Source organism: Triticum aestivum, chromosome 2D (assembly GCF_018294505.1).
Source record: "Triticum aestivum cultivar Chinese Spring chromosome 2D, IWGSC CS RefSeq v2.1, whole genome shotgun sequence".
In the NCBI taxonomy this organism is placed as follows: domain Eukaryota; kingdom Viridiplantae; phylum Streptophyta; class Magnoliopsida; order Poales; family Poaceae; genus Triticum; species Triticum aestivum.
In genome coordinates, this window is record NC_057799.1 from 16,229,844 (window position 1) to 16,288,026 (window position 58,183).

General features: G+C 44.0%; 2 protein-coding genes across 2 annotated transcripts; both read right to left on the reverse strand.

Annotated features, from left to right (window-relative positions):
• Positions 1-17,781: 17,781 nt before the first annotated feature.
• On the reverse strand, positions 17,782-19,151 carry LOC123048322 (putative UPF0496 protein 5). The gene has a single exon (XM_044471449.1). It carries the CDS (start codon positions 19,029-19,031, stop codon positions 17,937-17,939), a length of 1,095 nt encoding a protein of 364 aa, XP_044327384.1. The 5' UTR covers positions 19,032-19,151; the 3' UTR covers positions 17,782-17,936.
• Positions 19,152-30,437: 11,286 nt separating this feature from the next.
• On the reverse strand, positions 30,438-34,145 carry LOC123048323 (protein NRT1/ PTR FAMILY 2.9-like). Its single transcript, XM_044471450.1, has 2 exons — positions 33,863-34,145; positions 30,438-32,169 (listed from the first exon to the last, which is right to left on the reverse strand). The coding sequence occupies exons 1-2, from the start codon at positions 34,017-34,019 to the stop codon at positions 30,518-30,520; spliced, it is 1,809 nt and encodes a 602-aa protein (XP_044327385.1). The 5' UTR covers positions 34,020-34,145; the 3' UTR covers positions 30,438-30,517.
• Between the last annotated feature and the right edge of the window lie 24,038 nt (positions 34,146-58,183).

Genomic DNA, 58,183 nt, shown 5'->3' on the forward strand with positions numbered 1-58,183 from the left:
ATCATAACCCCTCTTTCTCCGTGCTTGATCCAAACATTATAGTGTGGCATGAAGCCCTTTTCAAGCAGGTGGATGGGAAGGGTTTTCAAGGAAGAGTGATCCTTCGTATTCCCACAGACAGTACATGGACAATACATAAAACCATTCTGCTTGTTTGCCTCAGCCACTTCGAGAAAATTATGTAGGCCCTCAATGTAGTCGGAGGTGCGTCGGTCACCGTACATCCATTGTCGTTTCATCTGCGTGCATTATATAATTAAGTGTATCAAAAACATTATAGAACATCATGAATAGAGAAGTGACCAAATTAATACAAGTTCATCATCACATTAAAATCAAAGTACAATAGTGATCAAATGTTGTTACTGAAAAAATAAATACATAAAGTACATACATAGTTCTCATAGAACAACATACAGCTCTCAAGAGCATCTAAGTAAAACATACATTGAAACTAACATACAACTATGTAAAACATTTAAATACAACAACAAATGCGATCAAAATCGTAACTAAGGTAACAATTGATCCAAGGGCATAATGATACCAAGCCTCATTATAAATGGCATATTTCTAATCTTTCTAATCTTCAAGCGCATTGCATCAATCTGGATCTTGTGATCATCGACGACATCGGCAACATGCAACTCCAATTTCATCTTCTCCTCTTCAATTATTTTCAATTTTCCTTTCAAATAATTGTTTTATTTTTCAACTAAATTTAACCTCTCGACAAGAGGGTCGGTTGGAATTTCCGGTTCACATACCTCCTAGATAAAAACATCTATGTCACGTTGGTCGGCATAATTGTCATAAACACTAAATGAGACAAATAGTTATAAAAGATAATATACCACATCCGAATCATAGACCAGACGAGAGCCGACGGGGGAGGATACCAAAACCATGGAACTATATAATAACTAACAATAATAAAAGTAATAAAATTATACAAGTAGCTATCTAAATCATACAAGTAAGAATTTTTCTTTTAGAAAGAAGATAAGAACAAGAGGCTCACCACGGTGATGCCGACGACGAGATCAACTCGGGCGATCGACGGCGGTGAGGACGGGGACGGGACGACACCCTACACATGTGCAGACTCTAAGAAATTAATTTGAGCTCAGATTGTGCATCTAAATCAAAAGAAATCCCACATACATGTTGGAAATATGCCCTAGAGGCAACAATAAATGGTTATTATTATATTTCTTTGTTCATGATAATTGTCTATTGTTCATGCTATAATTGTGTTATCCGGAAATCGTAATACATGTGTGAATACATAGACCACAACGTGTCCCTAGTAAGCCTCTTGTTGACTAGCTCGTTGATCAACAGATAGTCATGGTTTCCTGACTATGGACATTGGATGTCATTGATAACGGGATCACATCATTAGGAGAATGATGTGATGGACAAGACCCAATCCTAAGCATAGCATAAAAGATCGTGTAGTTTCGTTTGCTAGAGCTTTTCCAATGTCAAGTATCTTTTCCTTAGACCATGAGATCGTGCAACTCCCGGATACCGTAGGAGTGCTTTGGGTGCACCAAACGTCACAACGTAACTGGGTGACTATAAAGGTACACTACGGGTATCTCTGAAAGTGTCTGTTGGGTTGGCACGGATCGAGACTGGGATTTGTCACTCCGTGTGACGGAGAGGTATCTCTGGGCCCACTCGGTAATGCATCATCATAATGAGCTCAATGTGACTAAGGCGTTAGTCACGGGATCATGCATTGCGGTACGAGTAAAGAGACTTGCCGGTAACGAGATTGAACAAGGTATTGGGATACCGACGATCGAATCTCGGGCAAGTAACATACCGATTGACAAAGGGAATTGTATACGGGATTGATTGAATCCTCGACATCGTGGTTCATCCGATGAGATCATCGTGGAACATGTGGGAGCCAACATGGGTATCCAGATCCCGCTGTTGGTTATTGACCGGAGAGGCGTCTCGGTCATGTCTGCATGTCTCCCGAACCCGTAGGGTCTACACACTTAAGGTTCGGTGACGCTAGGGTTGTAGATATATGAGTATGCGGAAACCCGAAAGTTGTTCGGAGTCCCGGATGAGATCCCGGACGTCACGAGGAGTTCCGGAATGGTCCGGAGGTGAAGAATTATATATAGGAAGTCAAGTTTCGGCCACCAGGAAAGTTTCGGGGGTTATCGGTATTGTACCGGGACCACCGGAAGGGTCCCGGGGGTCCACCGGGTGGGGCCACCTATCCCGGAGGGCCCCATGGGCTGAAGTGGGAGGGCAACCAGCCCTTAGTGGGCTGGGGCGCCCCCCATGGGCCTCCCCCTTGCGCCTAGGGTTGGAAACCCTAGGGTGGGGGGGGGCGCCCCACTTGCCTTGGGGGGCAAGTCTCCCCCCTTGGCCGCCGCCCCCTCCCTTGATGGGATCTTGGCCGACGCCCCCCCCTCCCAGGGGGCCTATATAAAGGGGGGGAGGGAGGGCAGTAGCACAACAGCCTTGGGCGCCTCCCTCCTCCCCTGCTACACCTCTCTCTCTCGCAGAAGCTCGGCGAAGCCCTGCCGAGACCCGCTACATCCACCACCACGCCGTCGTGCTGCTGGATCTCCATCAACCTCTCCTTCCCCCTTGCTGGATCAAGAAGGAGGAGACGTCGCTGCACCGTACGTGTGTTGAACGCGGAGGTGCCGTCCGTTCGGCACTCGGTCATCGGTGATTTGAATCACGGCGAGTACGACTCCGTCATCCACGTTCATTGGAACGCTTCCGCTCGCGATCTACAAGGGTATGTAGATGCACTCCTTTCCCCTCGTTGCTAGTACACTCCATAGATGGATCTTGGTGAGCGTAGGAAAATTTTAAAATTCTGCTACGATCCCCAACAGTGGCATCATGAGCCAGGCCTATGCGTAGTTACTATGCACGAGTAGAACACAAAGTAGTTGTGGGCGTTGATGTTGCCAATTCTTCTTGCCGCTACTAGTCTTATCTTGTTTCGGCGGTATTGTAGGATGAAGCGGCCCGGACCGACCTTACACGTACGCTTACGTGAGACAGGTTCCACCGACTGACATGCACTAGTTGCATAAGGTGGCTAGCGGGTGTCTGTCTCTCCTACTTTAGTCGGAACGGATTCGATGAAAAGGGTCCTTATGAAGGGTAAATAGAAATTGGCAAATCACGTTGTGGTCATACGTAGGTAAGAAACGTTCTTGCTAGAAACCTACAAGCCACGTAAAAACTTGCAACAACAATTAGAGGACGTCTAACTTGTTTTTGCAGCATGTGCTATGTGATGTGATATGGCCAGAAGATGTGATGAATGATATATGTGATGTATGAGATTGATCATATTCTTGTAATAGGAATCACGACTTGCATGTCGATGAGTATGACAACCGGCAGGAGCCATAGGAGTTGTCTTTATTATTTTGTATGACCTGCGTGTCATTGAATAACGCCATGTAAATTACTTTACTTTGTTGCTAAACGCGTTAGCCATAGAAGTAGAAGTAATCGTTGGCGTGACGACTTCATGAAGACACAATGATGGAGATCATGATGATGGAGATCATGGTGTCATGCCGGTGACGAAGATGATCATGGTGCCCCGAAGATGGAGATCAAAGGAGCAAAATGATATTGGCCATATCATGTCACTATTTGATTGCATGTGATGTTTATCATGTTTTTGCATCTTATTTGCTTAGAACGACGGTAGTAAGTAAGATGATCCCTTATGATAATTTCAAGAAAGTGTTCCCCCTAACTGTGCACCGTTGCGAAGGTTCGTTGTTTCGAAGCACCACGTGATGATCGGGTGTGATAGATTCTAACGTTCGAATACAACGGGTGTTGACGAGCCTAGCATGTACAGACATGGCCTCGGAACACACGCAATACACTTAGGTTGACTTGACGAGCCTAGCATGTACAGACATGGCCTCGGAACACGGAGGACCGAAAGGTCGAGCATGAGTCGTATAGAAGATACGATCAACATGGAGATGTTCACCGATCTTGACTAGTCCGTCTCACGTGATGATCGGACACGGCCTAGTTAACTCGGATCATGTTTCACTTAGATGACTAGAGGGATGTCTATCTGAGTGGGAGTTCATTGAGTAATTTGATTAGATGAACTTAATTATCATGAACTTAGTCTAAAATCTTTACACTATGTCTTGTAGATCAAATGGCCCACGTTGTCCTCAATTTCAACGCGTTCCTAGAGAAAACCAAGCTGAAAGATGATGGCAGCAACTATACGGACTGGGTCCGGAACCTGAGGATCATCCTCATAGCAGCCAAGAAAGATTATGTCTTAGAAGCACCGCTAGGTGAAGCACCAATCCCAGAGAACCAAGACGTTATGAACGCTTGGCAGCAGCGTGCTGATGATTACTCCCTCGTTCAGTGCGGCATGCTTTACAGCTTAGAACCGGGTCTCCAAAAGCGTTTTGAGAAACATGGAGCATATGAGATGTTCGAGGAGCTGAAAATGGTTTTCCAAGCTCATGCCCGGGTCGAGAGATATGAAGTCTCCGACAAGTTCTTCAGCTGTAAAATGGAGGAGAATAGTTCTGTTAGTGAGCACATACTCAGAATGTCTGGGTTGCACAACCGCTTGTCTCAGCTGGGAGTTAATCTCCCGGATGACGCGGTCATTGACAGAATCCTTCAGTCGCTTCCACCAAGCTACAAGAGCTTTGTGATGAACTTCAATATGCAGGGGATGGAAAAGACCATTCCTGAGGTATATTCAATGCTGAAATCAGCGGAGGTGGAAATCAGAAAAGAACATCAAGTGTTGATGGTGAATAAAACCACTAAGTTCAAGAAGGGCAAGGGTAAGAAGAACTTCAAGAAGGACGGCAAGGGAGTTGCCGCGCCCGGTAAGCCAGTTACTGGGAAGAAGTCGAAGAATGGACCCAAGCCTGAGACTGAGTGCTTTTATTGCAAGGGAAGTGGTCACTGGAAGCGGAACTGCCCCAAATACTTAGCGGACAAGAAGGCCGGCAACACCAAAGGTATATGTGATATACATGTAATTGATGTGTACCTTACCAGTACTCGTAGTAGCTCCTGGGTATTTGATACCGGTGCGGTTGCTCATATTTGTAACTCAAAACAGGAACTACGGAATAAACGGAGACTGGCGAAGGACGAGGTGACGATGCGCGTCGGGAATGGTTCCAAGGTCGATGTGATCGCCGTCGGCACGCTACCTCTGCATCTACCTACGGGATTAGTTTTAAACCTCAATAATTGTTATTTAGTGCCAGCTTTGAGCATGAACATTGTATCTGGATCTCGTTTAATTCGAGATGGCTACTCATTTAAATCCGAGAATAATGGTTGTTCTATTTATTTGAGAGATATGTTTTATGGTCATGCCCCGCTGGTCAATGGTTTATTCTTGATGAATCTCGAACGTGATGTTACACATATTCATAGTGTGAATACCAAAAGATGTAAAGTTGATAACGATAGTCCCACATACTTGTGGCACTGCCGCCTTGGTCACATTGGTGTCAAGCGCATGAAGAAGCTCCATGCAGATGGACTTTTGGAGTCTCTTGATTACGAATCATTTGATACGTGCGAACCATGCCTCATGGGTAAGATGACCAAGACTCCGTTCTCCGGAACAATGGAGCGAGCAACCAACTTATTGGAAATCATACATACCGATGTGTGAGGTCCAATGAGTGTTGAGGCTCGCGGAGGATATCGTTATGTTCTCACTCTCACTGATGACTTAAGTAGATATGGGTATGTCTACCTAATGAAACACAAGTCTGAAACCTTTGAAAAGTTCAAGGAATTTCAGAGTGAGGTTGAGAATCAACGTGACAGAAAAATAAAGTTCTTACGATCAGATCGTGGTGGAGAATATTTAAGTCACGAGTTTGGTACACACTTAAGGAAATGTGGAATAGTTTCACAACTCACGCCGCCTGGAACACCTCAGAGAAACGGTGTGTCCGAACGTCGTAATCGCACTCTATTGGATATGGTGCGATCTATGATGTCTCTTACCGATTTACCGCTCTCATTTTGGGGCTATGCTTTAGAGACTGCCGCATTCACTTTAAATAGGGCTCCGTCGAAATCCGTTGAGACAACACCGTATGAATTATGGTTTGGGAAGAAACCTAAGCTGTCGTTTCTAAAAGTTTGGGGATGCGATGCTTATGTCAAGAAACTTCAACCTGAAAAGCTCGAACCCAAGTTGGAAAAATGCGTCTTCATAGGATACCCTAAGGAAACCATTGGGTATACCTTCTACATCAGATCCGAAGGCAAGATCTTCTGGAGAAGGAGTTTCTCTCGAAAGAATTGAGTGGGAGGAAAGTGGAACTTGATGAGGTGATGGTCACCCCTTCCGTACCGGAAAGTAGCGCAGCGCGGGAAGATGTTCCTGTGGTGCCTACACCGACTGGGGAGGAAGTTAATGATGATGATCATGAAACTTTGGATCAAGTTACTACTGAACTTCGTAGGTCCACAAGGACACGTTCCGCACCAGAGTGGTACGGCAACCCTATCCTGGAAATCATGTTGTTAGACAATGGTGAACCTTCGAACTATGAAGAAGCGATGGCGGGCCCGGATTCCGACAAATGGCTAGAAGCCATGAAATCCGAGATAGGATCCATGTATGAAAACGAAGTATGGACTTTGACTGACTTGCCCGATGATCGGCGAGCCATAGAAAACAAATGGATCTTTAAGAAGAAGACAGACGCAGATGGTAATGTGACCATCTATAAAGCTCGACTTGTCGCTAAGGGTTATCGACAAGTTCAAGGGGTTGACTACGATGAGACTTTCTCACCCGTAGCGAAGCTGAAGTCCGTCCGAATCATGTTAGCAATTGCCGCATACTATGATTATGAGATATGGCAGATGGACGTCAAAACGGCATTCCTTAACGGCTTCCTTAAGGAAGAGTTGTATATGATGCAGCCGGAAGGTTTTGTCGATCCTAAGAATGCTAACAAAGTATGCAAGCTCCAGCGCTCAATCTATGGGCTGGTGCAAGCATCTCGGAGTTGGAACATTCGCTTTGATGAGATGATCAAAGCGTTTGGGTTTACACAGACTTATGGAGAAGCCTGTGTTTACAAGAAAGTGAGTGGGAGCTCTGTAGCATTTCTCATATTATATGTGGATGACATACTATTGATGGGAAATGATATAGAATTCTTGGAAAGTATAAAGGCCTATTTGAATAAGTGTTTTTCAATGAAGGACCTTGGAGAAGCTGCTTATATATTAGGCATCAAGATCTATAGAGATAGATCGAGACGCCTCATTGGTCTTTCACAGAGTACATACCTTGACAAGATATTGAAGAAGTTCAATATGGATCAGTCCAAGAAGGGGTTCTTGCCTGTATTGCAAGGTGTGCAATTGAGCACGGCTCAATGCCCGACCACGGCAGAAGATATAGAAAAGATGAGTGTCATCCCCTATGCCTCGGCCATAGGGTCTATTATGTATGCCATGCTGTGTACCAGACCTGATGTAAACCTTGCCGTGAGTTTGGTAGGAAGGTACCAAAGTAATCCCGGCATGGAACACTGGACAGCGGTCAAGAATATCCTGAAGTACCTGAAGAGGACTAAGGATATGTTTCTCGTTTATGGAGGTGACGAAGAGCTCGTCGTAAAGGGTTACGTCGACGCTAGCTTCGACACAGATCTGGATGACTCGAAGTCACAAACCGGATACGTGTATATTTTGAATGGAGGAGCAGTAAGCTGGTGCAGTTGCAAGCAAAGCGTCGTGGCGGGATCTACATGTGAAGCGGAGTACATGGCAGCCTCGGAGGCAGCACAGGAAGCAGTCTGGATGAAGGAGTTCATTACCGACCTAGGGGTGATTCCCAATGCGTCGGGCCCGATGACTCTCTTCTGTGACAACACTGGAGCTATTGCCCTTGCGAAGGAGCCCAGGTTTCACAGGAAGACCAGGCATATCAAGCGTCGCTTCAACTCCATTCGTGAAAGTGTTCAATATGGAGACATAGATATTTGTAAAGTACATACTGACCTGAATGTAGCAGATCCGTTGACTAAACCTCTCCCTAGAGCAAAACATGATCAACACCAGGACGCAATGGGTGTTCGATTCATCACAATGTAACTAGATTATTGACTCTAGTGCAAGTGGGAGACTGTTGGAAATATGCCCTAGAGGCAATAATAAATGGTTATTATTATATTTCTTTGTTCATGATAATTGTCTATTGTTCATGCTATAATTGTGTTATCCGGAAATCGTAATACATGTGTGAATACATAGACCACAACATGTCCCTAGTAAGCCTCTAGTTGACTAGCTCGTTGATCAACAGATAGTCATGGTTTCCTGACTATGGACATTGGATGTCATTGATAACGGGATCACATCATTAGGAGCATGATGTGATGGACAAGACCCAATCCTAAGCATAGCATAAAAGATCGTGTAGTTTCGTTTGCTAGAGCTTTTCCAATGTCAAGTATCTTTTCCTTAGACCATGAGATCGTGCAACTCCTGGATACCGTAGGAGTGCTTTGGGTGCACCAAACGTCACAACGTAACTGGGTGACTATAAAGGTACACTACGGGTATCTCCGAAAGTGTTTGTTGGGTTGGCACAGATCGAGACTGGGATTTGCCACTCCGTGTGACGGAGAGGTATCTCTGGGCCCACTCGGTAATGCATCATCATAATGAGCTCAATGTGACTAAGGCGTTAGTCACGGGATCATGCATTACGGTACGAGTAAAGAGACTTGCCGGTAACGAGATTGAACAAGGTATTGGGATACCGACGATCGAATCTCGGGCAAGTAACATACCGATTGACAAAGGGAATTGTATACGGGATTGATTGAATCCTCGACATCGTGGTTCATCCGATGAGATCATCGTGGAACATGTGGGAGCCAACATGGGTATCCAGATCCCGCTGTTGGTTATTGACCGGAGAGGCGTCTCGGTCATGTCTGCATGTCTCCCGAACCCGTAGGGTCTACACACTTAAGGTTCGGTGACGCTAGGGTTGTAGAGATATGATTATGCGGAAACCCAAAAGTTGTTCGGAGTCCCGGATGAGATCCTGGACGTCACGAGGAGTTCCGGAATGGTCCGGAGGTGAAGAATTATATATAGGAAGTCAAGTTTCGGCCACCAGGAAAGTTTCGGGGGTTATCGGTATTGTACCGGGACCACCGGAAGGGTCCCGGGGGTCCATCGGGTGGGGCCACCTATCCCGGAGGGCCCCATGGGCTGAAGTGGGAGGGCAACCAGCCCTTAGTGGGCTGGGGCGCCCCCCATGGGCCTCCCCCTTGTGCCTAGGGTTGGAAACCCTAGGGTGGGGGGGGGGGGGCGCCCCACTTGCCTTGGGGGGCAAGTCTCCCCCCTTGGCCGCCGCCCCCTCCCTTGATGGGATCTTGGCCGGCGCCCCCCCTCCCAGGGGGCCTATATAAAGAGGGGGGAGGGAGGGCAGTAGCACAACAGCCTTGGGCGCCTCCCTCCTCCCCTGCTACACCTCTCTCTCTCGCAGAAGCTCGACGAAGCCCTGCCGAGACCCGCTACATCCACCACCACGCCGTCGTGCTGCTGGATCTCCATCAACCTCTCCTTCCCCCTTGCTGGATCAAGAAGGAGGAGACGTCGCTGCACCGTACGTGTGTTGAACGCGGAGGTGCCGTCCGTTCGGCATTCGGTCATCGGTGATTTGAATCACGGCGAGTACGACTCCGTCATCCACGTTCATTGGAACACTTCCGCTCGCGATCTACAAGGGTATGTAGATGCACTCCTTTCCCCTCGTTGCTAGTACACTCCATAGATGGATCTTGGTGAGCGTAGGAAAATTTTAAAATTCTGCTACGATCCCCAACAATACACTCCTTCACTAAAATCCACAAACCACTCTAATTCTAGTGCATTTGAAATGAGCTAAACTAGCAGTGAGAGATGAAAGGATGAAGTTGCTAACCTTTTAAACACTTGTGTAGTTAGTGCACCGCCAAACCTAGACAAATTTTAGGAAAAAGGTAGCTTGGAGGCCGAGCTTGGAGAGGAGAAAGCTTAAGTGTGGCTCGGGCATTTTCATCGAACACCTCATGTGCATAGATAGGCAAAGAATAGAGTAGCACACACCTCCACCCTTCCACGGCCAAAAAACAGAGGAGTTGGGGGGGGGGGGCGTGGATATATATAGGCAAAACTTTAGTCCCAATTTGTGTCTAAAACCGGGACTAATGGCCTACCCTTTAGTCCAGGTTCCAGACACCAACCGGGAGTAAAGAGCATCACCCCTTTAGTCCCAGTTAGTGGCTGGAACCGGGACTAAAGGTCCGCCCCAAACCGGGGCTGATGCCTGCCGAGGCCCGGCCGGCGTCCTAGCCTCCCGAACCGGGACTGATGCTCCCATTAGTCCCGGTTCGTAACACGACCGGGACTAATGCTCTCATCTGCCCAGGACCAAAGCACTGTTTTCTACTAATGCGTGAATGTTTGCGACATGGCGTTGGGTAACAAAAATAACGTCTGAACACCACAATCCAAACCTTTGAGGCACACCGTTGAAGCTGCCCTGAGGATATGTGCGGAGGACTCCACGGACAATCAGTCTGATATTTGTGCCTTCCGCAGTTATGTTTTAACTGTTTCTGTTTTTCAATATTTAAAAAACACAGCGTCTAAATAATTTGCACAATTTTACTAAAATGTCCATGTTTTCATAAATTGTTCCTAAAAATTGTTCGGAATAAACATTTCAAAGTTTAATTATTGTTTTCAGTTTTTAAAATAAAAAAATACCATCAGAGCGCTCGCTACACTAGCGTTTGTCACATCGGCTGGCCCAGCGGGGAGGCGCTTGTGCATTTGCACACTAAAGGGATGTGAGATATAGCGGTTCTAGGGAGCAACTAGTTGACGAGCGCTCATTCGGGAGCATCACAACGATCAGCGCTACTTGACGCGTTCTCAGTCGCCGCCACGTGTCGCGGCCTGGGCGCTCCCTCCGGATTTCTTTTTATTTTTTCGCATGTGTTTCGGGTTATTAAACAAAAATTTTTGGGTTTTGTCGACTTTTTTGTTTTCGACCGCTCTTCCTTAGCTTTTAGGACAAAAAAATTTGAATTTTTTTATTGCATGAACAACGCGTTTTTTTGCTTCCGCGAGAGGCGCGGTTTTGCTTTTGGGAGAGGTACAACCATGCCTCTTGGAAACGAAAACAAACGGTTTTCTGTTTTTTTTTTCACGAGAGGCACGGTTTTGCTTCCACGGGAGGCGCGGTTTTGCCTCTCGAAAACGAAAAAAGCACATGTTTTCTGTATGTTTTTCCTTCAGCGAGAGGCATGGTCTTGCTTTCATGAGAGGCATGGTTGTGCTTTCGCGAGAGGCACGGCCGTGCCTCTCGGAAATGAAAAAACGCTTTTTTTTTCTTTTGTGAGAGGCACGGTTTTGCTTCCGGGAGAGGCACGGTCGTGCTTTCGCGAGAGGCACTGCCGTGCCTCTCGTAAATGGAAAAAAAAAATGTGTTTTCTGTTTTTTTCTTCGGCGAGAGGCACAATTTTACTTCTGCGGGAGGCACGGTTATGATTTCCCGAGAGGCACGACCGTACCTCTTTTGTAAAGGGAAGAAACAATGTTCCCAGTTTAGCTTTTTCGTCCGTTTTTTTCGTGATTTTTTTGGTCAAAACCTATCAACATTGGATCTAGTTTTGAAGATCTCGATGCGAGGAATCCAATGATGAAAATGGTTCAAGATTTGGACTCACGGTTTAAGAGAGAAAATGTTTTGAATAAATGGATTTACGAAAAAAGGAAAAACTCACATGTTGCAACAAGTGGCGCACATGTAGCGCACCACTTGTCACAACCTGAGGAGGTGGGAGTGACAAGGAGTACTCCTCAATTAGTGAGTTCGCTGTAACAAGTATAGCGGTATAGGAGCGGCTTCTGAGAAGGTTATGCACCAGTTCGTGGAACCTTTCGTTGATTTTTAACCCGTTTTGAAAAGGTTTCACGCGGTTTTTCTTTTTTTATGTGTTTTCCTTTGTGGTTTTCATCAGATTTTCTTTTTGGTTTCCATTCTTTTTATAAATACATGTCAACTTTCTTCGATACACATTGTACATTTTTATACGCGCGTAACATTTTTTCGATGCATGTTGAGCATTTTCAAAATACATGCTAATTTTTTTTAAATACATGTTTGAACATTTTTTGAACAAACGTTTAACATGTTGACCTTTTTAGAATGGTACGAAATATTATTTATATTACAGTAACATTTGCTTACTTCATATTACCATTTTTCTAAAAAATGCCATGAACATATTAAAACATGTCATGCACGCATTTTTTAAATATCACACACATAATTTGAATGGTTCGTTTTTTTTACAAATTTAACCGAACAATTTTTACAATGCATAAACACTTTAAAAAATGTTCACGTATATTTTTGAAATGCATGAATATTTTATAAATGTCACTCACATTATTTTAATAGTATACACAATTTCCAAAAGTTGGGAGAACATTTTTTTACATTGCATAAGCATTTTTTAAAATGTGCAATGAACACCTTTTAAATTAGAATTAAAATAATTTTTGGAATATATATTTAGAATATGTTAAAATATAAACATTCCTTGCCTTTGCAATCGGTAGGGGAGAAGCGGCAAACCCTAGAAGGCTGTGTCCATGAAGAAACCTTTATCAACGATAGTGAAAACGGCGTGGGGAAACTACGACGGTGGCACATGTGTGCGTAGAGTACTCCATGTAGTGTGTATCTTTACTTGGACCTGATAAGAGATGCATACGTAGAATTATGCTCTGCATATGTTGTGTAGATCATACTAGTAGTGAGGACATCGGAATGCTAGAGAATGCTTTACTACTCAAAGTCTGCCTTCATTTAGTTTAGTCTTTTTATTCTGGTTTTACCTTTTTGTTGTAGTTGTGAGCCCTTTTATCGTTTCCCTAGAATCCGATAGAGTGGATTATTTTCAAACTTCCGTTCGGGTGTCTACGGAGCAACATAGGTGACAACGTACTTACGGGCTTAGTAGTTCCTTACTATTCGCTCCCTGCGTGTTCGACACCTTACTTGTCACGAAATTTCTACAACGCCTTGTGCACTTGCACATCAACGACTATTTGCGCAAGGCGGTAAGAGATGTTCCACAAACGTGGATATAGTTGTTGTTGTGAGGCGACGACCACAATGGCTGCATTGCGACAGTTGCATCCGGTGATGGTGTTGCAAGTCTGGCCAAGGCAGTGTTGCAAACAGTGCAGGATGTTGCAAGGCGGCCACCAATGTGCTTCTACCTATTGTGACCGGCGATCGATGATGCCCCGAGACCGAGGAGTCTTGCTGCAACATGGTTGCGAACTGCTGTAAGTCAATGTTGCAGGCACAACCAAGTGCTCTATGGCCGACACCCTCGGCTCTCGTTGCAATGTGCCTATCGTGGGATGATACGAGCTGCCACCGAATGCTGCGATAGTGGCCAAGATGCCTCTGCAACAATGGTCGAGAAGATGCTTCCAAGGCCTATGCTATTGCAAGCAGTGCTGGAATGGCAGATGATGTGATGGGCAGCAGGCTGTTGCGAGCGAAAAACTAGAGGCTTTTTGTGATGAGAGCGATGTGATGCTATGAGTGGAGCGACAAGTCAGTGGTGGGTATTGTGAGTTGAACGGCAAGTGCGGCATCGCACGAGGAACTGTTGTGAGAGGGTGGTGGATACGACAAGGGTGTTGATTTTGTGCAGCGACGTTTCTAGGGTAACAAGCGATAGAAGCATGACCGATTGTTTCCTGATCAAACAATGTATGGTTGTTGCATCGATCGGCTAGGCAGGCGGCTATTTTTTCTCTCCTATGGTAAGTTGGCGCCTAGCGCTGGGCAATTTTTCATATGACATGTGCTCTTGAATTGAAGCTTCGGCTTGCTTCAAGCGATCCAATTTGCTGATGACGCTGGCATGGGGAGTGTTATCCATGTGAAGGTGGGCCCTCTATGGTAACGCCTATGACCTCTCGAGGCAAGGTATTTCTATTAGGGAGGCGAGGTGACTGTTGTTTACAAGCACCAGCGGAGCTACCCATAATTTGTTGGGCGGACCAGAGGGAACAAGGCCAAAGGAAATCACAAAATAATTGCTCTCAAAGCCCAGCTTCCCATCCACTCTTCACTGGTTTTCTCTTGGATAGGGCGGGTCAGGGCACCGTTTTGCCTGCATGTAGCTCCGCCCCTGTTTACAAGTTTCATAGATTAAAACTATATCATGTGACCACGCACTCATAATCTAGCATGCCATAGCGTGTCTATAAAAACAAATATTGTCATGTCCTGGCACGACTCAGTTCCAGTCTTTTCGACCTTGTAAACTCTGATGTGGCCATCAATGGTGTCATGCCTGTATTTTCTCTTGACAAAAAACATTCTTTCAGGGCATAGAGTTATAGAGTACACAAACCAACCTTTGCATCTAAGATGCACATGATCTAATGAAATAACAAGTCAATTAGAAATATACACATTGACACTGATTAAAAAGAAAATAACCTAAGGTTCTAGAGGACCGATCTGAAGAGTAAACCATGAACAATGTAGGGTAAACATGTCCTTGGCTGCCTGACGCTCACTATATCAAAATACTTGTTGCCGAAAAATCTCCTTGTGATCCCACCACTCAAGCGGGGACCATGTTTTGAAGCATATGCTTGAATATGTACATGTATCAGCTAGTCAAGGATACATGGTTAGCATTGTTTTAAATCCCTAATAAAATGTGAATAGTCACCGGTTAGGTGCACTTCAGAACGATCTACCAGTCATCCATGCATCCATGCAAGTGAGAACACAACAGATGATGTCTGCATAATTCTTTTTATATTTTGAAAAGGCATAATATTTATCTCTCAAACGGAAAGCAGGGCTAAAAATTCATTTTCACCGTTAAATCCGTCGCTACGAGATTTTGGAAACTAGATTCCACGTAGTTATGTTTTGATGACTTTATTTCGAGTCAAAGTTACCATATTGCCATATATAAGTTACCAACTTGTTGACACTGAAGTGATAGGACTTAAAACCGGACTTTTTCAATTCCAACTTTTTAATAAAAAATAAGTGGTTGAAACTTATCACCTGGTACTACAAGAGTTATTGATATTGCTAATATGTTGTTACCAACAAAAGTCACGTGGGTTGTCGGACTACTCATGGTTAGTTATTGTTTAAAATAACTTGACCTCGCCATAACCACCCATGTAACCGCATCACTACTATGGTGGTGGTTGTGACCTAAACACACTGTTCACTTGTAGCATGTGAAGTCGGTAGCTATAGTTGTCTAATCTTGGTAACTATAGAATGACCAGCCTAATAACTATGTTGGTATCTGCTGTATGTGTATCCTGGTAGTTTTAGCACAAAAATCCTGGTACCTTTTGTATGAGCATCATTAGCAGCCCGATAACCACATAATAGCCTCGTTGGTAACTATATCCCATGCAGCCCTGTAACTACATAACTGTTAAGTTGGCAACTTTAGCATTAGCAGCTTTTGATAACTATAGTATGAGCAATCTAGTAACTTTTGTAGGAACAACCTGGTAATATAGCATGAGCAGCTTGATAAATGCATAATAACCCATATTGGTAACTAGACCATGAGCAGTCGGGTAACTTTATGTGTGTCACCGGGTGACTACATAATGGCATAACCAGTATATTGGTAATTGTTGTATGGGTAGCCCGGTGACTATGTCATTAGCAGCCTAGTAATTACATAATAGACGTGTTGCTATTTTACATCGAAAATGATAACTACATGATCGCTATATGTTGGTAACTGTAGTATGTGTAGTCTAGTAACTTTAGCATGAGCATCCTGATAACTGTAGCATGTGCAACCTGGCAACTATAACATGAGAAGGCTGATAACTTTAACGAGCAACCCGATAACTTTAGCATAAGCAGTCTGGAAACTACACAACAATCATGCTGGTAACCATATCATGAGCACCATCAAACAGTACAATGTGTCCCACCTCTTCTTCCATATTGGGTGATGTAGATGATGAAAAACTCGAGATTATCAATTTGATTGGTAATTTGATAATAAGGGAGATTCTTTTAGGAGAGACGAATGGTCGAAAAGCAAGTTTTCTTTCTCTTGACCCAACACATGTGATGACTAGTTATTTATTTGGCCAATGTGATTAGTTTGGCCTGTTTTCAGTAAAAAGATTTCAAATCCCAATCCTTGCATTATTTTTGTTGAAAAAATGGTAAGGGTGAAAAACTAGAATGGACACCTGTACCAAAGAAAAATTTGAAGTGGATCGATCGAGTTTTTAGCGGCCAGGGTTCAGGTCCTCATCCTTGCATCATCTTATCAAACTAGGTATGTGCACATGCGTTGCCACGTAAGATTCCCATTTCACCTTTCTTTTCACCGTCCCTTCATCCAACTTTTCTTTATGATAATCAATCAACTTAATTTACTTATCTTCTGAACCAATTTTACTTTAATTTACTTGCCAAACTTCTGATCAAAATATCTCTATTACTTAAAAAGAACGTAAGGTTCCCATTTCACCTTTCTTTCTACCACCCCTTCGTCCAACTTTCCTTGTATGATAATCAATCAACTTAATATACTTATCTTCTGAACCAATTTCACTTTAATTTACTTACCAAACTTCTGATCAAAATATAAGATAATTCATGGGAAGAATTTGATGAATATTTATTTACACATCGCACTTTTACAAATAGGTAAACCACAAGCTACGTACTAGAATATTTATATCCCGTTGCAACACACGGGCATTGTTCTAGTTTTACAGAAATAAGAGGACCATAGGGGACAAATCTTGATGCCAAACGAATACACAATATAAGATTATGTTTTGGTTATAAAGCATAGATTTTCTGTCATTGCTTAAACTAACAAAATAGGTATGTTCCCGTGACTGATCATCTTTATTGGGTTACCAAACTTAAGAGATCAATTACCATTTATCTGTTTACAAATCATGAATTTATTGCTATTTACTGGGTTACCAAAGATGTATTACCGATATCAGGTTTTACCCTAAAAACATTTTATTTACGGACCATGAATTTATTGCTATACAATAGATTGAACTGGTTTATTGGGTTATCAAAGATTGGTTTGATGAAAATCATAAGGGGAAAGGGTTGATGCCTTTCCAGCCATCCAGGTTCAAGACATGATACTTGCAATTTGGGTTTGTTGCACCAATTATACCGTAGGAGCCTCCCTTACTGTCTTTCTGTCAAAAAAATCATAAGGGAATGAAAACTCGAGAAAATTCGGTGGCAGGTGAAAGGTTGGGCGAAAAGGTCCGAAGGAGAAAAATTGACGAAAGATGGAACCTTTCATTTTTTAAATAGTATATAGAGGGAAAAACAAGCAAGGCGGTCGACACCAGAATGAACGCACGTACATGATGAAAATGAGGACGGTGAATCGATCAGGTGCAGTGGCGAAGACATGCCTAGAACAGTTATGGCTATAGCCCTAGACACAGTAACAACGACCCTTCTAATACAAAATATCATGAATGTTCATGCTAGCTCCGCCAGTGATCGGATGGATATAATCACATGAGAAGTGGGATGCAAGAGAGGACATTGGGTTGCCAAATAGGTTTTCAGTAAACTATGATAGGTTGATTTCAATTTATTGGACAAAAAATGAGTATTGCGTTGGGTAATATTCCTATATGGCGAATGTTTGCCGAATAAAAAAATTCAATTATTTTAATGTATATGCCGCTTGAAACCACAAAATATACTAAACGAGGCTAAATTGAATGTTAGTGAAATGAATCACGAATCACATCTCTGATGTCTACTCCTGGGTTTTGAGCAGTTAATGGGGATGAATGATCCTCTGCAGCACGACGGTCCTGGCCTGCCGGATGTCCCGGCTACACTTGTCCGCCTGCTGCCCCAGGTCATCCACACATTTCATGAACGCCTCTAGCTTCTTCTTCACCTCCTCAATGGCCAACCTCGCAGCCTCCTCGTCGCGCTCCGCCAGCTCCGCGCAGTCCACCATGGAGCCGATCTGGACCTCGAGCCGGCCGACGAGCGCGCGTATGCTGTCCAGGTCCTCGATGGCGACGAACGTGCCGACCTGCATTGCGCCCACCACGTCCTTGTGCCCCCGGAGCGCGTCCCGGTACCGTTTCATCATCGCGTCCACCCACTTCCCGGCGGAGCCCACGGGCAGCGACGCCGCGGCCGCCAGCGCGGCCGCCACGGGCGGAGCCGCGATGGCCGCGGCCACCACGGAGCAGACGAGGATCGCCGCGAAGGTGGTCGCGAAGACGACGCCGGTCACGCGGCGCCAGACGCGGAGCGACCGGAGGCGGCCGTCCAGGCGGCGCTTCTGCCGCCGCAGCCTGTCCAGCATGCCCAGCTGCTGCCGGTACGCAGCCTGGAACGCGGCGAAGAACTCGTCCGTGAACGGCTCGCCGCCGGCCGCCTCCTTGAACCGCCGCAGCGCGCCGAGCACGCGCCCGGGCCGGACCGCCGGATCCTGGACTTGGAGCGCGAGGTGCAGGACGAGCTGCGAGTCGCGGGCCCGGCGGAGGGCCTTGTCAAGCGCGGCGAGGAAGTCGAGGGTGTGGAGGCTGGCGTCGAAGTAGTCCTCCACGAGCGCGAACAGCTCGGGGCACCCCCACACGTCGTGCTTGCTGGCGAGCACGACGCGGACCACCTCCTGGTTCATCTCCACCAGGCAGCCGGTGACCTCCCGGAGGGAGCCCAGGGACATGGACCGGACCTCCACCCCGGACGCCGCGGCGGAGACGGCGAGGCTCGCGCGCCGACGCAGCGCCGCGTCGAAGCTCCGCAGCTCCGGGTCCGCGCTGCACGCCGCCTCGTACGACCCCAGCTTCTCCCCCGTCGCTCTCGCCATCTTCAGCCGCCGCGGCCTCATTATGCCATGACGGTTCCCCATGGCCGGCGAACCCTATAGAACTCAAGAAGAAAAGAAGCAGAGCTTCGAGCGTAGTGGCGTACTGTGACCGTGATGCTCTGTAAGAATAGCGCGCTCACGATTGACAAACTTTATAGTCGTGGAATGTGGAAGTATGTGAACGCTGTGAAGGAGAGGAAGGGGCACGGTCGATGGCTTGTACGCATGAGGAAGCTTGGTAGGGTGGTGGGGGCCGGCAATGGCGACCGGAGGAAGCAACCCAAGGAGCGGCCGACGTGTGTGCAAAAATTGCAGAGGTGGACGCGCATGCTTGCTTCTCTCTCGTCTTGCACAAGGTTGCAGCCTGAGCCATTGCCATGCCAGGTCGACGAGTATGCCATTGCCATGTTTTGAATTTAAAATATTTGGTTAGATCTCAATCAAATTCAAATGTATTTTTTTGAATCTTTTGGCCCAAGTAAAAAAAACTGCAACAACAAAATTTCAGTAAAGTTCAATGATTTTGGCCGTAGCTAAAATATTTGTGCAACAGAAATTTAAAACCCGCTACATTTTTGTATACATCTCCTGGAGACCATTGGATTTTTCTACCCGAAAAGAGGGATGGATACCTTTGCTCTCTGTATTGATTGATGAAACAACATATAAACTTGACAATAAGACGAAGAACAAGGCTGCCATAACACTATTTTGTTTTGCTACAGGAACTCTGTTTTGTTTACACCGGTCTAGGCCTCTAGGGGACGTACAGTATTGCCTTAGGAACGAAGCTATAGCATATGCCACAAGTACAGTTACGTGTCCCTTGGTGTCCTAGGGCAAGCTACCCCTACACATGCTGCCCATGTGTGTTGTCTGCACTGTCGCTCGCATGGTTACCATTGCCAACTTTTGTGTAGATTAGGCGCAAGTATGGCCCAAGTCTTCCACATTGGAGACAACAATGGCCTTAGCTAGGAACCTACTCACTACGTTTACAACATCATTTCACTCTCTAGACAAAGCAGGCCATGATAGCACACAAACGCACGTTGAATTGCCCTTGAGATCGACCAGTCAAGAATAAAAAGAGTACGCATGCAGAACCGGCACATGGTCCATGCTTGTGGAAGGGGGCATATGCTTGTGCGAACGATGTGTCTTGGAACCATGTTGCTTTCCAGCAAGCTGGTTTGATCAAAACACCGTTGCTTGCAAGTGTGAGCAATGTCACAGCTGTGGCACCTTGTTGCCACAAACAAAAAGGAAAGGTGGCATGCACCTTTTCCCTGCGTTGAATGGTTACCTGATCCAGGTAGGTTGGTGCTGGTTGTGGTCATTACCAGCTGCACGGTCGATTAAGATCCACAAACCGCTCGCTTTTCGTTCCACCAAGATTGTTTGTTTTCATGTGTTTCGTTTGCTTAGTTTCACGAAATTCGTAGTAGCTTTTATTGGATATGTGCAACCTGTGAACGAAGGAGCGATCACTTAAAAGCTTTTGCATCATCGGATACGGCTGTAGTTTCTAGGGTGCATGCACTTCGAGGCTCCGGTTTGATTATTGGTTCGACCAACTAAATATATGTTATATTTCATTAAAACTATCACTAGTACAATCTTGAATTTTAGTCGGTACATGAAGCCCTTTTTCAAAATAAATAATTAAATAACCAGCCCCCACTAACCACTCAGTCGGTTCATGAAACAAAACCGACACCACAAATCTCAGTGACGATTGCTCACCCAACTGAGATAGCTGGATGTTAAAAAGCAATCGATGTATCATTCCCTCGTGTGAACCATGACTAGAAACCGCCGTCCCTAACCCCCCCCCCCTCCCCCCCTTCTCATGTTAACGAGCGAGGATACACTTTGTAAAATCGGTGCCGGAGCTACACTGCGTACCTAGTTAGGCACTAGGTCAGAGCGGTGTGGGCGGATCGGCATAGGACACTCTAGCCGTACCCGGGCTAAGGTAGTAGTGTCACAGACCACGAAACATTGCGTTCAACTTCTGCTTGGAGCACCGGGGCTAGAGTAGGATGCTAATGTTGGAGCTGAAGCAGGGCGAGGATGAAGATGAATTGCCCCATGAGAACTTTCGGGCTTCGCACTACACTTCACAAATCCGGTGCCTTTAGGAACTAGATAACGATTGTGATATAGACATCTTGAAACATACTTTCTCCCCACTTTATAAATAAAGCAACCAACACGTCCATACAACAAGTTCAAGTCTCGTACCGAAAAAAGAGAGAGAAAAAGACCACCAAATGGCCAGTGGCTCAAGTGCTCTCCTGCGAAGCAAGGCGATGTGCGATTGCAGTGATCACGTTCATCATGTGGCCAATCCTGTTGTGCTCCCGCTATCTAGAGAGCGGGTATCAGTGATACATAGATGAGAGCAAGGGGCAACAAAAAATATATTACCTCCGTCCCAAATTTTTTGTCTTAAATTTGTTTAGATACGGATGTATCTAACACTAGAATGTGACTAGATACATCCTTATATAGACAAATCTAAGACAGTAATTTTGGAACTGAGGAGTAGTTGGTGGTATTTACGATGACCTTATAAGGAAGGTTGGTTGTCGAATACCAACAAAATAGGCACATTGACTCACGGAGCGCGATTCTAGTCTTAGTTAAGAAATTGCCAGGAGATATTGGATTATGATTGCAGGCCGTAATAAGGAACTCCCCAAGGTCGATTGTCCCGATAGCCACTGCATGTTGTTCCGCAGACAAATGCTAAAATTGCTACTCGCTCCATTCGATCCAAAATAATGTCGCAGGTTTAGTATCGGAGGGAGTACTAGTTACTAGGGTTCTAAATAAAATACACTTGAGTCGAATTTTTGTTTCAACCTTGCAAACTTAAAGTGTCAAAAATGAAATATTCCTTAGCAATGCATATATATGAGATTTTGCTACGACGATGATACCAAATTACAAGGTGTGAGACTGGATTTTGGGACATCTAACTAGATTAAAAGTTTTAGCTTCCTGTATAATTTCGTGACCAAATAATATTCGAGGAGCCCCCTCCATTCGATCTTGGCTGGATAGATTCATAAAAGACTTTGGGCTTCTTCAAAACAGGGTTAAAGGGGCACATATTGCCTCTGTGCTTGATTTTTGTAACTCTCTCTTGTAACTTCTCCATAGCCGGCCTCCCCCCCCCCCTCTCCCTCTTTGTATATACCCCCCCCCCCCCCCCCACCATGTAACCACCGTATTTATATGTGAGTAATACAAAAACAGTAGGAGCCTCTCCTACTGTCTTCTTTGTCAACAAAAAATTTATTCGAGGAGCCCTCGGCAAAAAGCAAAATCTGTGTTAAATGTTTTGTTCAATTGACTGGATTTTCTACTCCCGGGTGCACCTACACCCGCATGAACAGTACACTTGAAAGAAATATAAACCAAACTTGAAAATATATGAAATTTTGGGACATCAAACTAGATCAAAAGTTTTAGCTTCCTGTATAATTTCATGACCAAATAATATTCGAGGAGCCCTCAGCAAAAATTAACAAAATCTGTGTTAAAAGTTTTGTTCACTTTTGAGGAGTGATTTTGTTATTTTTGCTGAGGACTCCTCGAATATTATCTGGTCACGAAATTTTGCAGGAAGCTAAAACTTTTGATCTAGTTTGATGTCCCAAAATTTTAGATTTTTTTTGATTTAGTTATATATATTTTTCAAGTGTACTGTTCATGCGGGTGCACCTACACCCGGGAGCAGCCACACCTTTCTCAAATTACAATGCAAACAAATTTGGGCAACATCCTTCTCGCGATGTTAAATAATCATCATGAGCATTCATACCCGGAAAACTTATAATTTGACCAAGTGTCTTAACAGACTAATACTAGTGAGATAGGTAGACATTACGTTACAATCTAGCAGTGCAAATGCGTATGTGGTGTCGCTAGTTAATATAAGCTGACAAAGGAACTGCATGCACGATTACTTGACAAGAGCGTAGACGGAGTTCACCAAAACGGCCGCCGTGCATTTGGCAGCGAGCAGCATGAGCAACGCGGCCGCGGAGGCACGCACGAAGAACATGTCCAATTCTTGGCGGAGCCTTTTGAAGTCCGGGTTAGCCTTCGTCAAGCTGTCCGGATACAGCTCGTCGACGTAGCGATCCGCGTCGGTGCTGAACCAGTAGCTTGCCCCAGCGGCAGTCGCAAAAGCTATAACAAAAATCTGCGAGGAAATGCATGGATCAACTTAACATTTACTAGTATTTCCACCGTCCGGGTTTATTGGCCTTGCTAGCCAAAAATTGGTCCGAAGTCGTAGTCCTCTATATATAGTTATATATACACTACTCGACGGAAATCTAGCTTAATTACCACGTCGGCGCATATGAGGAACAGCGCCACATTTGCCGTCCCTCCGATCACTCTCTTCTTCGTAGCGATGGCAACGGCCGCGAGCGGTGCCTGCACGAGGCTGTACGCGCATCCAATGGCAGCAATAGCCACGACATACCTGTAATGTAATTGACAGAAGTGCTGTTCGTCATACAATACATATACGATCTAATCATCAAATTTAAACAATCGTTGAGTATGCTAAATACAACATATACTACTGCACATACGAATGCATGCTCACGGTGGCTCGCTCGCTCAGCTCACCTGTAGGTGTAGATGTCCTTGAACTTTAAGACGAAGCGGCCGCCCTCAAAGAGATCGCTGCGGACGTCGACTTTGTCGGTGACGATGAGGGCGAGCGACCCGGCCAGGAGGAGCATGGCCACTAGCCGGAGCGCCAGGATGACAGACGGCAGGACGATCTTGGAGGATGCCATGGTAGCGGTAGTGGTAGCCACCTCCGCAGGACGACGTGCGCTATATATACATAGCTGCCTGCACCGCCAGTTGATCATCGGCTGGGGACTTGGGGTTAACGACACATTTTGGCCTTCTAATTCAAGGCACCCTGTCGATCGTCGTTTCTCGGAGCTGGAAGACGGTTTGGGATTAACGCCGGATGTACAGTACACACCTGGCTACTTTGATCCCGTCTCCCCAGCTAGACGACGAGTACGGATGTACAGCATGCGTGAGCATAATGTGGATGGAGGACTCAAATGACAATAAGTGCTTGCTAGAGCTTCTGTAACTATATTTAGATCCCTGCAAACATCCTCTTGAACACCAACATTAGTATTAGGACTAAAGAAGATACTGGATTTGGAATTACTCACAAGCTGCCTTGCGTTGCTGCAATATGTGTCCACAATTATTTTCAAGGTGATTGCATTTTGTATATTGGCCATCATGAAAATTAAAGAGTCATCTGCAAAAAGAATGAGCGGCCATTTCCTTAATTTGAAGAAATATCTATGGTAGCCTTCGTCGGATATGTGTAATTTGAGAATGAGGGGTGATCTCTTTAAGAGATTTTGCATTGTCAGATATGGTAATTCTGGGGTGCACGCATTTGGAGGTTGAGTTTGACCATCAAGATCATCAAGAAATGGATTATATATAAGAAAACCCGCTTTAGCTATATGTAAGTTGTCTGTTTTTTAACTTTTGGTAAGTCAATTTCTCTGATAGTTGATTCTTTGTCATAATTCGTGTTGTCTTTTTCCCACTAGTGTGGCTTCTTGGTTGAATTTTTTACTTTCCATTATTTAAGTTAAATCAATTTTCTTATTGGGTTTGACGCCTATTGTCTGTTGTTTTCTTTTGTTTTTATGTTTCTTTTTATTTTTTCGTTTTCTTTATGGGTATTCTTGGGATGTTGGATAAGTGTAAATGTATATATGCAAGTACTATTAAATATAAATTATACTAGTGTGCAAAAATTGCACTATTATATATGTAATCTTTGCATATTATAAAAGTGCAATTTTAGTGCAAATTGTGTGAAATTTGTTTTTCATTTTCTTTCTTCTTAAATGGTAGTACCAATGCCACTCATTCATTCTTGCTTAGAAAACTATATTTTTAATTTCATTTCAGTTTTTGTTTCGCTTTCATTCTTCATTACAGGTAATACCCATGCCACTAATTCAAACCTTCTTAGAAAACTACAATTTTTTTGCAAAAAATCTACTATTATATGTGTATTATTGCAAATAATAAAAGGCATAATTTATTTGTGAATTGTGTGCGAATCTATGGTTGTTTATTTCTTTCTTCTTGAAGGGTAATACCAATGCCAACAGTTTTTTTATTTCTTAGGGTTTTTTTGCGTGTGTAAGTATACATGCAAGTACTATTCAAATGAGTTCGGTGATTCGGTGCCCAGGTGCATCTGTACCTGGGCATGAACAGTAAATTCAAATAAAATAGCAAAAAAATAGAAAAATCTAAATTATTTTGGTATCAAAGATGTTTGAATGGCTTAGTTGCATGCGAAAATTTGTGGTGTGATGACATTCAAGGAGCCATTGGAAAAAAATCGAGTCTCAAAGAAACTTAAAAAGAACACTATTTGAAGATAATATTTTCCCGGGAGTTTTTGGAATGTCATTTCTCCCTGAAAATCTGCATGCTCCTTGCAGACTGTAACAACTTCAATGCCAAAAATATTCACAAGTTTTTTGAATTTTGTTCTATTTACTTCGAATTTGATTCCTAGATGCATGAGTGCAGATGAACCTGGGCTCGGACGCGAATTACCGGCGAAAACTACACTATTATATACTTATTCTTTGGATTATAAAAATTGTAGTTCAGTGCAAAGCTGTGTGCAAGTATTTTTTTTTGTTTCTTATTACATGGTAATAGTAATGCAAGTTATCCATTCTTCCTGAGACAACTTCATTTTTTATATTATATTATATTATGTTATATTATATTTCTTTTTAAGGATAATACCAATGTTACTAATTCATTCTTACTTCAAACATTTAGTTTTTGTGAAAACTTTACTATTATCCTTAAAAAAGAAAACTTATACTTGACGCGAGACATAGGGCAGCATCTCATGAGGGAGCGCAAGACTGGACCGACCCAGCTCATGGGAGGCCACAACCTTGTTTTTTCTCTATTTTTTCACATTTTTTGTTTTTGTGTTTTGCTTTTAAAACCTTTTTATACTTCAAAATATTTTTCAATATATATAATAAAATAAAATCTACTTAAAATAGTAGAATTTTTAATCTAGCATTTGTAAAATGTTAAATTTGCGAAAATAATGTTTCTCATGTATACGAAAAATTATACAGAAAGTACAATGCCTATGAAAAAAAGTTAATAATGTATTTTAAAAATAATAATCAAGCATTTGAAAACATGCTAATCATCTATTAAAAATGTTAAACATGTAAAAAAACAGAACATAGAAGGTAGAACTTGTACTAAAAATAGAACATAAAAAATTAATATTAAAAATAAAATAAAGAAACAAAAGCGGTGAAAACCAAAGAAACGAAAGAAAGAACAAAAGAAGCACCTCTGAAACGAAGAAAAAAATAAAACCGTGAAAGTTAGAAGGAAACGCGGAAAACCCAAGGTAAGAAAACAAAACCGATCTTTTTAATAAAAACTAAGAAAGAAACAAAGGAAATAGAATAGCAAGAAAAAACCAATAAAAAGGAGAAACAAACAAAAGAAAACTGAAAAAAGAAAGAAAAGACACAATAAAAATCAGAATAAGACAAAGAGAATGGTGATAAACAAACCAAAGAAACCCACAAAGAAAAAACCCTAGTGAGAAACAAAGAGACTGAAAGAAAAAGAGAGAAATGAAAAAGAAATAAAAACGAAGCAAACTCAACGAGCAAAGAAAGTGAACGCGAGCGACAGCGTCCAAGCGAAGAAACACACGAAAAAGGTAGGAGCAATACTGTATCACGCACGGGAAAGCTTGAGGCGAGACGGTAGATAGTCTCACTAGAAACAAGAAATAGTTCTCTAGCTAGGGCTATATGTCCCTCATACTGATTTCTTATAGGAATCGCCTACGGTCGACAGTAGCACTGTAGCAGGCCGACCCACTTCTGCGCGCATTGGTTCGCTCGGCTCTTTAGGTCCGGTTTACTATAGGACTTTGTTCTTTTTTTTTCTTTTTTTTTCTTCCGTTTACGGTTTCTTCGGTTTTCCTTTTTTTTCCCTCATTATGCTTTGGTTTTCTTTGTTTTCTCATTGGTATTTTTGGTTTCTCTTTCTTTCTTTGTTATACTTTTTTTTTTGTTTCTTTCTTGTTTTCCTTATATTTTTTACTTTTCTTTTGTTTTTGTTGGTTTTTACTGGTTTTCTTGTCTTTTTTTTACTTTTTACAACACATGTCTACATTTTTCACATGTATTGTAACTTTCTTCGCATATACTAGGATTTTTTTTCAAATTTAATAAAAAATAGATATATTATTAACATTTCTTAATATATGTTTTGCTGACTACTTTTTTTCATACATATTGTACATTTTTCCTATACATATAAATATATATTTTAAAGAATTTACATTTCAAAAATAAAATTTTAACATTTTGACGAATTCAACATTTTTTGAATTACACGTTAAACATATTTTTAAAACACATTTGAACATATTGTTAATTATATTATTTTTTCTGAACTATGCAGAACTTTCTTCACATTGCACAAACATTTTCATGAAAAATGTCCCGAACACATTTTTGGAACTTGTGAACATGTTTTCAATATAACAAACATTTTTTGAATTGCACTAACATTGTTTTTCAATATATAAACAGTTTTTCATACACATGATTAACATTTTCAAATTTTTGTTCACATTATATATTTTTCGTATACATAAAAAACCCTTTTCCATACACGTTTAATATTTTTCAAATGGAAGTTTTATATATTTTTTAGAATTTTATGTAAAAAAATTTGTAATATATATATTTAGAATATTTTTGAATATAGGCAAAGGTAAAAATAAAGAAATAACAAAAAAATGTGAATATAAAGGGAAGAATAAACTAAACAAGAAAAGTAACATGCCGTCAACAGGCGAGCCGCGGCTACTGTGCCGACGCAATACGTGCCGCCCTGCAGGCGAGCTATGGTAGGGCTCACTGCGGGTGGTGCATAGCGGCCATAGTTCTCGCGCTGCCATGGGCTGACATCAATTCAACTTTGATGTGGCCCAAACAGAGATGATACCATCCTGGGTTTCGAGCCCAACAAGCAGAAAGCGGGCAACTGATCCCATCTAGATCGTGGAGTTCTGCCTAAAAAAATCTGGACCGTGGAGTTAGTCCCAAAAAAGAAAAAGAAAATGTATCATCGAGATGATGGTGGAGCACATAAACCAGGGTGTGGTTGGACACTTGTTTTCAATAACTTCAATAACGTCAAAGTTATTATGGTGTTCATACACGCGCTATAAGATCTGCACTGAGTAAATTATCATGCCATTTATAAAAAAGTTACGGAGATGTGTTTTCAGTAACTTTCTTCTCCCGGGTGAAAATTACCATGGTGCTTTTGCATAAACTTTCACGTCTGCCGTGCGTATATTACCATGCTATTTACACATATGTTACCGGGGTATATTTTTCAAACAACCTTTTTACCTAGGCAAATGTTATCCTGGTGTTTGTATGTGAGATATCAGTTATGTTGTGCGTAAATAACTGTGTTATTTACAGAAGTTACCAGGGTCTGTTTCAACACCATTTTTTTAGGTCGAAGTTACCATGGTGTTTTTAAGTAAGTTATCAGGTTTGCGGTGCGTAAATTGCCATGTTTATTACATAGAAATTACCGGGAATGTTTCAACAACTTTTTCCCCAAAGTCAAAAAGTTACTACGTATGTTTCAACAACTTTTTGAGGAATACCAGAGAGATCCAAAAATACAAGAGGAATCTAAATAAATAAGAAAACACTTGTTGTTCTCGATATACTATCCTTATGTTAATAAGATGTTAGAATATATATATATCATCCCTCATTTTGTGCAGTTATTGTTAACCGTTAATTTGATTTTTAGAATTTACATGTTGATCTTTCACGATCATGTTAGTGCCCTCTAAAGATCAGGTTCATGTTTAGCTAGTGCTCATGTTGCTACTTAGATGGTTATCTAGTGCTCATGTTGCTACTTAGATGGTTAGCTAGTGCTCATGTTTTTGCTTAGATGGAGGAAGATTGAATCCTTTAGTGTCCACAACATTGCTATGCAAACCTCTGGGACACTAGGATTGATTGTATTGCTTGATTTTGTTATCCGAGGAACTCTTATACTAAAACATTGTGGTGCTTTGCTAACTGACGGTGGTTCTTTGTACTTGTCAAGAAAACTTCTTGCTAACAATTGTTAGTTCATTGTTACTGGAGAACAAACGTGTGTGAACTCATGTCAAAATGGAGGCACGGGAGACGCAATTGCGAGCCCCAACCACTAGTGCATATCATAATCCATATCAGACAAGATGTGGCAGGCTAGTGGTCAAGCTTTGCTAGCTGCCGGCCACGCATTCTTCCGTTAATCAATTTATACTAATCAATATCAACAAAAAGACTGATTAGAGGGATACGGAAGGGCGAGGGTTGTGGGGGCGCAGCCAGGATCGGACCAGGCCAAACATGATAGACTATGTAATCTCTACTGCTTAGAAAAAAAATAGAGTGTTTCTTTTCTTGTCAAGTGAAGTGCTCGTCCAACCTTCCATCTTTTTTATAAGCATCATTCCTTAAAAATTGTCTTAATTGCCTCACCTTTTATTGACTTACCAAATAAATTTATATTTTCTTTTGTAAGTCGATAAATGAGTACCAAATAAATATATATTTCAGCCAAATCTCATTATATATTTATTAGGTAGGTATATCACGGGCGGGATTTTTCTTTTGAACACCGTATAGACACAGATGTTCATACATATGCACATATACTCACCCCTATGAGCACATTCGAGAGACTAAGCCGACACACAGACAATATTTGATATACATTTATTTACATAAATAACATTAATATGAGAAGATAAATTACAAGCTAACGTATTAAAATATTTATACTCCGTTACAACAAATTATCTAGCACACTTCAAGAATTAAGGCCTCATGACCAGGGCCACGTGATAATCTTTGGGAGGACGGCAAGGTTTGGTTTGTGTTCATATAGAAATAAGTATGTGCAGTCCATGCATCAGTAATTAATTCTATTGGTAGATGAATTTGACGAGTAGGTTGGCCTTTCTGTAGATCGGCTGTCGTATGTGGGCGATGTGGGTGTAGCGCTCCAGTCTAACACGCCTAGACGTAGGGTCAGATCGATAGCGTTCGGTCGTCATTGAACTACCTGCCTTATGCATCAATGATGAATCAACGATGGATCAAAGTAATCATGCAAGATGAGCTCTGTTTTGTCGTGCTCTGCTTTTGCAATTACCATGCGGCCATGTCTTGCCATATTTTTCCATCATCACACTCCCATCACATATATGATATACCCCATGTTTGATTATTCCCAAATATACTGTAGCATAGACTTATAGGATTCATGTTGGATCCTAAGGAACAATAATCATACACATATAAATCTCCATTAATCTACCAATCTATGCATCGTGATTAAGCTAAATGGCCACCGCATGCAGCCTTGTTTGGGCCTACGTCAAGCTCGATGGCATCGCTAGGATGGGCACCGTCGGCGGACTTCTTGAACGTGAACCACCGTGCGCAGGCCACGAAGTAGACGAGGTTGGCGGCGGCGATGGCGGCGGTGACGAGGTAGAACAAGTCAACCCTTCCCTCGTCTAGGTCCTGCGCCAGCCAGTCCGGCCGCCCGTCCCGTCTCCTGGTCACCCGGTGCACCAGTGCCACCATGAGCCCGCTGGCAAAGCTCGCCACCGCGACACCCAGGAAGAAGAGCGCCCCCGCCACGCTCTTCATGTTCTCTGGGAACTGCCTATAGTAGAACTCAGTCAGCCCGACGACCGTGAATGCCTCCGACAGCCCTACCAACAGCTGCTGTGGTACCAGCCAGAAGCACGACATCATGGCCGTCTTGCGCCGGCGATGCTCCACCGCTGCAGACACCAGCATCGTCACCACAGAGAGCACCAACCCAATGCCGATCCGCTGGAGCTGGGTGATGCCGCCTTCGCGCTTAGTGAAGCGGCGGAGCGCCGGCACCACCAACCGATCGTACACTGGGATCCAGATCGTGAGGGCGAGCATCTGGAAGATGACGAAGGAGCCCTCGGGGATCTTGAAGCTGACGGAGTTGCTAATCCGGCGATCGGTCTGCTCCGCCTGGAACACGATGTAGGTGCCTAGCTGGGTGATCACCACGAAGTATACAATTCCCGATGACCATACCGGGATGACGCGCGCTAGGCACTTCACCTCCTCCACCTGTTGCATCGTGCACAACCGCCACGGGTCTGCCAACGTCTTCCCATCGGAGCTGACCACGTCCTCGGTGGTCTGCATGGCCGCCTTGTCGAGGCACGTGAACTGGTCAGTGTATGCCAGCTTGGCGACGAGCTTGCTCCTGTGCGGCGGGTCAAATAGCTCGACAGTGTTGCGAGTTTGTCGGAGGTGGCGCTTGCGGAAGGAAGCAACGAGGACCTGTGTGAAGCTGGTGAATGGGCTGCCCTCGGGGCTGATGCGGACGTAGAGGCGTGTGCCCATGAAGAAGACGGCGCATGACAGGCCCATGAGCACTGCCGGCACGGCGAGGCCCAACGCCCAATTGACATCGCTCTGGAGGTAGATGATGACAGTAGCAGAGAGCATCATGGCGATGGTGTAGGTGAAGTAGTACCAATTGAAGAAGCTAGTGATGCCACGACGTCCATCGGCGGTGTGTTGATCAAACTGGTCGGCTCCGAATGCCAAGTTGCATGGGCGGATGCCGCCGGAGCCGACAACGAGGAAGAAGAAGGACGCAAGGAGCACAACAAGCTGGGAGGGGGTGGGGCCCTCACATTGGCCTTTCAAGATGCAGGCAGGAGGGTGGAGGGAGTGGAGTGCGGCAGTGAGGGTGAGCAGGACCATGCCGACGAAGGAGGCTATGGTGGCGGCCGCCAAGGTGGTGTAGCGGCCGACGTAGGTGTCGCTGACGAAGGCGCCCAGGACGGTGGCGAGGTTGCAGCTGCCGGTGAAGAAGTTGAGGAGGGTGGCGGCATTGACGCTCTTCATGTGGTACACCGTTGTCAGGTACACAAGCAAGTTCGATAGTGTCCCAATCGTGCCAAGCTTCTCAAAAGTCTCGTTCCCTGTAACAATTCTAACTTTTTTTAATTTCTCATTTAATTACTTCCCAGTATCCTGGTCAATTAGTCACGAGTTATAATTTATGAAATTCATCCCAGGGATCACTTTTTTTCTTGAATGCACCATGGAATATGTACCATATATGGAAGAAGAGCCAATTGGTTGATAGAATGCCTTTCGGACTACAAATCTAATCCATGGGGTTATCGACCACTCCCACAATGACTACACAGAACAAAAGACTTGCTTGTCCAACCTCTAGACACTAATGGCAAGGAGGCGGACCCAGAGCATCAGGGCCAGGGATCCTCACTACTGCAAACTTAAATTCACATAAACAATAAACAAGTCGCTAATTTACATGATATGCAATATCAAAGCCAGTGCCAAAAGTTGTCAATACTTGCATGGAATTCACCCAAATTGCACTTTTCTTGTACCCTGGTACTCCTATTTACTAGTGGTTATAATTCAAAAATAGAATCATGCTTGGAAGTTTTAAAAGGATAGAAGAAACATCCTATAAGTATAGGTAGATGTACGTGCCTACAAATTTTAGTTAGGAACAAGTTTCTTTTGTATAGCCTTAAAATAAAATAACTTAATGAAATTCGATAGGTACTATGGGGGTGTTTGGTTGAAGGCCTGGACACCCTGCCTGCAGAAACCTCATGCCTGGATCGAGCCTGGAATGTTGGAGAATTTTGCCTAGTGAGGCTAGCCTGATGCACATGTGTTTGGTTTGTGCCCTGAGCCTGGCGCTGCTTTGCCGTGCAATTAGTACATAAAGAAATCCACACCGATAAATCCTATGAAAAAAATAAACTAATACCAAGCAGTGCGGCAGGCTCACCCAGGCGCAAGACATGGGAGGCTGGGCTCAGGCTAACCACACTGCCAGGTGGCTGGCCAGGCCAATCCTTTTGTCAGGCTGTGCAAGCCAGGCTAGACTCGTATGACTCAGGACATCAACCAAACATGATGCAGGCAGGTTTCACTATGTGAGAGAAAGAGGTGAGCTAAATATTAATGGTATAACATACTAGTATATCTAACTATTGTATGAATAGGCTATTAGATTGGCTACAAGTGATGTGGCAACTTCATATAGCCGGTTGTTGGCTATACTATTATCTATGCTCTAAACTCTTGAAACTATCCAAATATTTTACACAAATATGAATAAAGTTGGTGGTGTAATGCATAGAATCGCCATTATCAAGGTTCGTCCAGTGTAGCCTTTGTGGCAATTTGCCTTGTATGTAATACCGTGTACTCCCTCGGTTCTAAAAAGAGGGCATATTTTGATTGTCTAAATTCGTGCATTGGCAATTAGTCAAATAATATGTTACTCTCTCTCCGTAAACAAATATAAAAGTGTATAGATAACTAAACTAGTGATGTAAACGTTCTTATACTTTTTTACAGAGGGAGTACTTCTGTAACACAAAATTGGCACCATCAGATTCTTGCTCAAAGGCACTTTCACATGATTATGATTTTATAACCATTGAATAGATATAATATGACAGAATTACGGTCAAAGCATGAATTCGAAGAGTCAAGATATGTCCTCTTTTTGAGAACGAAGGGAGTAGTAGCTATCGTCCACAGTTGTTAGAGTAAGCTACGTTCCGTTGCTATTAGGCCAGGGAACACTAACAGAGGCAGCTAGCTGGCATGACAGTTACTCACCTATGACATAAGGCATGGCCTTCCATCCGCGGTAGTTGTGGACGGGCTCGCCATGGCCGGCGTCAAGCGCCGATGAGTCAGTCGTCTTCTCTATGCTGATGCCATTGCCGTGATCCTGCTCCTCCTGCTGCGGCAGATTAGCGTTAGCGGCCTCCATCCCTCAGATGCAGCAAGCAGCTAGACTGAAACTGGAGGTAGGTGGCAGCTTGTGCTGGTGTGGGCAGCTGCAGTAGTGCAGGAAGGAGAGGAGAAGATGTTGGCCGTATAAATAAGCTAGCCAAACAGCCAGACTACGGGATCTTTGCTTCGAAGATAGTACTAGCTCTGTAAAGAAATATAAGAACGTTTAGATCACTAGAATATAAGAGCGCTTAAATCAGTGTCAGAACATCAACATGAAGATGACACCTTCAACATGGATTTTTCCTCTGTTGATTAAGTGATGAATTCTAATTATAACCGCTAATATTAAATGCTAAACATAAAAGATATATACGATACGACATTGTGAGCTCACCCAACCAATCTCTCTCTTGTTTTTTCTTTTTTTTTCTTTTTTGCAGAAACACCCAACCAATCTCAGAGCAAGGTCAAAAGTAAAGCAATCTCTCGGCCCTTAGGGGCCAACAATGCTTAGAGCATGTATTACCCGTTGCCTCGGCTTACTACCTCGCACTTCCAAGTTACGCTCAGATGCAACAACGGACCGAAAAGTACAGTTTGCATGTGCCAAGTGATGCCGCCAAAAGAGGCAGGAATCAGGGGAGAAAATTAAGGCATGGAGCCTAGATTTGTACTTAAAATTAATAGTGTAGGGTCTACCTAATGGTAGCCTTATGTGTCTGCGTTGGAGAACAAAAAATAATACTAATAGCTTCTGTTTTTACTTCTAGGTGGACGCATGCGGGCAGAAGCAAAAACTAAGAAAGGAACGAACTAACAACTTGGAAAATAAGGATTAGGGATCAATACAGGAGCCCCTCCTTGGACGGATTTCTCCTTCTGCTCCCGCTTTCAACTTAATGATGAAATAATAGGAATTGTGCTACTTCAGGGAAAAAAATCGGGTACGACCGGGTCGCACGAGGCCAAACGGGAGACCACCTCGCGCGCATGACATCTGGCGTACGAATCTCAACACAGCGTTCGCCTGGCTTCCAGCCCAGCCCACCCCACTTCCGTTTCCCACGCCCCACGCCCCGTCCTTTCAGCTTCTAATCTGTTTCATCTTCCAAAACGAAAAAACCCATCTCCGTCTCTTCCATCTCGCCGGCGACGGCGTGCCAAGTGTTGGGGAACGTAGCAGAAATTCAAAATTTTCTATGCATCACCAAGATCAATCTATGGAGTAATCTAGCAACGAGGGGAATGGGAGTGCATCTACATACCATTGTAGATCGCGATGCGGAAGCGTTGCAAGAACGCGGATGAAGGAGTCGTACTCGTAGCGATTCAGATCGCGGTTGATTCCGATCTAAGCGCCGAACCACGGCGCCTCCGCGTTCAACACACGTGCAGCCCGGTGACGTCTCCCACGCCTTGATCCAGCAAGGAGAGAGGGAGAGGTTGGGGAAAACTCCGTCCAGCAGCAGCACAATGGCATGGTGGTGATGGAGGAGTGTGGCACTCCAGCAGGGCTTCGCCAAGCACTGCGAAAGACGAGGAGGGAGAGGGGTAGGGCTGCGCCAAGAGAGAGATGTTCTCCTGTCTCTGGCAGCCCCAAAACCCCCACTATATATAGGGGAGGGGGAGGGGCTGCGCCCCCATCTAGGGTTCCCCCCAAGGGGTGCGGCCAGCCCTAGATGGGACTTGGAGGGGCGGCCAAGGGGGAAGAGGGGGGGGGGGGCGCACCACTAGGTGGGCCTTAGGCCCATCTGAGCCTAGCGTTTCCCCTTTCCCCCCTTCCCTGCGCCTTGGGCCCCTTGTGGGAGGCGCACCAGCCCACCTAGGGGCTGGTCCCTTCCCACACTTGGCCCACGCAGCCCTCTGGGGACGGTGGCCCCACCTGGTGGACCCCCGGGACCCTCCCGGTGGTCCCGGTACGTTACCGATAGCACCCGAAACTTTTCCGGTGACCAAAACAGGACTTCCCATATATAAATCTTTACCTCCGGACCATTCCGGAACTCCTCGTGACGTCCGGGATCTCATCCGGGACTCCGAACAACATTCGGTAACCACATATATCTATTCCCTATAACCCTAGCGTCATTGAACCTTAAGTGTGTAGACCCTACGGGTTCGGGAACCATGCAGACATGACCGAGACGTTCTCCGGTCAATAACCAACAGCGGGATCTGGATACCCATGTTGGCTCCCACATGTTCCACGATGATCTCATCGGATGAACCACGATGTCGGGGATTCAATCAATCCTGTATACAATTCCCTTTGTCTACCGGTATGTTACTTGCCCGAGATTCGATCGTCGGTATCCCGATACCTTGTTCAATCTCGTTACCGGCAAGTCTCTATACTCGTTCCGTAACACATCATCCCGTGATCAACTCCTTGGTCACATTGTGCACATTATGATGATGTCCTACTGAGTGGGCCCAGAGATACCTCTTCGTTTACACGAAGTGACAAATCCCAGTCTCTATTCGTGCCAACCCAACAGACACTTTCGGAGATACCTGTAGTGCACCTTTATAGCCACCCAGTTACGTTGTGACATTTGTACACCCAAAGCATTCCTACGGTATCCGGGAGTTGCACAATCTCATGGTCTAAGAAAATGATACTTGACATTAGAAAAGCTCTTAGCAAACGAACTACACGATCTTGTGCTAGGCTTAGGATTGGGTCTTGTCCATCACATCATTCTCCTAATGATGTGATCCCGTTATCAACGACATCCAATGTCCATGGTCAAGAAACCGTAACCATCTATTGATCAACGAGCTAGTCAACTAGAGGCTTACTAGGGACATGGTGTTGTCTATGTATCCACACATGTATCTGAGTTTCCTATCAATATAATTCTAGCATGGATAATAAACGATTATCATGAACAAGGAAATATAATAATAACCAATTTATTATTGCCTCTAGGGCATATTTCCAACAGTCTCCCACTTGCACTAAAGTCAATAATCTAGTTCACATCGCCATGTGATTAACACTCATAGTCCACATCGCCATGTGACTACACCCAAAGAGTTTACTAGAGACAATAATCTAGTTCACATCACCATGTGATTAACACTCAATGAGTTCTAGGGTTTGATCATGTTATGCTTACGAGAGAGGTTTTAGTCAACGGGTTTGAACCTTTCAGATCCGTGTGTGCTTTACAAATCTCTATGTCATCTTGTAGATGCAGCTACCACGCGCTACTTGGAGCTATTCCAAATAACTGCTCTACTATATGAATCCAGTTTACTACTTAGAGTCATCCGGATTAGTGTCAAAGTTTGCATCGACGTAACCCTTTACAACGAACTCTTTTACCACCTCCATAATCGAGAAAATTCCTTAGTCCACTAGTTACTAAGGATAAGTTCGACCGCTGTCATGTGATCCACTCCTGGATCACTATTTTACCCCTTGACCAACTCATGGCAAGGCACACTTCATGTGCGGTACACAGCATAGCATACTGTAGAGCCTACGTCTAAAGCATAGGGGACGACCTTCGTCCTTTCTCTCTCTTCTGCCGTGGTTAAGTCTTGAGTCTTACTCAATACTCACACCTTGTAACACAGCCAAGAACTCCTTCTTTGCTGATCTATTTTGAACTCCTTCAAAATCTTGTCACGGTATGTATTCATTTGAAAGTACTATTAAGCGTTTTTGATCTATCCTTATAGATCTTGATGCTCAATGTTCAAGTAGCTTAATCCAGGTTTTCCATTGAAAAACACTTTTCAAATAACCCTGTATGCTTTCCAGAAATTCTACATCATCTCTGATCAACAATATGTCAACAACATATACTCATCAGAAATTCTATAGTGCTCCCACTCACTTCTTTGGAAATACAAGTTTCTCATAAACTTTGTATAAACCCAAAATCTTTGATCATCTCATCAAAGCGTACATTCCAACTCCGAGATGCTTACTCCAGTCCTTAGAAGGATTGCTGGAGCATTGCATACTTGTTAGCATCTTTCAGGATTGACAAAACCTTCTGGTTGTATCACATACAACCTTTCCTCAAGAAAATCGTCGAGAAAACAGTGTTTTGACATCCTATCTGCAAGATTTCATAAATAATGCAGTAACTGCTAATACAATTCCAACAGACTCTTAGCATCGCTACGAGTGAGAAAGTCTCATCGTAGTCAACTCCTTGAACTTGTCGGAAAACATCTTAACGACAAGCCGAGCTTTCTTAATGGTGACACTTACCATCATTGTCTGTCTTCCTTTTAAAATTCATCTGCACCCAACAGCCTTACGACCATCAAGTATTTCTTCCAAAGTCTATACTTTGCTTTTATACATGGATCCTCTCTCGGATTTCATGGCCTCGAGCCATTCGTCGGAATCCGGGCCCACCATCGCTTCTCCATAGCTCGTAGGTTCATTGTTGTCTAGCAACATGACTTCCAAGACAGGATCACGTACCACTCTGAAGTAGTATGCATCCTCGTTGTCCTACGAGGTTTGGTAGTGACTTGATCCGAAGTTTCATGATCACTATCATAAGCTTCCACTTCAATTGGTGTAGGTGCCACAGGAACAACTTCTTGTGCCCTACTACACACTAGTTGAAGTGACGGTTCAATAACCTCATCAAGTCTCTACCATCCTCCTACTCAATTCTTTCGAGAGAAACTTTTCCTCGAGAAAGGACTCGTTTCTAGAAGCAATTACTTTTGCTTCCAGATCTGAAATAGGAGGTATACCCAACTGTTTTGGGTATTCTATGAAGATGCATTCATCCGCTTTGGGTTCGAGCTTATCAGCCTGAAACTTTTCACATAAGCATCGCAGCCCCAAACTTTTAAGAAACGACAACTTAGGTTTCTCTAAACGGTGTCGTCTCAACGGAATTGCGTGGTGCCCTATTTAAAGTGAATGCGGTTGTCTCTAATGCCTAACCCATAAACGATAGTGGTAAAGAGACAACATGGTATGCACCATATCCAATAGGGTGCAGTTATGATGTTCGGACACACCATCACATTGTGGTGTTCCGGGCGGTATTATTTGTGAAACACTTTCCACAATGTCTTAATTGTGTGCCAAACTCGTAACTCAGATATCTCTATGATCATATCATAGACATTTTATCCTCTTGTCACGACGATCTTTAACTTCACTCTGAAATTACTTGAACCTTTCAATAATTCAGACTTGTGTTTCATCAAGTAAATATTCTCAGCATCTACTCAAATCATCTGTGAAGTAAGAACATATCGATATCCACTGCGTGCCTCAGCACTCATTGGACTGCACACATCAAATGTATTACTTCCAACAAGTTGCTCTCTTGTTCCATCTTACTGACAACGAGGCTTTTCAGTCATCTTGCCCATGTGGTATGATTTGCATGTCTCAAGTGATTCAAAATCAAGTGAGTCCAAACGATCCATCTCCATGGAGTTTCTTCACGCATATATACCAATAGACATGGTTCGCATGTCTCAATCCTTTCAAAAACGAGTGAGTCCAAAGATCCATCTACATGGAGCTTCTTCATGCGTTCTGTACCAATATGACTCAAATGGCAGTGCCACAAGTATGTGGTACTATCATTACTATTTTATATCTTTTGGCACGAACATGTGTATCACTGCGATCGAGATTCATTTTAGGTGCAAGACCATTGAAGGTATTATTCAAATAAACAGAGTAACCATTATTCTCCTTAAATGAATAACTGTATTGCGATAAACATAATCCACTCATGTTTATGCTCAACGCAAACACCAAATAACAATTCTTTAGGTTTAACACCAATCTCGATGGTAGAGGGAGCATGCGATGCTTGATCATATCAACCTTGGAAACACTTCCAACACATATCGTCATCTCACCTTTAGCTAGTCTCCGTTTATTCCGCAGCTTTTATTTCGAGTTACTAACACTTAGCAACCGAACCGGTATCTAATACCCTGGTGCTGCTAGGAGTACTAGTAAAGTACACATTCATACAATGTATATCCAATATACCTCTGTCGACCTTGCCTGCCTTCTCATCTACCAAGTATCTAGGGTAGTTCTGCTTCAGTGACCGTTCCCCTCATTACAGAAGCACTTAGTCTCGGGTTTGGGTTTAACCTTGGGATTCTTCGCTAGAGTAGCAAATGATTTGTTGTTTCATGAAGTATCCCTTCTTCCCTTGCCCTTCTTAAAACTAGTGGTTTTACTAACCATCAACAATTGATGCTCCTATTTGATTTCTACTTTCGCGGTGTCAAACATCGCGAATAGCTCAAGGATCATCATATCTATCCCTGATATGTTATAGTTCATCACGAAGCTCTAATAGCTTGGTGGCAGTGACTATGGAGAACCATCACTATCTCATCTGGAAGATTAACTCCCACTCGATTCAAGTGATTGTAGTACTCAGACAATCTGAGCACATGCTCAACGATTGAGCTTTTCTCCCTTAGTTTGCAGGCTTAAGAAACTTGTCAGAGGTCTGATACCTCTTGACGTGGGCACTAGTCTGAAATCCCAATTTCAGTCTTCAGAACATCTCATATGTTCTGTGACGTTTCAAAACGTCTTTGGTGCCACAATTTTAAACCGTTAGCATTATGGACTGAACTATCACGTAGTCATCAAAACATGTATGCCAGATGTTTCGCAACATCTACAGACGATGCTGAGGTTCAGCACACCGAGCGGTGCATTAAGGACATAAGCCTTCTGTGCAGCAATGAGGACAATCCTCAGTTTACGGACCCAGTCCGCATAATTGCTACTATCAACTTTCAACTAAATTTTCTCTAGGAACATATCTTAAACAGTAGAACTAAAGCGTAAGCTATGACATAATTTGCAAAGACCTTTTGACTATGTTCATGATAATTAAGTTCATCTGATTATTTAATGAACTCCCACTCAGATAGACATCCCTCTAGTCATCTAAGTGATACATGATCCGAGTCAAACTAGGCCGTGTCCGATCATCACGTGAGACGGACTAGTCATCATCGGTGAACATCTCCATGTTGATCGTATCTACTATACGACTCATGTTCGACCTTTCGATCTATTGTGTTCCGAGGCCATGTCTGTACATGCTAGGCTCGTCAAGTCAACCTAAGTGTTTCGCATGTGTTCCGAGGCAATGTCTGTACATGCTAGGCTCGTCAACACCCGTTGTATTCGAACGTTAGAATCTATCACACCCGATCATCACGTGGTGCTTCAAAACAACAAACCTTCGCAACGGTGCACAGTTAGGGGGAACACGTCTCTTGAAATTTTAGTGAGGGATCATCTTATTTATGCTACCGTCATTCTAAGCAAATAAGATGTAAACATGACAAACATCACATGCAAATCATAAAGTGACGTGATATGGCCAATATCATCTTGCGCCTCTGATCTCCATCTTCGAGGCGCGACATGATCACCTTCGTCACCGGCATGACACCATGATCTCCATCATCGTGTCTTCATGAAGTTGTCTCGCCAACTATTACTTCTACTACTATGGCTAACGGTTAGCAATAAAGTAAAGTAATTACATGGCGTTTTCATTGACACGCAGGTCATACAATAAATTAAGACAACTCCTATGGCTCCTGCCGGTTGTCATACTCATCGACATGCAAGTCGTGATTCCTATTACAAGAACATGATCAATCTCATACATCACATATATCATTCATCACATCCTTTTGGCCATATCACATCACATAGCATACCCTGCAAAAACAAGTTAGACGTCCTCTAATTGTTGTTGCATGTTTTACGTGGCTGCTATGGGATTCTAGCAAGAACGTTTCTTACCTACGCAAAAGCCACAACGTGATATGCCAATTTCTATTTACCCTTCATAAGGACCCTTTTCATCGAATCCGATCCGACTAAAGTGGGAGAGACAGACACCCGCTGGCCACCTTATGCAACTAGTGCATGTCAGTCGGTGGAACCTGTCTCACGTAAGTGTACGTGTAAGGTCGGTCCGGGCCGCTTCATCCCACGATGCCGCCGAATCAAGATAAGACTAGTAACGGCAAGTAAATTGACAAAATCGACGCCCACAACTACTTTGTGTTCTACTCGTGCATAGAAACTACGCATAGACCTAGCTCATGATGCCACTGTTGGGGAACGTAGCAGAAATTCAAAATTTTCTACGCATCACCAAGATCAATCTATGGAGTAATCTAGCAACGAGGGGAATGGGAGTGCATCTACATACCATTGTAGATCGCGATGCGGAAGCGTTGCAAGAACACGGATGAAGGAGTCGTACTCGTAGCGATTCAGATCGCGGTTGATTCCGATCTAAGCGCCGAACCACGGCGCCTCCGCGTTCAACACACGTGCAGCCCGGTGAGGTCTCCCACGCCTTGATCCAGCAAGGAGAGAGGGAGAGGTTGGGGAAGACTCCGTCCAGCAGCAGCACAACGGCATGGTGGTGATGGAGGAGTGTGGCACTCCAGCAGGGCTTCGCCAAGCACTGCGAGAGACGAGGAGGGAGAGGGGTAGGGCTGCGCCAAGAGAGAGATGTTCGCCTGTCTCTGGCATCCCCAAAACCCCCACTATATATAGGGGAGGGGGAGGGGCTGCGCCCCCATCTAGGGTTCCCCCCAAGGTGTGCGGCCAGCCCTAGATGGGACTTGGAGGGGCGGCCAAGGGGGGAGAGTGGGGGCGCACCACTAGGTGGGCCTTAGGCCCATCTGAGCCTAGGGTTTCCCCTTTCCCCCCCTTCCCTGCGCCTTGGGCCCCTTGTGGGAGGCGCACCAGCCCACCTAGGGGCTGGTCCCTTCCCACTATTGGCCCACGTAGGCCTCTGTGGCTGGTGGCCCCACCTGGTGGACCCCCGGGACCCTCCCGGTGGTCCCGGTATGTTACCAATAGCACCCGAAACTTTTCCGGTGACCAAAATAGGACTTCCCATATATAAATCTTTACCTCCGGAACTCCTCGTGACGTCCGGGATCTCATCCGGGACTCCGAACAATATTCGGTAACCATGTATATCTATTCCCTATAACCCTAGCGTCATCGAACCTTAAGTGTGTAGACCCTACGGGTTCGGGAACCATGCAGCATGACCGAGACGTTCTCCGGTCAATAACCAACAGCGGGATCTGGATACCCATGTTGGCTCCCACATGTTCCACGATGATCTCATCGGATGAACCACGATGTCGGGGATTCAATCAAGCCCGTATACAATTCCCTTTGTCTACCGGTATGGTACTTGCCCGAGATTCGATCGTCGGTATCCCAATACCTTGTTCAATCTCGTTACCGGCAAGTCTCGACACATCATCCCGTGATCAACTCCTTGGTCACATTGTGCACATTATGATGATGTCCTATCGAGTGGGCCCAGAGATACCTCTCCGTTTACACGGAGTGACAAATCCCAGTCTCGATTCGTGCCAACCCAACAGACACTTTCGGAGATACCTGTAGTGCACCTTTATAGCCACCCAGTTACGTTGTGACGTTTGGTACACCCAAAGCATTCCTACGGTATCCGGGAGTTGCACAATCTCATGGTCTAAGGAAATGATACTTGACATTAGAAAAGCTCTTAGCAAACGAACTACACGATCTTGTGCTAGGCTTAGGATTGGGTCTTGTCCATCACATCATTCTCCTAATGATGTGATCCCGTTATCAACGACATCCAATGTCCATGGTCAGGAAACTGTAACCATCTATTGATGAACGAGCTAGTCAACTAGAGGCTTACTAGGGACATGGTGTTGTCTATGTATCCACACATGTATCTGAGTTTCCTATCAATACAATTCTAGCATGGATAATAAACGATTATCATGAACAAGGAAATATAATAATAACCAATTTATTATTGCCTCTAGGGCATATTTCCAACAGTCTCCCACTTGCACTAGAGTCAATAATCTAGTTCACATCGCCATATGATTAACACTCATAGTCCACATCGCCATGTGACTACACCCAAAGAGTTTACTAGAGTCAATAATCTAGTTCACATCACCATGTGATTAACACTCAATGAGTTCTAGGGTTTGATCATGTTATGCTTACGAGAGAGGCTTTAGTCAACGGGTCTGAACCTTTCAGACCCGTGTGTGCTTTACGAATATCTATGTCATCTTGTAGATGCAGCTACCACGCGCTACTTGGAGCTATTCCAAATAACTGCTCTACTATACGAATCCGGTTTACTACTCAGAGTCATCCGGATTAGTGTCAAAGTTCGCATCGACGTAACCCTTTACGACGAACTCCTTTTCACCTCCATAATCAAGAAAATTCCTTAGTCCACTAGATACTAAGGATAAGTTCGACCGCTGTCATGTGATCCATTCCCGGATCACTATTGTACCCCTTGATCAACTCATGGCAAGGCACACTTCATGTGCGGTACACAGCATAGCATACTGTAGAGCCTACGTCTAAAGCATAGGGGACGACCTTCGTCCTTTCTCTCTCTTCTGCTGTGGTTAGGTCTTGAGTCTTACTCAATACTCACACCTTGTAACACAGCCAAGAACTCCTTCTTTGCTGGTCTATTTTGAACTCCTTCAAAATCTTGTCACGGTATGTATTCATTTGAAAGTTCTATTATGTGTTTTTGATCTATCCTTATAGATCTTGATGCTCAATGTTCAAGTAGCTTAATCCAGGTTTTCCATTGAAAAACACTTTTCAAATAACCCTGTATGCTTTCCAGAAATTCTACATCATCTCTGATCAACAATATGTCAACAACATATACTCACCAGAAATTCTATAGTGCTCCCACTCACTTCTTTGGAAATACAAGTTTCTCATAAACTTTGTATAAACCCAAAATCTTTGATCATCTCATCAAAGCGTACATTCCAACTCCGAGATGCTTACTCCAGTCCTTAGAAGGATTGCTGGAGCTTTGCATACTTGTTAGCATCTTTCAGGATTGACAAAACCTTCTGGTTGTATCACATACAACCTTTCCTCTAGAAAATCGTCGAGGAAACAATGTTTTGACATCCTATCTGCAAGATTTTATAAACAATGCAGTAACTGCTAATACAATTCCAACAGACTCTTAGCATCGCTACGAGTGAGAAAGTCTCATCGTAGTCAACTCCTTGAACTTGTCGGAAAACATCTTAACGACAAGCCGAGCTTTCTTAATGGTGACACTTACCATCATTGTCTGTCTTCCTTTTAAAATCCATCTGCACCCAACAGCCTTACGACCATCAAGTATTTCTTCCAAAGTCTATACTTTGCTTTTATACATGGATCCTTTCTCGGATTTTATGGCCTCGAGCCATTCGTCGGAATCCGGGCCCACCATCGCTTCTCCATAGCTCGTAGGTTCATTGTTGTCTAGCAACATGACTTCCAAACAGGATTACGTACCACTCTGAAGTAGTACGCATCCTTATCGACCTACGAGGTTTGGTAGTGACTTGATCCGAAGTTTCATGATCACTATCATAAGCTTCCACTTCAATTGGTGTAGGTGCCACAGGAACAACTTCCTGTGCCCTGCTACACACTAGTTGAAGTTATGGTTCAATAACCTCATCAAGTCTCCACCATCCTCCCACTCAATTCTTTCGAGAGAAACTTTTCCTCGAGAAAGGACTCGTTTCTAGAAACAATTACTTTTGCTTCCAGATCTGAAATAGGAGGTATACCCAACTGTTTTGGGTATTCTATGAAGATGCATTTATCCGCTTTGGGTTCGAGCTTATCAGCCTGAAACTTTTCACATAAGCATCGCAGCCCCAAACTTTTAAGAAACGACAACTTAGGTTTCTCTAAACGGTGTCGTCTCAACGGAATTGCGTGGTGCCCTATTTAAAGTGAATGCGGTTGTCTGTAATGCCTAACCCATAAACGATAGTGGTAATTCGATAAGAGACATCATGGTATGCACCATATCCAATAGGGTGCAGTTATGTTGTTCGGACACACCATTACATTGTGGTGTTCCAGGCGGTATTAATTGTGAAACACTTTCCACAATGTCTTAATTGTGTGCCAAACTCGTAACTCAGATACCTCTATGATCATATCATAGACATTTTATCCTCTTGTCACGACGATCTTCAACTTCACTCTGAAATTTTTGAACCTTTCAATAATTCAGACTTGTGTTTCATCAAGTAAATATTCTCAGCATCTACTCAAATCATCTGTGAAGTAAGAACATATCGATATCCACTGCGTGCCTCAGCACTCATTGGACTGCACACATCAAATGTATTACTTCCAACAAGTTGCTCTCTTGTTCCATCTTACTGAAAACGAGGCCTTTCAGTCATCTTGCCCATGTAGTATGATTTGCATGTCTCAAGTGATTCAAAATCAAGTGTGTCCAAACGATCCATCTGCATGGAGTTTCTTCATGCATATATACCAATAGACAAGGTTCGCATGTCTTAATCTTTTCAAAAACGAGTGATTCCAAAGGTCCATCTACATGGAGCTTCTTCATGCGTTCTATACCAATATGACTCAAATGGCAGTGCCACAAGTATGTGGTACTATCATTACCGTTTTATATCTTTTGGCACAAACATGTGTATCACTGCGATCGAGATTCATTTTAGGTGCAAGACCATTGAAGGTATTATTCAAATAAACAGAGTAACCATTATTCTCCTTAAATGAATAACCGTATTGCGATAAACATAATCCAATCATGTTTATGCTCATCGCAAACACCAAATAACAATTATTTAGGTCTAACACCAATCTCGATGGTAGAGGGAGCATGCGATGCTTGATCACATCAACCTTGGAAACACTTCCAACACATATCGTCATCTCACCTTTAGCTAGTCTCCGTTTATTCCGCAGCTTTTATTTCGAGTTACTAACACTTAGCAACCAAACCGGTATCTAATACCATGGTGCTGCTAGGAGTACTAGTAAAGTACACATTCATATAATGTATATCCAATATACTTCTGTCGACCTTGCCTGCCTTCTCATCTACCAAGTATCTAGGGTAGTTCTGCTTCAGTGACCGTTCCCCTCATTACAGAAGCACTTAGTCTCGGGTTTGGGTTCAACCTTGGGATTCTTCACTAGAGCAGCAAATGATTTGCTGTTTCATGAAGTATCCCTTTTGCCCTTGCCCTTCTTGAAGCTAGTGGTTTTACTAACCATCAACAATTGATGCTCCTATTTGATTTCTACTTTCGCGGTGTCAAACATCGCGAATAGCTCAAGGATCATCATATCTATCCCTGATATGTTATAGTTCATCACGAAGCTCTAATAGCTTGGTGGCAGTGACTATGGAGAACCATCACTATCTCATCTGGAAGATTAACTCCCACTCGATTCAAGCGATTGTGGTACTCAGACAATCTGAGCACATGCTCAACGATTGAGCTTTTCTCCCTTAGTTTGCAGGCTTAAGAAACTTGTCAGAGGTCTGATACCTCTTGACGTGGGCACTAGTCTGAAATCCCAATTTCAGTCTTCAGAACATCTCATATGTTCTGTGACGTTTCAAAATCGTCTTTGGTGCCACAATTCTAAACCGTTAGCATTACGCACTGAACTATCAAGTAGTCATCAAAACGTGTATGTCAGATGTTCCGCAACATCTACAGACGACGCTGAGGTTCAGCACACTGAGCGGTGCATTAAGGACATAAGCCTTATGTGCAGCAATAAGGACAATCCTCAGTTTACGGACCCAGTCCGCATAATTGCTACTATTAACTTTCAACTAAATTTTCTCTAGGAACATATTTTAAACAGTAGAACTAAAGCGTAAGCTATGACATAATTTGCAAAGGCCTTTTGACTATGTTCATGAATTATGTTCATCTGATTATTTAATGAACTCCCACTCAGATAGACATCCCTCTAGTCATCTAAGTGATACATGATCCGAGTCAAACTAGGTCGTGTCCGATCATCACGTGAGATGGACTAGTCATCATCGGTGAACATCTCCATGTTGATCGCATCTACTATACGACTCATGTTCGACCTTTCGATCTCTTGTGTTCCGAGGTCATGTCTGTACATGCTAGGCTCGTCAAGTCAACCTAAGTGTTTCGCATGTGTTCCGAGGCCATGTCTGTACATGCTAGGCTCGTCAACACCCGTTGTATTCGAACGTTAGAATCTATCACACCCGATCATCACGTGGTGCTTCGAAACAACGAACCTTCGCAACGGTGCACAGTTAGGGGGAACACGTCTCTTGAAATTTTAGTGAGGGATCATCTTATTTATGCTACTGTCATTCTAAGCAAATAAGATGTAAACATGACAAACATCACATGCAAATCATAAAGTGACATGATATGGCCAATATCATCTTGCGCCTTTTGATCTCCATCTTCGAGGCGCGGCATGATCACCTTCGTCACCGGCATGACACCATGATCTCCATCATCATGATCTCCATCATCGTGTCTTCATGAAGTTGTCTCGCCAACTATTACTTCTACTACTATGGCTAACGGTTAGCAATAAAGTAAAGTAATTACATGGCGTTTTCATTGACACGCAGGTCATACAATAAATTAAGACAACTCCTATGGCTCCTGCCGGTTGTCATACTCATCGACATGCAAGTCGTGATTCCTATTACAAGAACATGATCAATCTCATACATCACATATATCATTCATCACATCCTTTTGGCCATATCACATCACATAGCATACCCTGCAAAAACAAGTTAGACGTCCTCTAATTGTTGTTGCATGTTTTACGTGGCTGCTATGGGATTCTAGCAAGAACGTTTCTTACCTACGCAAAAGCCACAACGTGATATGCCAATTTCTATTTACCCTTCATAAGGACCCTTTTCATCGAATCCGATCCGACTAAAGTGGGAGAGACAGACACCCGCTAGCCACCTTATGCAACTAGTGCATGTCAGTCGGTGGAACCTATCTCACGTAAGAGTACGTGTAAGCTCGGTCCGGGCCGCTTCATCCCACGATGCCGCCGAATCAAGATAAGACTAGTAACGGCAAGTAAATTGACAAAATCGACGCCCACAACTACTTTGTGTTCTACTCGTGCATAGAAACTACGCATAGACCTAGCTCATGATGCCACTGTTGGGGAACGTAGCAGAAATTCAAAATTTTCTATGCATCACCAAGATCAATCTATGGAGTAATCTAGCAACGAGGGGAAGGGGAGTGCATCTACATACCCTTGTAGATCGCGATGCGGAAGCGTTGCAAGAACGCGGATGAAGGAGTCGTACTCGTAGCGATTCAGATCGCGGTTGTTCCGATCTAAGCGCTGAACCACGGCGCCTCCGCGTTCAACACACGTGCAGCCCGGTGACGTCTCCCACGCCTTGATCCAGCAAGGAGAGAGGGAGAGGTTGGGGAAGACTCCGTCCAGCAGCAGCACGACGGCGTGGTGGTGGTGGAGGAGCGCGGTATTCCAGCAGGGCTTCGCCAAGCACTGCGAGAGACGAGGAGGGAGAGAGGTAGGGCTACGCCAAGAGGGAGAGCAAATCATGTGTTGGGCAGCCCCCATACCTCAAGTATATATAGGGGAAGAGGAGGAGCTGCGCCCCCACCTAGGGTTCCCTCCCCAGGGGTGGCGGCAGCCCCAGATCCCATCTGGGTGGCGGCCAAGGGGGGAGAGAGGGGGGCGCACCTAGGGTGGGCCTTAGGGCCCATCTGCTCCTAGGGTTTGCCCCCTCTCCTCTTGAGGGCGCCTTGGGCCTTGGTGGGAGGCGCCCCAGCCCACCTAGGGGCTGGTCCCTTCCCACTATTGGCCCATGTAGGCCTCTGTGGCTGGTGGCCCCACCTGGTGGACCCCCGGGACCCTCCCGGTGGTCCCGGTACGTTACCGATAGCACCCGAAACTTTTCCGGTGACCAAAACAGGACTTCCCATATATAAATCTTTACCTCCGGACCATTCCGGAACTCCTCGTGACGTCCGGGATCTCATCCGGGACTCCGAACAACATTCAGTAACCACATATATCTATTCCCTATAACCCTAGCGTCATCGAACCTTAAGTGTGTAGACCCTACGGGTTCGGGAACCATGCAGACATGACCGAGACGTTCTCCGGTCAATAACCAACAGCGGGATCTGGATACCCATGTTGGCTCCCACATGTTCCACGATGATCTCATCGGATGAACCACGATGTCGGGGATTCAATCAATCCCGTATACAATTCCCTTTGTCTACCGGTATGGTAGTTGCCCGAGATTCGATCGTCGGTATCCCGATACCTTGTTCAATCTCGTTACCGGCAAGTCTCTTTACTCGTTCCGTAACACATCATCCCGTGATCAACTCCTTGGTCACATTGTGCACATTATGATGATGTCCTACCGAGTGGGCCCAGAGATACCTCTCCGTTTACACGGAGTGACAAATCCCAGTCTCGATTCGTGCCAACCCAACAGACACTTTCGGAGATACCTGTAGTGCACCTTTATAGCCACCCAGTTACGTTGTGACGTTTGGTACACCCAAAGCATTCCTACGGTATCCGGGAGTTGCACAATCTCATGGTCTAAGGAAATGATACTTGACATTAGAAAAGCTCTTAGCAAACGAACTACACGATCTTGTGCTAGGCTTAGGATTGGGTCTTGTCCATCACATCATTCTCCTAATGATGTGATCCCGTTATCAACGACATCCAATGTCCATGGTCAGGAAACCGTAACCATCTATTGATCAACGAGCTAGTCAACTAGAGGCTTACTAGGGACATGGTGTTGTCTATGTATCCACACATGTATCTGAGTTTCCTATCAATACAATTCTAGCATGGATAATAAACGATTATCATGAACAAGGAAATATAATAATAACCAATTTATTATTGCCTCTAGGGCATATTTCCAACAGTCTCCCACTTGCACTAGAGTCAATAATCTAGTTCACATCGCCATGTGATTAACACTCATAGTCCACATCGCCATGTGACTACACCCAAAGAGTTTACTAGAGTCAATAATCTAGTTCACATCACCATGTGATTAACACTCAATGAGTTCTAGGGTTTGATCATGTTATGCTTACGAGAGAGGTTTTAGTCAACGGGTCTGAACCTTTCAGATCCGTGTGTGCTTTACGAATATCTATGTCATCTTGTAGATGCAGCTACCACGCGCTACTTGGAGCTATTCCAAATAACTGCTCTACTATACGAATCCGGTTTACTACTCAGAGTCATCCGGATTAGTGTCAAAGTTCGCATCGACGTAACCCTTTACGACGAACTCCTTTTCACCTCCATAATCGAGAAAATTCCTTAGTCCACTAGATACTAAGGATAAGTTCGACCGCTGTCATGTGATCTATTCCCGGATCACTATTGTACCCCTTGACCAACTCATGGCAAGGCACACTTCATGTGCGGTACACAGCATAGCATACTGTAGAGCCTACGTCTAAAGCATAGGGGACGACCTTTGTCCTTTCTCTCTCTTCTGCTGTGGTCAGGTCTTGAGTCTTACTCAATACTCACACCTTGTAACACAGCCAAGAACTCCTTCTTTGCTGGTCTATTTTGAACTCCTTCAAAATCTTGTCACGGTATGTATTCATTTGAAAGTTCCATTAAGCGTTTTTGATCTATCCTTATAGATCTTGATGCTCAATGTTCAAGTAGCTTAATCCAGGTTTTCCATTGAAAAACACTTTGCAAATAACCCTGTATGCTTTCCAGAAATTCTACATCATCTCTGATCAACAATATGTCAACAACATATACTCATCAGAAATTCTATAGTGCTCCACTCACTTCTTTGGAAATACAAGTTTCTCATAAACTTTGTATAAACCCAAAATCTTTGATCATCTCATCGAAGCGTACATTCCAACTCCGAGATGCTTACTCCAGTCCTTAGAAGGATTGCTGGAGCTTTGCATACTTGTTAGCATCTTTCAGGATTGACAAAACCTTCTGGTTGTATCACATACAACCTTTCCTCTAGAAAATCGTCGAGGAAACAATGTTTTGACATCCTATCTGCAAGATTTTATAAACAATGCAGTAACTGCTAATACAATTCCAACAGACTCTTAGCATCGCTACGAGTGAGAAAGTCTCATCGTAGTCAACTCCTTGAACTTGTCGGAAAACATCTTAACGACAAGCCGAGCTTTCTTAATGGTGACACTTACCATCATTGTCTGTCTTCCTTTTAAAATCCATCTGCACCCAACAGCCTTACGACCATCAAGTATTTCTTCCAAAGTCTATACTTTGCTTTTATACATGGATCCTTTCTCGGATTTTATGGCCTCGAGCCATTCGTCGGAATCCGGGCCCACCATCGCTTCTCCATAGCTCGTAGGTTCATTGTTGTCTAGCAACATGACTTCCAAAACAGGATTACGTACCACTCTGAAGTAGTACGCATCCTTATCGACCTACGAGGTTTGGTAGTGACTTGATCCGAAGTTTCATGATCACTATCATAAGCTTCCACTTCAATTGGTGTAGGTGCCACAGGAACAACTTCCTGTGCCCTGCTACACACTAGTTGAAGTTATGGTTCAATAACCTCATCAAGTCTCCACCATCCTCCCACTCAATTCTTTCGAGAGAAACTTTTCCTCGAGAAAGGACTCGTTTCTAGAAACAATTACTTTTGCTTCCAGATCTGAAATAGGAGGTATACCCAACTGTTTTGGGTATTCTATGAAGATGCATTTATCCGCTTTGGGTTCGAGCTTATCAGCCTGAAACTTTTCACATAAGCATCGCAGCCCCAAACTTTTAAGAAACGACAACTTAGGTTTCTCTAAACGGTGTCGTCTCAACGGAATTGCGTGGTGCCCTATTTAAAGTGAATGCGGTTGTCTGTAATGCCTAACCCATAAACGATAGTGGTAATTCGATAAGAGACATCATGGTATGCACCATATCCAATAGGGTGCAGTTATGTTGTTCGGACACACCATTACATTGTGGTGTTCCAGGCGGTATTAATTGTGAATCTCAACGCAGCGTTCGCCTGGCTTCCAGCCCAGCCAACCCCACTTCCGTTTCCCACGCCCCACGCCCCGTCCTTTCAGCTTATAATCTGTTTCATCTTCCAAAATGAAAAAACCCATCTCCGTCTCTTCCATCTCGTCGGAGACGGCGTGCCAAGATGGCGCAGCCCAACGAGGGCAACGAGGCACTGGATCGGGAGACCACCTCTCTGCCGACGGCTACTCCAATTAGGGTAAGTTCAATAATCAGTACACATGCCACACCAAGCACAATCCTCTCTTCCTGAAGCCTCTTTTGATTGATTCAATTACCTTGCAGCAATTTCCGGCGACTGAGACTAATGGCCAGCCCTCGATGAGCAGCACCCCGGTGACCTCTGCTCCAGAATCCTCTCTGCGCACAGCTACTCCAACCATGGTAAGTTGAGTAACCAGTACGCATGCAACAGCTAGCACGATCCTCTCTTCCTGAAGCATCTCTTGATTGATTCAATTACCTTGCAACAATTGCCAAGAACTGAGACTAATGGCCAGCCGAGAATGAGCAACACACCAGTGAATAATCAAGACAAACAAGATGCAGATAATGCTCCAAGAGTTGGGAAGTGCTTTCAGTCTGAAGAAGAGGCGTATCAATTTTACAATTCTTATGCTCAAACCAAGGGATTTAGCATTAGGAAGTGCCACTTGATGTTTAGAGCAGATGGGACTTTAAGTTCCAGATATTTTGTTTGTAGCAAAGCAGGTGTGAAAAATGCTAATCCAACACATGTGGCCAAGAAAGAAAAAGCTATTTCGAGGACTAATTGTATGGCTCGAGTTCAATTCAGCATCAATCAAGAGGGAATTTGGACTACTTAGAAAGTTACGCTCGACCACAATCACCAGCTTGTAAGTCCAGATAAGAGGCACATGCTTAGATCGCAGCGTCAACTCTTAGATGCCGATCGCCACATGATTAAGCAAATGAGGACATAGGGAATTAAACAAGCCGAAATATATGATTTTTGCGAGCTTTGGTATGGTAAAGATGCTATACCCTTCTTGCAAATGGATTGCAACAATTATTTGCGAAGTGAGCGCTCAAAGTATTTGGAAACCAAAGATGCACAAACATTAATGGAGTATCTAAAGAACAAGCAAGCTGAGGACCCTTCGTTTTTCTATGCCATGCAGTTAGATGATGATGATGGTACAATAATGAACATCTTTTGGACTGATGGACAAGCTATCATGGACTATTCTGTCTTTGGAGATGCCCTTTCCTTTGACACCACATTTTCAACAAATAAGTTTCAAATGCCATTTGCTCCGTTTATTGGTGTTAATCATCACAAGCAGACTATTCTTTTTGGTGCATCACTACTATCTAATGAATCTGCAGATACCTTTGAGTGGGTTTTTAGAACCTTTCTACAAGCTATGTCTGGTAAGCAGCCTGAAACAATATTCACCGATCAATGTGCCGCCATTATAAATGCTATTGGAAGGGTTTTCCCAAGAACACGACATCGTCTTTGTTTATGGCATTTGTATCAAAATGCTGCAAAACATCTAAGTCAAGTAATCAGCGACAATGATAATTTTCTTAAAGAATTCAAAAGGTGTGTGTATGAAGATAGATCACTGGCACATTTTGAGAATAGATGGCATGAGCTATTGCTTAAGTATCAGATTGAGGATAATTCTTGGATAAGCAATCTGTACAAGTTGCATGAGAAGTGGGCTACTATCTATCGCCGCGATTCTTTTAGTGCATATATGACATCAACCCAAAGGAGTGAAGGAATGAACAACGTGTTCAAGAAAACTTTCCGCAAAAGGCTTTGTCTTTCTGAATTGATAGAAGCATATGATAAGTGCATTGCTCGTCTTCGCCGGAAAGAAAAATATGAAGACTACAAGTCACGCCATACCATTCCAGTACCCTGCCTGCCAAACCTACCTTTATTGAAGACTACAAGTGATCAGTATGTTCAACAGCACAAATACACTGAAAATGTCGCAACACATTATACGAAGAGTGGACAAGAACAACTATACATTGCAAATTCCACAAGCTTTCATTCACACAGAAATTCGTTTACAACATAGGCCAGTCTTGTAAGAGAATAAAATTCAGAAAGAAAAATACAGAATAGTTGCCTTTGTTCAGGCTTTTACAGCTCAAATCACACACAAAAATCTACAGGAAAACATGGCGGGTGCCGGCGGGGATGGAGAGCCACGAGCAGGCCGGCGTCGAGGAGCAGGCCGACGAGCAGCTACGACGGTGCCGCGACCTGGGACGCCAACCAACGCGGCTGTGCCCGCGGGAATGGAGGACGTCGAGCAGGGGAGTTGGGTCCAGCGTCGAGGAGCACACCGGCGGCGATGTGGCGATTAGCCGGAGCGGATCACGCCGGTGGCCGGAATTGGGGGCGTTGGAGGAGTTGGGCTAGGGATTTGATGCACGCTCGACCTGGTCTTCGGTTCGGGATAAGGTGACTCTGCGCTGAGATTCGTGCTGCCAGATGTCATGCGCGCGAGGTGGTCTCCCGTTTGGCCTCGTGCGACCCGGTCGTACCAGATTTTCTTCCCTACTTCAGGACCGTTAGAGCACCCACACTGTAGTCTTTTTTTTTTATCGTCTAAGGCTACCTCTAAGGATTTTTAGCTGCCTCCCCCCTCTAGAGCTTTTGAGCATAGCGTCGGGCGCTAGCCTTGGAGGCAGCCTCTAGGCTTTAAACAACTCATGTGACCCCACATGTCTATGTAGGGCTCTCTCTCACGCACATAAACAGGACTTCACCAAATATATTTGTTTATTTTCGTCATAGCACCGATCTTGGAGGCAACAACAAAAGCTATACACTGAACGATTCTGGGCTTTGTTTAGAAGCCTGGTGTGGGGCCCAGGTTAGAGGTAGCTGAGCCTCTATACACTGTTGATGCCCTTATAGTTACGGCCGCCAAATTAAGGGTTCCAATAAACTTCTTGCACCAGTTCATTTCGGCCTAGTTTCATAACTATCTTCATTGGGACAAGGTTAGAATCGAAGGCATTCCAAAATGGTATATCAGTGATTGCTCGGGTGATGTCCCCATTGCTCATGCCCTTGATATATGGATGATACAATCCATAACATCAGTGGGTCATCACGATTAGGACACATTGCCCTTTTTTTAGTTGTACACCGTTGTTTTTTCCTTTTTCTTCTGGACGTGCTTCATCCATATGGGCTACCATACAGATAATATGTCATGCCTCTGTCAACTAGCTGAGCAAGTATGTTGCGCTACTGTAGAAAACGCTAGTGTCAGCGTGCGAAAAACCACGTTAGTGGCGTGGGGGGCCCAAAACCAATATGGAGGACCAGTAAGGGATTACTTTATAGGGTTACAATGCTATACTCAAGTTCTTCCTATGAGTGGATGGACGCCAGAAGATATATTGCATTTCCACTGCATGGTTGAATAAGCTAGCTAGCCTTGAGCAAGGCAGGCATGTAATGTAAAAGAGACTGGATCTGCGATGTAATACCACGCCATGTGATATATCGTGTTTCTTATCAGAGAACGGGTCGTCACATCGGACCGTCTGGATCATCTTGTTGAGGAAGATCACTGATCGGTGGTGACGAGGCAAGATCTTCTTCGGCAAGATCCACGCTGACATTGTCTTCGGAGATCGTGGGACTGTAACTGGTTTTACGACCTCGGTTGTACCTTGGTGGCATAGTTGTAGTCCAGCTTACCCTCTCTCAGATGCCAAGATCGAGGAGTTCCCCTTCTTTGTACTGATGACGAAGAATGCGATATGAACGCTTGAGCATCTCGTTGGCAGTGAACCTGTTCTGATTCAGGTCGATGCTTATGGTTCTACGTCACGTCTTGGTCCTACTCATAGTGCTATGTCATGATGGACTGTTTCTTGTTTGCATTTTGGGTTGTAGTAGTAACCGTTAAATATTGGGCTACATGCCGGGTTGCATTGATGTGTAGTATATATTCGTTCTACCTACCTGGGCCTGGGCCCTGCGATGTTGGGGAGCCTCTGCAACGGCACCCGTTGCACATACTTAGTGCCGGCCCTGAACATATTTGTATAGCAGCTGAGAGATAAAGAAATGAATCCACCGTGTACATGTAGGTTGTCCAGTAGTTCATGTGATAATGTGGGTTTGGGGCTACCTAGCTAGGTACATACAATACTACGAGTTAACTAAGACCTCCTTTTCATTAAGTAACGAAACACCGTACGTTGATGACCGTTCAGCTAATACTTGTATGTTGCTGGAGGTGGACATGCATATCATAATCCATATCAGACAAGATACGGCAGGCTAGCGTGCATGTGCACGTCCACAGGAACCGAGACGCGACAACGTAGTGAACATGGGCAGCTAGCTTGGTCAAGCTTTGCTAGCCGCCGGGTGCGCCGTTCATCGATTTATACTGATCAATATCGACAAAGTCACAAAGAGACAGATTATAGGGATAGGGAAGGGCGAGCGTTGTGGGGGCGGAGCTGGGATCGGACCAGACCAAACATGATAGACAATGTCATACTCCCTCCGTTTCGAAATATAAGTTCTTTTAGATATTTCAGTATGAATTACATACGGATGTATACAAGCATATTTTAGAGTATAGATTCTTTCATTTTGCTTTGTATATAGTCTGTATTTAAAATCTCTAAAAGACTTATATTCAGAAACGAAGGGAGTACATTCATTGAAAAATGGAGGCCTCGTGACAGGCGCCGTCGTTGTCCCGGCTCCTGTCTCCACCCCCGGTCTTGGTGTGAGAAGCTTTGGGAGGACGGCAAGGTTTGGTTGGCATCCATATCAAAATGAGTATGTACAGTCCATGCATCATTACCGATGATTAATTAACTCGAGGGATCTGCATCAGTACACCCTCTTTCAAAAGTTGAAGAAAAACAGCAAAACTCATCTAACCTACTGCTGCTCACGATGATTTCAGGACCAAACCGTCCGATCAAGCATACGAACGCACCCTCTTTCTATGCTCGATCCACACTCGCTCGCTCGGTAGACTGGTTGACACCACTACAAGGTGGATGGGTTGTTCAGTTGACCATTGTCCATTAACCACTGGTTCAGTAGCACAAAGACCGTATAAAAAAGATCAGTAACTATTGGATCCGGAAAAACCGGCCTCCGGTTTTCTATAGATAAAAACAACATTACAATAAAAATTATGTTTGTATGATTTAAAAAAGTTCACGAATTTGAGAAAAAGTTCGTGCACTTAAACACGGTTTAC

Bases quoted from the DNA above. Each gene is read 5' to 3' on its own strand.
- LOC123048322 (XM_044471449.1), bottom strand. From the start codon at position 19,031: ATGGGGAACCGTCATGGCATAATGAGGCCGCGGCGGCTGAAGATGGCG.
- LOC123048323 (XM_044471450.1), bottom strand. From the start codon at position 34,019: ATGGAGGCCGCTAACGCTAATCTGCCGCAGCAGGAGGAGCAGGATCAC. The intron at 32,170-33,862 runs GTGAGTAACTGT...GAATTGTTACAG, and splicing joins GGCCATGCCTTATGTCATAG to GGAACGAGACTTTTGAGAAG.